Genomic DNA, 70,724 nt, shown 5'->3' with positions numbered 1-70,724 from the left:
AGCCGATGCCCACGAGCGATCCCCACGACGCGTGCCTTAAATGCCTAGGGGAATCGCACATTAGCGACAAGTGCCGCATTTGCAAGGCTTTTAAGCCTCACACTAAAAAGGAGAGAGACCAAAGACTCCGCGCTCTCCTTATGGAAGCGGCTCTGTCTCCGGCACCGGCGGCGCAGTCAGCCAGTTCTACTCCGGCACTGGACCGCGCCGGCACCGGCAAGACTCCCCGGCACTGACCATCTCCGGCACCGGGAGCAGATCTACGTCCCTCGGCGTCTGCGACACCATCAAGGCAGGCCCGACTGGACCGCCCGGCACCTACCTTAGCCGCGGCACCGCCTGCAGGACTGCTGTTGACTCTGGGCCCGGAAGGTCCGTCGAGTCCAGCCCCACCTAGCTCCCCCATAAGATCAGGGGTCGAGCTAAGGGTCCCATCGACGCTGGAGACTTTTGCCTCGGCTCGGGACTTAATTGCACTGACGGAGCCATCTCAGCCTCAGTCGGCACCCCCGGGACGCATAACTTCCAGGGGTAAGCCGATGCTTCGAGCGCTGTCTCCCAAGTCCTGGCACCGATCACCCCGGAGGCGCGAACGCTCACGCTCGGGGCGCCGCTCGAAGTCCCGGCACCGGTCGCCCAGATGGTACCGGTCGTACTCGCGGCACCGATCACCATCCGCATGGTCCCAGTCGGGCTCGTCTCACCGCCGGCACCGAGACTCTAGGAGCCGTTCACCTCGGCGTTTGGCCCCACGGTCGACCTCCCGGCACCAAACCGGTGGCAGGTCCCGAACCCGGTCAACCTCCCGGCACCGCGCTGGTGGTAGGTCCCGGTCTCCGCTGCCGTCCCGGCACCGTGTTCTCAGAAGGTCGCGGTACCGCTCCCGGCACCGACATCGCTCCCGATCGGGATCTCGGCATAGATCATCACGCCGTTCTCGGTCCCGATCCCGGTACCGATGTGGGTCGTGGCACCGAGCCTCGGCACCGAGGGGAGCGTCAGTCACGGCGCATAGAGCTGCATACCAACCAAGCTCAGCGCCCCCCTGGCCTTCTAGGGAGCCATCAGTCTCCGCCCACACTGACAGTGTCTATGCCATGGCACAGGACAGGCACGCGGCCCTGTTCCAAGACCCTCCACCACAAGAACGAGGGCCTCCACAGTGGGGGTTTTGGACCCCATGGGCATACTCTCAGGCCCAGGGTCCGCAACACATTACCCCCGCCCTGTGGCGGAGCGCAGACCACCGGAGGCGACGGCGTCTAGACCCCCTCACTCCCCGGAAACACACGGTACTCACCGGGACCCAGAGGTCCCTCCAGAAACGGAGGTGCAGCCCCTCACGGAACCCCCCATGGACACTTTGTTGCCAGGGGTCTCCTCGTCCTCGTCTCCGGATGAGGCAGTGGCGGGTACCTCGTCCTCCAGTCCCCCCCCACTGGATTTGAGGGCACACCAAGACCTCCTCCGCCGAGTGGCACAGAACCTGAACTTGCAGGCGGAGGAGGTGTCGGAAATTGAGGACCCGGTGGTGAGCATCCTTTCAGCCGATGCGCCCACCAGAGTGGCCCTACCCTTCATAAAAACGATCCAGACTAATGCCACTAACATCTGGCAGTCACTGGCCTCCATCCCTCCGACCGCTCAAAGGGGTGGAGCGAAAGTACATGGCCCCCTCAAAGGGCTATGAATACTTATATGTTCACCCGACCCCCTGCTCATTGGTGGTCCAGTCAGTGAACGATAGGGAGCGCCACGGGCAAGAGGCCCCAGTGCCCAAGTCGAAGGAGGCGAGGCGGATGGACCTCCTGGGCCACAAGGTCTATTCAGCGGGGCGCTGCAGCTCCGGATATCAAACCAACAGGCCCTCCTCAGCCGCTACTCCTTCAATTCCTGGGTAGCGGCGGGGAAGTTTGCGGAGCTCTTGCCCCAGGATGCACGCCAGGAATTTTCCACCATCCTGGACGAGGGCAAGAAAGTAGCAAGAACATCGCTACAGGCCTCCCTTGATGCTGCTGACTCGGCCGCTCGGACCCTAGCTTCGGGGCTCACGATGCGCCGAATCTCTTGGCTGCAGGTCTCTGGCCTTCCGCTGGAGCTCCAGCACACAATCCAGGACCTCCCCTTCGAAGGTCAGGGCCTGTTTTCGGATAAAACAGACCCCTAGACTGAAAGATCTTAAAGATAACAGGGTCATAATAAGGTCGCTGGGCATGCATACGCCGGCGACACAACGCAGGCCATTCAGGCAGCAAAACCAGCAGCAGCAGCGGCGGCCATACCCTCAGTTCCGCCCGCGGCAGGACCCTTCGAGGGGCCGAGGCAGGAACACCCGCCGCAGGCAGTCTGGTGGGCAAACGGGGCAGAACCAAGGCTCCACCAAGGCCCCTCCAGGGCCTAAGCCTTCATTTTGAAGGTGCGCCCGAGGGCGCAGTACCAGTTTCCCCTCCGGATCCTTCCCCGCGGTTTTCCAACCGCCTTTCCTTTTTCCTCCCGGCGTGGACCCAAATAACGTTGGACCGTTGGGTCTTGCGTACGGTGCAGGCCGGTTATCGCCTGCGGTTTTCTTCGCCCCCACCCTCCCACCCACCATCCCTGTCCCTCTTCAGGGACCCCTCTCACGAGCAATTCCTCCGTCAGGAAGTGCACGCGCTCCTTGCCAAGGGAGCCATAGAGGCGGTTCCGGAAAACGAGAAGGGCAAGGGGTTTTATTCCCGTTACTTTCTAATCCCCAAATCCAAGGGCGGCCTCAGGCCCATCCTCGACCTGCGGGAACTCAACAAGTATATCGTGAAGTTGAAGTTCCGCATGGTATCCCTTGGAACCATCATCCCATCCCTGGATCCCGGAGACTGGTACACCGCCCTCGATATGCAGGACGCCTATTTTCACATCTCTATTGCCCCCCAACACAGGCGTTTCCTCCGCTTTGTGGCCGACCGCCAACATTACCAATTTGCGGTCCTTCCGTTTGGCCTCTCTACGGCCCCGAGAGTGTTTACAAAATGCATGGCAGTCGTCGTCGCACACCTTCGACATTGCCACATCCACGTCTTCCCCTACTTGGACAACTGGCTGATCTGAGGCACGTTGGAACGCAGGTCTGCGACCATGTCGACAGGATCAGCACCCTCTTTGTGGCCTTGGGCCTCGTAATCAATATGGACAAGTCTACTCTACTCCCCACACAGCGGATAGAGTTTACCGGGGCCATTCTAGACTCTGCCCTGGCCAGGGCCTTGTTACCCTTGCCCAGGTTCCAGTCGTTGTCGGACATCATTCTACGGTTGCGAGCGGCCCCGCTGACCTCAATACGAGCATGTCTGGCCCTCCTAGGCCACATGGCAGCCTGCACGTTTGTAACGGCATATGCCCGACTCCGCATGAGACCTCTTCAATCATGGCTCATTGCGCAGTATCGGCCAGCCAGACAGTCGTTGGACACGGTCGTCACCGTCCCTCAGAGGGTGCTGGACTCTCTTCGGTGGTGGCTGGACCAGTCCGTCGTCTATGCGGGGCTCCCGTTCCATCCGCCCCAACCTTCGGCATCCCTGACCACGGACGCCTCCGATCTGGGCTGGGGGGCTCACTGCGGCACCCAGAGAACTCAGGGCTTGTGGACACCACAAGAGATCAACCTCCATACCAATGTACGAGAGTTGAGAGCAGTCTGCCTTGCTTGTCAAGCGTTTGTCCATCTCCTTCAAGGTCGTTGTGTCGCGGTGTTCACCGACAACACGACGACCATGTTTTACATCAACAAGCAGGGCGGCACCAGGTCCTCTCCCCTCTGTCTCGAGGCAATATGTCTCTGGGAGTTTTGCATAGCCCATTCGATTCACCTTTCCGCCTCCTATCTCCCAGGAGTGCGGAACACCCTAGCGGATCGGCTGAGCAGATCCTTCCGTTCGCACGAGTGGTCCCTCCGTCCGGACGTCGCCCTCTCACTCTTCCACAGGTGGGGTCGTCCCCGGATGGACCTCTTCGCGTCCAGGGTGAACAGGAAGTGTCGAACATTCTGCTCCTTCCAGGGTCGGGAGCCAGGGTCTCTAGCGGATGCATTCCTGATCCCATGGACAGCCCACCTGTGTTATGCTTTCCCGCCCATTCCGCTGATTCACAGAGTTCTCATCAAGGTGCGCAGGGACAGAGTCCGGGTGATTCTCATAGCTCCAGCATGGGCCAGACAGCACTGGTACCCCATGTTGCTGGACCTCTCAGTAGCCAACCCAGTTACCCTGCCCCTTCATCGGGACCTGATCACTCAGGACCACGGCAGGCTCTGTCACCCGGACCTTCCGTCTCTACACCTTACGGCATGGCTCCTGCGTGGTTGACAGGCTCCGAGTTGCGATGTTCCACCCCGATTCGCGAGGTTCTCATGGGCAGCAGAAAGCCTTCCACCAGAGCGACTTACACAGCTAAGTGGAAGCGTTTCTCCTGCTGGTGTTCAGAGAAAGCTCTTCGCCCTATGGAGACTCCCGTCACCACTCTTTTGGACTACATCTGGTCCCTTAAGACCCAGGGTCTGGCATTGTCGTCCCTCCGAGTCCACCTAGCCGCCATCTCCACGTTTCATCCTGGAGTGGACGGATGTTCTGTCTTCTCTCACCCTATGGTGGTGAGATTCCTGAAGGGGCTGGAGCGGCTTTATCCACAAATTCGCCCTCTGGCCCCTTCATGGGACCTCAACCTGGTCCTGACTCGGCTCATGGGCCCTCCACTCGAGCCATTAGCTACTTGCTCCCTGCTCTACCTCTCGTGGAAGACCGCCTTCCTTGTGGCCATTACCTCAGCTAGACGAGTGTCAGAGCTGAGGGCCCTCACGGTGGACCCACCGTATACCATCTTCCATAGAGACAAGGTACAGCTGAGGCCTCACCCTGCCTTTCTTCCCAAGGTGGTCTCAACTTTCCATGTGAACCAAGAGATTTTCCTCCCAGTTTTCTTCCCCAAGCCCCATTCGTCCCGCAGGGAGCAGCAGCTCCACTCGCTAGATGTCTGACGGGCACTAGCATTTTATGTGGACAGGACCAAACCCTTCCGCAAGTCCCCTCAGTTATTTGTGGCAGTAGCAGACCGGGTCAAGGGGCTGCCGATTTCCTCCCAAAGGTTATCTTCATGGGTTACCTCCTGCATCAGGACCTGCTACGACCTGGCCCAAGTTCTGACGGGCCGTGTGACTGCTCACTCCACCAGAGCACAGGCATCATCGCTGGCTTTCCTCGCCCGCGTGCCAATACAAGAGATCTTTAGGGCGGCGACCTGGTCATCGGTCCATACATTCGCTTCCCATTACGCCCTGGTCCAGCAGTCCAGAGATGATGCGGCCTTTGGTTCTGCAGTGCTCCAGGCCGCGACTTCTCACTCCGACCCCACCGCCTAGGTAAGGCTTGGGAATCACCTACCTGGAATGGATATGAGCAATCACTCAAAGAAAAAAAGACGGTTACTCACCTTTGTAACTGTTGTTCTTCGAGATGTGTTGCTCATATCCATTCCACACCCACCCTCCTTCCCCACTGTCGGAGTAGCCGGCAAGAAGGAACTGAGGAGCGGGCGGGCCGGCAGGGGTATATATCTGGTGCCATACTGGCGCCACTCTAGGGGGCGACCTGCCGGCCCACTGGAGTTGCTAGGGTAAAAAGTTTCCGACAGACGTGCACGCGCGGCGCATACACCTACCTGGAATGGATATGAGCAACACATCTCGAAGAACAACAGTTACAAAGGTGAGTAACCGTCTTTTTCAATATGTTTTTGCACTACAAATGATTTAGCACCTCTTCCCAGTTCTACAGACAACTCCCAAACTCCTTTATGTATGACACACCGAGGGGTTGGCTATGCAAGGTAATTCACTGGCATAGCTATTCTGGAATCCATGTGGATTGTATATTCTGAAATAAAAGTGATTTGGGGAAGTGGAGTAGTTATTCCTGAATAAAATCATATTATTCCAGAATAGAGTGTACAGACAAGGGAGTTAGTCTGGGTTAGCTAATTTACACTGTAAGAGCTACATTGTGTCAAAAGTTAGGCCTTGGCTACACTCACACTTTACAGCGCTGCAACTGGGGTGTGAAAAAACACCCCCCTGAGTGCTGCAAGATACAGCGCTGTAAAGCGTCAGTGTAATCAGGGCAGCAGCGCTGGGAGCACGGCTCCCAGCGCTGCACGCTACACCCGTAAGGGATGTGGTTTACATGCAGCGCTGGGAGAGCTCTCTCCCAGCGCTGCCGCTCTGACTACACTCACGCTGCGGCAGCGCTTTGAAATTCCAAATGTAGCCATACCCTCAGACTCAGGACTCACAGTTTGTCAGACCACTCTGTTTTATTAGCACAGCACTCTGCTAATAACACCCAGATAATGTGAGCACCAGGCAAGACACAAACTATCTTATTTATACAGATAAAAGGGCAAGCACTTAACAAGAGAACAAAGGAAGCAGAATCTGATAAGGTTACCTGGGCTAGGCATGCATATCTTATCTCCTTACTAACTATTACCGATCCTCTGTTAATGTTTCGCCATTAGCACCCTTGTTTATGCCTAATGTTTCTTTTCCTGGCACCTGTATCTCAACATTTCTTATTCTGCTTAAAGGTACATACAACTTCTTTAATCCATTCTTATTTTTACAATTTAATTCATTCTACTTTCACAATTGGAATAGTCTATTTCAAAAAAAACTGTTATTAGTTAGTTTTTCCCCATGTAGACAAGGCCTCAGTAACGCACATGCCTGGTGGTTTAGGGGAGCAGGCATTATCCCAAGTCTAAGGACCACGAATTTGAATTTTCTTCTTGGGAGATGTCTTTGCTATGCTTCATGTTTGGTATCTGGGGCCACCAAGGAGTTCTTCTGGGAATGTGATGTGGGTGGGTACAATTTTGAGGCAATTTGGCATCCCACAAGGTTACCCTTAATGCTGCCTACTTATCTGCCAAAGTCCCTTCCTGCAACAATTTGGTGCATAGTATTGTGACCAGAATACAACATCTGCTATAGTGGTGTGAGGCCAGGTTGATATGGACGTGATTTATTGCTACACTGAAAATGACACAGGAGAGGCTAGTGCATGATTCCCAGGAAGGACAAATCAGTTCTGTGCTGGGACACTCACTGAACTGCTGGACAGCACTAGGCATGACAGACTGGGTCTGAGCAAACATGCTCAGTGCATCCAACAAGTACACAGCAGTGTGGGGGACTGGAGAAGTGAACACCCATTGAGATGAATGGGGTAGTTCATCCTCTTAGGGTATGCTTGCCTGCAGAGATAACCTGAGTGATTAGCACCTGGTTAGCATGACCTGGGTATGAGAAGCCACACTGCAAATCCCTACCTGAACTACTGCATCTTGACTGTGTCATAAACAGATAGCTAAGGGTTAATGTCTCTTTCACCTGAAACACCTGACCAGAGAACCAATCAGGAAACCGGATTTTTTCAACTTTGGGTGGAGGGAAGTGGGTGTCTGAGTCTTTTGTCTGTCTGCCTGCTGTCTCTGAGCTTTGGAGAAGTACTTTCTACTTTCTAGTCTTCTGTTTCTAAGTGTAAGGACAAAGAGATCAGATAGTAAGTTCTATGGTTTCTTTTCTTTGGTATTTGCATGAATATGAGTGCTGGGTGCTTTGATTTGTATTCTTTTTGAATAAGGCTGTTTATTCAATATTCTTTTAAGCAATTGACCCTGTGTTGTATCATCTTAATACAGAGAGAGCATTTGTATTTTTTTCTTTCTTTTTTATATAAAGCTTTCTTTTAAGACCTGTTGGAGTTTTTCTTTACTTCAGGGAAATTAAGTCTGTACTCACCAGGGAATTGGTGGGAGGAAGAAATCAGGGGAAAGCTGTGTGTTGGATTGCTAGCCTGATTTTGCATTTCCTCTGGGTGAAGAGGAAAGTGCTTTTGTTCCAGGATTGGGAACGGAGAGGGGGACTCACTCTGCGTAGTTTCACAGAGCTTGTGTCTGTGTATCTCTCCAGGAGCACCTGGAGGGGGGAAGGGAATCAGGATTATTTCCCTTTGTTGTGAGACTCAAGGGATTTGGGTCTTGTGGTCCCCAGGGAAGGTTTTTCAGGGGGACCAGAGTGCCCCAAAACACTCTAATTTTTTGGGTGGTGGCAGCAGTACCAGGTCCAAGCTGGTAACTAAGCTTGGAGGTTTTCATGCTAACCCCCAAATTTTGGACGCTAAGGTCCAGAATCTGGGAATAAGGTTATAACATGGTGGCAGTGGCGGGAGATAGACAGAATCCAGAAGCCAGTAGGAATATTATATTTTTCTTTTCTCTGCTAAGGGCTTTTTAGCAGAGAGAAACAGTTTGGTTTTAAAAGGGAACCAGAGAGAATTTTTTTTTCTGCTCTCTCTAGCCGTTTGTGGTTTGCATGTTAAGCGAGAAGACTGTTAAGGGTCTTTTGTCATGCAATAGCACTCCCATTGAGAGTCATACCAGCACTCTATATGCCTGCAAATAAAGTGGTTTTTCTGGTTTCCCTTCATTGAACATTAGCTAGAGAGAGAAAGGGAAAAAAGCACTGTTGCTAGGCAGACTTCAGGAGGCAACAGAGCCTGCAGTTCAAAAGAGAAACACCGGAGGGCACCCCAACACAAGAAAACAGGAACCATGTCTACCAGGACAAAAATGGAGGCCGAAGACCAATTAAAAGAAGCTGAACACAGGCGACAACTGGAAATAAAACAAAAAGAGATGGAGATAAAAGAAAAGGAAGAAAGCATCAAACTGGCAGCCTTCCAAAGAGAACAGGCAGCCCAAGAGGCAGCACACAAAAGAAAACTAGAAGAAGATGAGTTGGCCCACAGAAGGAAGCAAGAAGAAGAAGAGTTGGCCCACCGCCGAGAAATGGAAAAGCACCAAAAAGAAATGGAAAAACAACAAAAAGAAATGGAAAAACAACAAAAAGAGAATGAAGAGAAGGAAAAACAGAGAAAACATGAACTGGAGATGGCAAAAGCTGGGCTGCATGTGCCAGCCAACCCTAACAACCCGGCGCCAATTATTGCTCCACAGCACAGGAAATTTCCCACCTACAAGGCAGGTGATGACACCGAGGCCTTCTTGGAAAATTTTGAAAGAGCCTGTCTTGGGTACAGCATCCCCGAAGACCAGTACATGGTAGAATTAAGGCCACACCTCAGTGGACCTTTAGCAGAGGTGGCAGCTGAAATGCCCAAGCCGCAAATGAATGACTATAAACTTTTTCAAACCAAGGCCAGATACAGGATGGGGATAACCCCAGATCATGCCCGTCGGCGCTTCAGAACCCAAAAATGGAAACCAGAGGTGTCATTTCCCAAACACGCCTACTACATTGCAAAAAACTATGAGGCCTGGTTAACAGGAAACAACATTCAAACATTGGAAGAAGTGAACCTCCTCATACAAATGGAGCAGTTCTTGGATGGTGTTCCTGAAGACATCACACGGTACATACAAGATAGAAATCCCAAAACTATCGCTGAGGCGGGGGAGATTGGAGCCAAATGGATGGAACTGGCAGAAAGCAAAAAAGCTACTGTCAAGGGGAACGATTACCCCAGGGGGCACACAGACCATAAACCCTACAACCGAGGACAGCCAAAGACCCTACATACCACCCAAGTAAAGCCACAGATACCCTACTCTTCAACCTCACCAGTCTCCAGTAACTCACCTCGGCCCAGTGACCCATCAGATGGAAGATGCTTTAAGTGTAATGAACCGGGACATATCAAGGCCAACTGTCCCAAGAACACCATGCGAGTGCAATTCATTACACCACCATCACACCAAAGATCCCCAGGCCCAGATGCCTCTCAAATACCCTTGGAGCGAAGGGAAAATTTGAGAGTGGGCGGAAAGAAGGTTACTGCGTGGAGAGACACGGGGGCACAAGTGTCAGCTATCCACCAATCCTTCGTTGACCCCAAATTCATCAACCCAAAGGCCAAAGTTACAATTTACCCCTTCATGTCACAAGCTGTAGACTTGCCTACAGCTCAACTGCCTGTCCAGTACAAAGGCTGGTCAGGAATGTGGACTTTTGCAGTCTATGACAATTATCCTATCCCCATGCTACTGGGGGAAGACTTGGCCAACCAGGTGAGGCGGGCCAAGAGAGTGGGAATGGTTACCCGTAGCCAAACCAGGCAAGCTTCCAAACCCATTCCTGTTCCTGAGCCGTCCACAGAAGCCCCGTCTGTGTTACCTGAGACCCAGACAGAGGCAGTGGACCCGGATTCCATGCCTACCACTGAAACAGCCACAGCATCTCCAGTCCCAGGCCCGGAACTGGAACAACAACCAGCACCAGCAAGTGCAACCACATCTTCAAACTCAACGCCAGAGGGCGCCAGCAAGCCAGAACTGGCAGAAGCAAAAGACAGCCATACCCAAAAGGCTCAGCCAGAGCCTGAAATACCCTCAGGTGCACCAGCGGAGAGCGGTTCACCAGCAACGGAAACAACCCCATCACCTACATCGCTTCCAGAGGGACCAAGCCCAAGTCCACAGTCTGAGGAAGAACTGGTGTCCCCAGACTCAAGGGAACAGTTCCAGGCTGAGCAGGAAGCAGATGACAGCCTTCAGAAAGCGTGGGCGGCGGCACGGAGCACCCCACCGCCTCTCAGCTCTTCAAATCGATCCCGGTTTGTTATAGACCAAGGACTTTTATACAAGGAAATTCTTTCTGGTGGACACCGGGAAGAATGGCAGCCGCAAAAACAGTTGGTGGTCCCAACTAAGTACCGGGAGAAGCTCTTAAGCTTAGCCCATGATCATCCCAGTGGCCATGCTGGGGTGAACCGAACCAAGGACCGGTTGGGGAAGTCCTTCCACTGGGAGGGGATGGGCAAGGATGTTGCCAAGTATGTCCGGTCTTGTGAGGTATGCCAAAGAGTGGGTAAGCCTCAAGACCAGGTCAAGGCCCCTCTCCAGCCACTCCCCATAATTGAGGTCCCATTTCAGCGAGTAGCTGTGGATATTCTGGGCCCTTTCCCAAAAAAGACGCCCAGAGGAAAGCAGTACGTACTGACTTTAGTGGACTTTGCTACCCGATGGCCAGAAGCAGTAGCTCTAGGCAACACCAGGGCTAACACTGTGTGCCTGGCCCTAACAGACATCTTTGCCAGGGTAGGTTGGCCCTCTGACATCCTTACAGATTCAGGGTCTAATTTCCTGGCAGGGACCATGGAAAAACTGTGGGAAACTCATGGGGTGAATCACTTGGTTGCCACCCCGTACCACCATCAAACCAATGGCCTGGTGGAAAGGTTCAATGGAACTTTGGGGGCCATGATAAGAAAATTCATCAACGAATTCGCCAATAATTGGGACCTAGTGTTGCAGCAGTTGCTGTTTGCCTACAGGGCTGTACCACATCCCAGTTTAGGGTTTTCACCATTTGAACTTGTGTATGGTCACGAGGTTAAGGGGCCATTACAGTTGGTGAAGCAGCAATGGGAGGGGTTTACGCCTTCTCCAGGAACTAACATTCTGGACTTTGTAAGCAACCTACAAAGCACCCTCCGACACTCTTTAGCCCTTGCTAAAGAGAACCTAAAGGATGCTCAAGAAGAGCAAAAGGCCTGGTATGACAGACATGCCAGAGAACGTTCCTTCAAGGTAGGAGACCAGGTTATGGTCTTGAAGGCGCAACAGGCCCATAAGATGGAAGCATCATGGGAAGGGCCATTCACGGTCCAAGAGCGCCTGGGAGCTGTAAACTACCTCATAGCATTTCCCAATTCCTCCCTAAAGCCTAAAGTGTACCATGTTAATTCTCTCAAGCCTTTCTATTCCAGAGACTTACAGGTTTGTCAGTTTACAGTCCAGGGAGATGATGCTGAGTGGCCTGACGGTGTCTACTACGACGGAAAAAAAGACGGTGGCGTGGAAGAGGTGAACCTCTCAACCACCCTGAAACGTCTACAGCGGCAACAAATCAAGGAGCTGTGCACTAGCTTCGCCCCATTGTTCTCAGCCACCCCAGGACGGACTGAACGGGCATACCACTCCATTGATACAGGTAATGCTCACCCAATCAGAACCCCACCCTACCGGGTGTCTCCTCATGCCCAAGCTGCTATAGAACGGGAGATCCAGAACATGCTACAGATGGGTATAATCCGCCCATCTACCAGTGCATGGGCATCTCCAGTGGTTCTGGTACCCAAACCAGATGGGGAAATACGCTTTTGCGTGGACTACCGTAAGCTAAATGCTGTAACTCGTCCGGACAACTATCCAATGCCACGTACTGATGAGCTATTGGAAAAGTTGGGACGTGCCCAGTTCATCTCTACAATAGACTTAACCAAGGGGTACTGGCAAGTACCGCTAGATGAACCTGCCAAGGAGAGGTCAGCATTCGTCACCCATGCGGGGGTGTATGAATTCAATGTCCTTCCTTTCGGCCTTCGAAATGCACCCGCCACCTTCCAGAGGCTGGTAGACGGTCTACTAGCTGGACTGGGAGAATTTGCAGTTGCCTACCTCGATGATGTGGCCATTTTTTCAGACTCCTGGCCCGAACACCTACTACACCTGGAAAAGGTCTTTGAGCGCATCAGGCAGGCAGGACTAACTGTTAAGGCCAAAAAGTGTCAAATAGGCCAAAACAGAGTGACTTACCTGGGGCACCAGGTGGGTCGAGGAACCATAAACCCCCTACAGGCCAAGGTGGTTGCTATCCAAAAGTGGCCTGTCCCAAGGTCAAAGAAACAGGTCCAATCCTTCTTAGGCTTGGCCGGATACTACAGGCGATTTGTACCACACTACAGCCAAATCGCTGCCCCATTGACCGACCTAACCAAAAAGACCCAGCCAAATGCCGTTAAGTGGACTGATGAGTGTCAAAAAGCCTTTACCCAGCTTAAGGCAACGCTCATGTCGGACCCTGTGCTCAGGGCCCCGGATTTTGACAAGCCATTCCTAGTAACCACAGATGCATCTGAGCGTGGTATAGGAGCAGTGCTCATGCAGGAAGCAACAGATCACAACTTCCATCCTGTCGTGTTTCTCAGCAAGAAACTGTCTGAGAGGGAAAGTCACTGGTCAGTCAGTGAAAAGGAATGCTATGCCATTGTGTACGCCCTGGAAAAGCTACGCCCATATGTTTGGGGACGGCGGTTCCAACTACAAACTGACCATGCTGCACTAAAGTGGCTTCATACTGCCAAGGGTAACAACAAGAAACTTCTTCGGTGGAGTTTAGCTCTCCAAGATTTTGATTTTGAAATTCAACACATCACAGGAGCTTCTAACAAAGTTGCTGATGCACTCTCCCGTGAGAGTTTCCCAGAGTCCAGTAGTTAAAAAGTGTTCTTAAAATGTAAAAGTCTGTTAGTTATATACTTAGTAGTATATGTAAAGGTGCAGGTGTTGTATTAATCTGTTTATTTTCAAGTTCTAGAAGGAAATTGCCGCCAGTGAGCTTCCCCACTGTCTGCAATTTGGGGGGCGTGTCATAAACAGATAGCTAAGGGTTAATGTCTCTTTCACCTGAAACACCTGACCAGAGAACCAATCAGGAAACCGGATTTTTTCAACTTTGGGTGGAGGGAAGTGGGTGTCTGAGTCTTTTGTCTGTCTGCCTGCTGTCTCTGAGCTTTGGAGAAGTACTTTCTACTTTCTAGTCTTCTGTTTCTAAGTGTAAGGACAAAGAGATCAGATAGTAAGTTCTATGGTTTCTTTTCTTTGGTATTTGCATGAATATGAGTGCTGGGTGCTTTGATTTGTATTCTTTTTGAATAAGGCTGTTTATTCAATATTCTTTTAAGCAATTGACCCTGTGTTGTATCATCTTAATACAGAGAGAGCATTTGTATTTTTTCTTTCTTTTTTATATAAAGCTTTCTTTTAAGACCTGTTGGAGTTTTTCTTTACTTCAGGGAAATTAAGTCTGTACTCACCAGGGAATTGGTGGGAGGAAGAAATCAGGGGAAAGCTGTGTGTTGGATTGCTAGCCTGATTTTGCATTTCCTCTGGGTGAAGAGGAAAGTGCTTTTGTTCCAGGATTGGGAACGGAGAGGGGGACTCACTCTGCGTAGTTTCACAGAGCTTGTGTCTGTGTATCTCTCCAGGAGCACCTGGAGGGGGGAAGGGAATCAGGATTATTTCCCTTTGTTGTGAGACTCAAGGGATTTGGGTCTTGTGGTCCCCAGGGAAGGTTTTTCAGGGGGACCAGAGTGCCCCAAAACACTCTAATTTTTTGGGTGGTGGCAGCAGTACCAGGTCCAAGCTGGTAACTAAGCTTGGAGGTTTTCATGCTAACCCCCAAATTTTGGACGCTAAGGTCCAGAATCTGGGAATAAGGTTATAACAGACTGGTGCTGCACTCACTTGCTTGTGCCAAGGGACATAATATCCCATGGCTCTTTGTGTTGAGATGCTCTATGGGCTTGGCTACACTTGCACTTTATACTGCTATAAAGCATCTAAGAGCACTCTACGTTACTCCCCGTCCACACTGGAAAGGCACATAGAGCACTCTGACTCCCTGGCTAGAGCGCTCCTGGTACTCCACCTCCACAAGAAGGGTAATAACGGCTGTTGTGTATTGGCTGAGACGCCCCTGGGCTAGTGTGAATGAGAAGCTATGTTACAGCATTCTGACTGACCTCCAGAAACATCCCATAATCCCCTTAAGTCAAGTGGCCTCTCTTCTTTTCGTTGTGAAATCGGCTGAGGAATGCGCAAGTGCCTTTTCAGTGTGTCATTTCAGCAGCTGCTTATCTGCAACGGGGCCAAACAAACGTTTACTGAGTGAGTGAGTGAGAGACAGGGGGGTTAGGGAGATCTGAATTTACAAGATAGTGTGCTGACACTCTCAGCACTCCAAAAACCCACTCTCTCTCTCCCCCCACATACAAACAACACACTCCACCCCAGGGCCACCCAGAGGATTCAGGGGGTCTAGGTTCTTCGGCGGTGGGGGTCCTTCCGCTCTGGGTCTTTGGGGCACTTCGGCGGCGGGTCCCAGAGCAAGTGAAGGACTTGCCACTGAAGATCCGTAGCAGAAGAAGCTCCGGGTCTTTGGCAGCGGGGCCTTCACTCGCTCCGGGCCTGCTGGGCAGCACTGAAGGACCTGCCACCGAAGACCTGCCTAAAACTCACCTGGGGGCCCCTGCACGGCCCGGGGCAAATTGCCCCACTTTCCCTCCCCCTGGGCAGCCCTGCTCCACCCCACACCCATTTGAAAGGCATGTTTCAGCCATTAGAACACTGGGATAGCTGCCCATAATCCACTGCTCCCAATGCTGCTGCAAACGCTGCAAATGTGGCCACGCCAATGCGCTTTCAGCTCTCAGTGTGGACAGACTGCAGCGCTTTCCCTAGTCTGCTCTCCGAAGGCTGGTTTAACCCAAAGCACTCTACAGCTGCAAGTGTAGCCAAGTCCTATGACTCCTTCCCCGCTAATTGAAGGCTAACTTGTTTGTCCTCAGGGAGAATTAGATTCAAGAACGTTAATGTGCGTGTTCTGACTGTAATGTGGGTGGGTTCCAGCCCAAATTAAATCAGAGTCCAGGCACTAACTCACAATCCCAGCTGGGGCAGCTAGCTCAGGCTTAAAGCACCTCCAAATCTGTGAAAAGAGTGTTTGTATAGGGCAGAAGATTAAAACCAGGGTAAAAGCCCACTTAGTTTTGTGAGATTTTTTTGAAGTTCTTCACAGTCTGCTTTGGTCTTAACTATCTTGAGCAGTTTAGTATCACCTGCTGTCATAAACAGATAGTTAAGGGTTAATGTCTCTTTTACCTGTAAAGGGTTAAGAAGCTCAGTGAACCTGGCTGACACCTGACCAGAGGACCAATCGGGAGACAAGATACTTTCAAATCTTGGTGGAGGGAAGTCTTTGTTTGTGCTGTTTGTTTTGTTCTTTGTTCTCTCTTGGGACTAAGAGGGGCCAGACGTGCAACCAGGTTTCTCCAATCTTTCTAAAACAGTCTCTCATGTTCTAAATAATAAGTACTAGCTAGAAGGCGGATTAGTCTTTTGTTTATTTGCAAATGTGTATTTTGCTGGAAGGATATTTTACCTCTGTTTGCTGTAACTTTTAACTTAGGCTGGGGGGAGGGAGTCCCTCTAGTCTATGTATAGCTGAAGACCCTGTAAACATTTTCCATTCTGGTTTTACAGAGATAATTTTTACTTTTTCTTTCTTTAATTAAAAGTGGGAATAATACCTTGACACCTGCAAACTTTGCCACCTCACTGTTTACCCTGTTCTCCAGATCATTTATAAATAAATTGAATAGGATTGGTCCTAGGACTGACTCTTGGAGAACACCAATAGTTAGCCCTCTCCATTCGGAGAATTTACCATTAATTCCTACCCTTTGTTCCCTGGCTTTTAACTAGTTCTCCATCCATGAGAGGACCTTCCCTTTTATCCCATGACAACTTAATTTATGTAAGAGCCTTTGGTGAGGGACCTTGTCAAAGGCTTTCTGGAAATTTAAGTACACTCTGTCCACTGGATCCCCCTTGTCCACGTTTGTTGACCCCTTCAAAGAACTCTAATAGATTGGTAAGACAGGATTTCCTTTTTCAGAAACCATGTTGACTATTGCTCAACAGTTTATGTTTTTCTATGTGTCTGACAATTTTATTCTTAACTATTGTTTTGACTGATTTGCCCGGTACTGACGTTAGACTTACTGGTCTGTAATTGCCAGGATCATCTCTAGAGCCCTTTTTAAATATTGGTGTTACATTAGCTAACTTCCAGTCATTGGGTACAGAAGCCGATCTAAAGGACAGGTTACAAACCTTAGTTAATAGTTCTGCAACTTCATGTTTGAGTTCTTTCAGAACTCTTGGGTGAATGCCATCTGGTCCCGTGACTTGTTAATGTTGAGTTTATCAATTAATTCCAAAAGCTCCTCCAGTGACACTTCAATCTGCGACAATCCTCAGATTTGTCACCTACAAAGGACGGCTCAGGTTTGGGAATCTCCCTAACATCCTCAGCTGTGAAGACTGAAGCAAAGAATCCATTTAGTTTCTCCACAATGACTTTATCGTCTTTAAGTGCACCTTTTATATCTCGATCATCAAGGGGCCCCACTGATTGTTTAGCAGGCTTCCTGCTTCTGATGTACTTAAAAAACATTTTGTTATTACCTTTGGAGTTTTTGGCTAGTCGTTCTTCAAACTCCTCTTTGGCTTTTCTTATTATACCCTTGCACTTAATTTGGCAGTGTTTATGCTCCTTTCTATTTGTCTCACTAGGATTTGACTTCCACTTTTTAAAGGAAGTCTTTTTATCTCTTACTGCTTCTTTTACATGGCTGTTAAGCCACGGAGGCTCTTTTTTAGTTCTTTTACTGCGTTTCTTAATTTGGGATATACATTGAAGTTGGGCCTCTATTATGGTGTCTTTAAAAAGTGCCCATGCAGCTTGCAGGGATTTCACTTTAGTCACTGTACCTTTTAACTTCTGTTTAACCAACCTCCTCATTTTTGCATAGTTCCCCCTTTTGAAATTAAATGCCACAGTGTTGGGCTGTTGAGGTGTTCTTCCCACCACAGGGATGTTGAATGCTATTGTATTATGGTCACTATTTCCAAGCGGTTCTGCTATAGTTACCTCTTGGACGAGCTCCTGCGCTCCACTCAGGATTAAATCTAGAGTTGCCTCTCCCCTTGTGGGTTCCCGTACCAGCTGCTCCATGAAGCAGTCATTTAAAGTATCGAGAAATTTTATCTCTGCATTTCGTCCTGAAGTGAAATGTTCCCAATCAATATGGGGATAATTGAAATCCCCCACTATTATTGGGTTCTTAATTTTGATAGCCTCTCTAATTTCCTCCATAAGAACCTTGGGAGGGAAGGTGGAAGCAGTTGAGTACCTTCCCCTGCAGTCACCTGTGAAGGAACCGAGCCCTGCTTTCCTTCCCCATACTGCCTCCAGCAGTGGCAAAGAGACATCAGGCTCACCATTCCCCTTGGTGCTGCTGCTGCTTCTAGGGGGAAAGGGGAGGTCAGAACAGTGCAGGGGGGATCATGTGTGGGTGGGAGGGTTCAGCTAACTCCATATCCATATCCAAGGTTCAATACGGCTACACCTGGCACAGTAAAGGCAGCTTGTGTACATACAGCTAAATGCTGGAGTTCAGGCCGTTAGAACAACACAAACAATGGCACCTTCTCATAGTCCTTCAAGTCTGTTTATTATGATACAGGCACACACATCCTTTCTGAACTACTGCAAGCTCTGGTCTACACTACAGGGTTAGGTCAAATTTAGCCATCTTAGGTCGATTTTTATAATGCGTCTACACAAGCAACTCCATTCCATTCACCTCAAAGGCTCTTAAAATCAATTTCTGTATTCCTCCCCAGTGAGGGGAGCAGTGCTAAAATCAACCTTGCTGGGTTGAATTTGGGGTAGTGCGGACACAAATCGACATTATTGGCCTCCGGGAGCTATCCTAGAGTGCTCCCAGCTCTGGACAGTGCTTTCAACTCAGATACACTAGCCAGGTACACAGCAAAAGCCTTGTGAACATTTGAATTTCATTTCCTGTTTGGTCAGCGTGACAAGCTCAGCAGCTCAGGTAACCACGCAGTCCCCCCAGAATCACAAACAAGCTCCAGCATGGTGTGAACGGGAGACACTGGATCTGATTGCTGTATAGGGAGAAGAATCTGTGCAGGCCAAACTCTGATCAAAAAGAAGAAATGCTGATATATATGCCAAAATCGCACAGGGCATGATGGTCAGAGGCTACAACAGGGACACGCAGCAGTGCTGCATGAAAGTCAAGGAGTTCAGGCAAGCCTACCACAAGACAAAGGAGGCAAACAGTCACTCTGGGTCAGAGCCCCCTATGTGCCGCATCTATGATCAGCTGCAGGGCGTTCGGGGGGGGGACACCCTACCACTACCTCACCACTGTCCGTGGACAACTGCAAGGGGGGAGTCTCACGCAACACGGAGGATTTTGTGGATTAGGAAGAGGAGGAGGAGAATGCACAGCTGGCAAGCGGTGAATTCCCGGCAGCCAGGAACTTTTCATCACTCTGGAGCCAATACCCTCCCAAGGTGGGATCCCCAATCCAGAAGGCAGAGAAGTCCTTTCTGGTGAGTGCACATTTGTAACTACAGTACAGGATTTTAAATCAAGTCTTTAATGTTTGATTTGCCCTGAAGACTTGGGATGCATTTGTGGCCAGTACAGCTATTGAAAAAGTCTGTTAACATGTCTGGGGATGGTGCAGGAATCCTCCAGGGACATCTCCATGAAGCTCTCCTGGAGGGACTCTGAAAGCCTTTGCAGAAGGTTTCTAGGGAGGGCTGCCTTATTTCATCCTCCATGGTAGGACACTTTACCATGCCAAGCCAGTAGCAAGTAATCTGGAATCATTGCAGCACAAAGAATGGCAGCGAATGGTCCTGGGTTTTAGTTGCATTCAAGCAACATTCCGTCTATATCTTTCTGTGTTAGTCTGAGGAGAGTGATATCATTCATGGTCAACTGATCAAAATAGGGGAATTTTTGTAAGGGAACAATAAAAGGACCCCGTTCATGCTGGGCTGTTTGTGCTTGACTAAAAGGAATCATCCCTGAGAATAGCCATGCATCAGGGAGAGGGGTGAAGGGATCATCCCAAATAGCCACGTAGAGGGGTGGAGGAAGGTGTGTGCTGCACATCCACCCCAAAACCACAGCTCCTCCTTTTAAATGGCAAACATAACCGGCATTGCTTGCTCTGGGAAAGGAGGGAGCTGCAGTTTGAAAATATTCCCACATGTTATCAAGGTGTTAGAAGCCAAACCCATGTACCCTATAGCTTACCATGGCTGCCTGGAAACTGAATTCTGTTGCCCAGCCATGTGTGATGTGTCACCATACCAGCAGGCACTCAATATAAAAGGCACAATGCGACCTTGTACCTAAAGCACATGTGCTGTCTGCTGTGAATTGCTTGATTCACTGTGAAAGACTCTCCCTTTTGTTCTCAGAAATGTATCATCTTAAATTTTACTCTCCTTTTTTATCCCCACCCCCCACCTCACAGGTGCAAATGTTTCTATGCTCCCCCATCATTTCCATCCCTGAGGTTATCACAGATTAGAAGGCAAAAAACCCCACACTCATAATGACGTTTTCTGAGCTCATGTAGCCCTCCCACAGATAGGGCACAGCTGAATGCATGGAGGCATTCAATGGCAGAGTCCAGGAAAGCATTAAGTGACTGCGATGAGAAGAGGCAGGATGCAATGCTGAGGCTAATAGGGGAAGCAAACAGACATGCTCAGGCATCTGGTGGAGCTGCAGGAAAGCCAACAGGAGCACAGACCACCACTGCATCCACTGTACAACCACCTGTCCTCCTCCCCAAGTTCCATATCCTACTCACCCTGATGCCCAAGAAAAAGGGGTAGGGGGGAGGCTATAGGCACCTAGCCACTGCACTGCAGAGGAAGGCCCAAGCAACAGAAGGCTGTCATTCAGTTTTGATTTGTAGTGTGGCTACAATAAGCCATGTGGCCTCATCCTTCCCACCCCACCCGGATAACTGATAAGGTATCTCCCCCACCCCCTTTTAAAAATAAAAATAAAAAAAAAAAGAAAGCATGGTTTCAAAACAATAGTGACTTTATTTCCTTTGCAAGCTGCGATTGAAGGGGGAAGGAGAGGGTGGTTGGCTTACAGGAAGTTAAAAATCAACAAAGGAGGCAGGTTTGCATCAAGGAGAAACACATACAACTGTCACACCCTAGACTAGCCCGTCATGAAATTCTTTAAGCCTCTCTGATGCGCAGCGTGCCTACCTGTGCTCTTCTAATTGCACTGCTGTCTGGCTGTTCAAAATTGGCAGCCAGGTGATTTGCCTCAACCTCCCACCCAGCCATAAACATCTCCCCCTATTCTCACAGGTATTACGGAGCACACAGCAAGCAGTAATAACAATAGGAATATTGGTTGCGCTGAGATCTAACCTAGTCAGCAAACAGTACCAGCGAGCTTTTAAATGTCCAAAGGCACATTTTACCACCATTCTGCACTTGCTCAGCCTATAGTTGAACTGCTCCTGACTACTGTCCAGGCTGCCTGTGTAAGGCTTCATGAGCCATGGGAGCAAGGGGTGGCCGGGCCTCTAAGGATAACCATTGGCATTCAACATCCCCAATGGTAATTTTCTGGTCTGGGAAGTAAGTCCCTTCTTGCAGCTGCTCGAACAGCCCAGAGTTCCTAAAGATGCAAGCATCATGCACCTTTTCCAGCCATCCCACGCTGATGCTGGTGAAATGTCCCTTTGATCCACCAGTGCTTGCAGCACCATTGAGAAGTACCCCTTGCGGTTTATGTATTGGTTGGCAAGGTGCTCCGGTGCCAAGATAGGGATATGGGTTCCGTCTGTCGCCCCACCACAGTTAGGAAAACCCATTGCAGCAAAACCATCTACTATGACCTGCACATTTCCCAGAGTCACTACCCTTGATAGCAGAATGTCAGTGATTGCATTGGCTACTTGAATCACAGCAGTCCCCACAGTACATTTGCCCACTCCAGATTGATTCCTGACAGACCGGTAGCAGTCAGGCATTGCAAGCTTCCACAGTGCTATTGCCACTTGCTTCTCAACAGTCAGGGCAGCTCTCATCTTGGTATTCCTGCGCTTCAGGGCAGGGGAAAGAAACTCACAGAGTTCCAGGAAAGTGGCCTTAATGCATGCAAAAGTTTCGCAGCCACTGGGAATCATCCCATACCTGCAACACTATGCGGTCTCAGCTGTCTGTGCTTGTTTGCCGGGCCCAGAATCGGTGTTCCACTGTATCAACCAGCCCCACTGACGCCATGATGTTCCAATTGCCACAGCCTGTGCTTTCAGGAACATCTGTGTCCATGTCCTCCTCACAATCGTCCTCATGATGCCGTCTCTTAACCAGATTCTGCACATACTGCAGTATAATGCGAAGTGTTTACAACAGCGGGCTCCATGCTTGCTGTGCTATGGTGTCTGCACGGGTAACCCAGGCAAAAAGGTGCAAAGATTGTCTGCAGTTGCTTTCAGGGAGGGAGGGAGGGGAGGGGAGAGGAGAGGAGAGTAATGACATGTACGCAAAACCACCTGAGACAATGTTTTTGCCTCATCAGGCAGTGGGGCGCTTAACCCATAATTCCAATGGGAAGCGGAGACTGTGGGATAGCTTCCCACAGAGCACTGCTCCATGAGTCGATGCTTGCCACGGTAGTGAGGATGCATTCTGCCAACTTCATGTGCTTAGTGGGGACATACACAATTGACTGCATAAAATCAACCTAATTTCATAGTGTAGACATACCCCCAGTGGCTACTGCCAGCTCTGGGGCAGAGATAGATATCAGGGACGGTTGCAGAGATGAAGACTTAAGGTACACACTATTTCGTGGTTTTCAAAGGTATGATCTAGGTATACTAGACATTCTGGAACGGCACGAGACACTGCTGGGAAACTGTATGTTAAAGTTTTGGGGCAATTAATATGGTTTAGATCAACCAGAATTTACTGACTTGATGCAGGAATCACATGCAGAAATCCTATTGCCTCTGTTATGCAGGTAAGAATAAATTACCAATCTATTAATCCTTCCCTATTTCCAAGGTCAGTCTATGGGATCCCTGAAAGATTATTCTCTTCCCCATCCTCAATTATATATGCAGGAACAGGAGCAGAGCTGATTTTACAGCAATGGATGAGTGACTCACCCTGCTGAAAAAGTGAACTGCCACCTCAGCTGGGGAATAAGAGGCAAGGGCCTCTCAGACACCCTATCCCCACCACAAATCCCCCAAGGTATTAGAAAGTCTCTCTCTGTTTCTTGCACTGGATGGAAAACAAATTCCAGTTGGGTCCCTTATCCCATCTCTGCCAATAGGAGGTGGCCCTCTCCACTACCATTGGTTGCTATGGGATTTCAGGCATCTGCATCAAACTTCCCCCAACAAAGTGAGACAACACCTCATGAGGGAAAAGTTTATATAGATATGTGCACAGATCTACTTTTTATTTTTATTTTTTAATATATATATATATATAGATATAGATATATCTTTTTTTTTTTTAAACAACCCCCCACAAACCCCATCCGCACCCAGCAGAACAAAGAACAAAATCAAGATGGCAGCTACACTCTGGAGCAAAATTGTTCCAGGATCCCATAGAGCCAAAATGGCTGCTGAGCACCACTGCAACTTCCTTCCAGGCTTCCATGATATTCTGGTGCTAAGGTGACCGAAACTGAGTTAGTCCTATGGCTCTTTAGATTTCCCTGTCACAGGATAGGGTAAGAGACATGGAACAGAAGAGCTGAGGTGGTAAGAGATGCCAACAGAGGAATGGGAGAGATTGCTAGGGGATGGAGGAGAGAGGGAAGCATAGAGCAGATGGGAAAGAATGAACGTGCAGAAGAACTAGTTGGACAAACAGATGCTGGGGATGAGTAGAGAAGTGTCACACTCAGGACACCTGCTTTTTAACCCTGCTTTCTCCCTCTCACCCTCCCAGGAGTTCAGAGATCCAGCTAGTTTGATTTAGACCAGATCTTTGCGCTGCCCCGGAGCCTGCAGAGAAAGAAACACAGTCTCAGAATGGAGCAAGAGGCCCATGGACTCACCCCCACATCCTCGCCCAAGGCACATGAGAAGAAGTGGCTGTGATTCTCAGATGGGGATGGGTGCCACCACAAAGGAGGTGTATTGCCTCAAATCAAGGATCTCAGAGATTCACTCCAGATGACTGGGGTGCAGGGCTCCGCTGGCACTAAGCCTGCCATAGTATGTGTGTGAAGGAAGAGTTATTGCCCTGAAACAAAGGCCCCAGAGGCTCCCCCCGAATACACATGGAGAGGGGTCATGCTCAGCTGCGGCTGCTCCTCACCCTTTGGCTTTAGAAGCTTTCTTGCTGGTCTGGCGCTGGTTGGTGCCAGGAGCTGGCTCCCTGAGCTCTGTCAGATGCTGCTCTGGATCCTGGGATGTGGCTGCTGCAGCTGCTGCTGTTGTCACTTTAATTGTCTTTTTCAGATTTGCCACCTGCCAGGGTTGGAAAGCAAGAACAAAGGACATTCTCAAGGAAAAGCCATGTTAAACTAGAGTTAAGTTTGCAATATAGGTCAATAACTAAAGGGAAATATCTCAGCAGCCTTTGAGAGCTTTGTAGTATGAGGTGGTGCGTCATTGCACAATGACCCTCCTCAGGCATGAGCTTCCAGAGGTTCTGATGAAGAGTAAGGCTATGTTTTAGTCATGAGTATTTTCAGTAAAAGTCACAGACAGGTTACGGGCAGTCATTATATACCCCCGACTAAAACTTTTTTTTTTGTGGGAGGGGGGAAGAGAGGGAGAACTAGGGGTACCCAGGGGTGCTGTGGGAGGGTGGCAGCGAGTAGCTCAGGACCCCTGCGGGTGCTAGGGGTGCAGGCGGGTGGCCTCCACCCAGGGCACTGGCTTCGCAACTTCCATTGGCTGGGAACCGTGGTCAATGGGAGCTACGGGGGCAGTGCCTGCAAGTGGAGGCAGCATGCAGAGCTGACTGGCCATGCCTCTGCCTAGCAGATGAGCGAGGGGATGTCAATCTTCCCCCAGTAGCATGACGATGGAATAATTGTCAGACTGCAAAAGTCCACATTCCTGACCAGCCTTTGTACTGGACAGGTAGTTTAGCTGTAGGCAAGTCTACAGCTTGTGACATGAAGGGGTAAATTGTCACTTGGGCCTTTAGGTTGATGAATTTGGGGTCCACGAAGGATTGGTGGATAGCTGACACTTGTGCCCCCGTGTCTCTCCACGCGATAACCTTCTTTCCGCCCACTCTCAAAGTTTCCCTTCGCTCCGAGGGTATCTGAGAGACATCTGGGCCTGGGGATCTTTGGAGTGATGGTGGTGTAATGAACTGCACTCGGTTGGAGTTCTTTGGGCAGCTGGCCTTTATATGTCCCAGTTCATTACACTTAAAGCATCTTCCAGCTGACTGGTCACTGGGTCGAGGTGGGTTACTGGAGACTGGTGAGGTGGGGTAGTAGGTAGTCTGTGGCTTTCCTTGGGTAGTAGGTAGGGTCTTGTGCTGCCCTCGGTTATAGGGTTTATTGTTGGTGTGCCCCCTGGGGTATTCGCTCCCCTTGACAGTAGCTTTTTTCTTTTCTGCCACTTCCATCCATTTGGCTCCAATCTCCCCCGCCTCGGTTATCATTTTGGGTTTCCCATCTCGGATGTACCTTTCTATTTCCTCAGGAACACCATCTAAGAACTGCTCCATTTGTATCAGGAGGTGAAGCTCGTCCATATTGTTAACCTTTGTTCCTGATATCCAGGCTTCATAATTCTTTGCAATGTGGTAGGCGTGTCGGGGAAATGACACATCTGGGTTCCATTTTAGGGTTCTGAACCGCCGAAGGGCATGTTCAGGTGTTATCCCCATTCTGTATCTGGCCTTGGTTTGAAAAAGTTTATAATCGTTCATGTTCTCCTTAGGCATTTCAGCCGCCACCTCTGCTAAGGGTCCACTGAGCAGTGGCCTCAGCTCTATCATGTACTGGTCTTCAGAGATGTTGTACCCAAGGCAGGCTCTTTCAAAATTTTCTAATAAGGCCTCAGTGTCATCACCTGCCTTGTAGGTGGGAAATTTCTTGGGATGTGGAACCATAATTGGAGAAGTGTTGTTAGAATTGGCTGGGTTCTGTTGCTTAGCCTTTTCTAATTCCAGGGCCTGCCGGTGGGCTTCCCTCAGGAGTTCCAACTCTCTCCTGTGGGCAGCCTCTCTTTCTCTCAGCTCCATCTCTTGTAGTTTTCTTTTCCATGTCTCGCCTGTGGTCTGCGTCTTTGATTTGTCCCTCTGCATCCACTTCTGTCCTGAAAAAGTCATGTTTCCTGCTTTTTTGTGTTGGGGCGCCCTCTGGTGTTTTACTGTCTGAACTGCTGTTCCTCCGCAGCTTTCTCTGTTGCTAAGTAACAGTCTTTTTTTTAACTTTTCTAAGTAGCTATTCACGACAGAGTAAAAAAAAGAAACCCTTTGATTTGCAGATGTGTTTTGCTGGTCTCTGTTGACTCACAACTGGAGTCCTTTTGTTTAACAAAAGACCCTTGTTAAACCTTAATCTCTCTGCCTTCAGTGTACTCAGAAGGAAGAGAGAAAGAAAAAAAACCTGCAGACTTGCTTTTAAAACCCCCTTTTTCTCTGCTTATAAGCAGCTAGCAGAGAAAAAAGAAAAATAATAATCTTTCTGGCTTTTGGATTTCTTATCCCAACGCTGCTCACCATGTTATGATATATTTCCCCAATCTGAACCTTAGGGTCCAAAAGTTGAGGTACCAGCATGAATTCCTCTAAGCTTAATTACCAGCTTAGATCTGATAAGCTGCCACCAATCAGGAATTCCAGTGCCTGATACACTCTGGTCCCCCAAAAACCTTCCCTGGGGGACCCCCCAAGACCCAGATTCCTTGAGTCTCACAACAAAGGGGAATAAACCATTTCCCTTCCCCCTCCTCCCCTCCAGGTGTTCCCTCCCGGGGCTCCTGGACAGATATACAGAATCAAGCTCTGTGAATCTAAATAAAGGGATTCCCCCTTCTCCTTTCTTCCTCCCAGATCTTTCCCACCCTGGGTACACTAGGAGATCACCGTGATTCAAACTTCTTGAACCACCACACCGCCCTTTCCCCCCTCCTCTTTTCCCTTCACCCAGAGGCAATCCAGATTCAAACTCCATGAATCTAAAACAAAGAGGAAATTCATTTTTCCCTTCTCCCCCCTCCTCTCTTTCCCTTCTCCCCACCAATTCCCTGGTGTACACAGACTCAGTTCCTTTGAGCCTTAACTAGGAGAAAAAAAAAATCAGACAGGTCTTAAAGCAAAGCTTTTAATAAAAAAAAAGAAAAAAGGTAAAAGTTTATCTTTGCAATTTAGATGGTAAAAAGTTACAGGGTCTGTCAGCTTATAGAAACTAGAAAGAAGCCTCCCCCCCAGCAAAATACAATTTAAAATACTTCCAGCAAACTACACATTTGCAAATACAGAAACAATCAAAAGATTATAACTGCCTTTCTTACTAAATTACTCACTATAAAAGACTGTAGCATGGAGATTGGCGAGAAAACTGGTTGCCCATCTAGTCCCTTCCAGGACCCAGAGAGAACAAAGCAAACCCCCAAAAAAACACAAACAAAGGCTTCCCTCCACCGAGATTTGAAAGTATCTTGTCTCCTGATTGGTCCCCTGGTCAGGTGGTTGGTTCCCTGTTTGTTAACCCTTTACAGGCAAAAGAGACATTAACCCTTAACTATCTGTTTATGACACCCCCAGGTAAGCGTCACCCAGAGCCTGCCTCACCCTGGCCCGTGCCCCAACCCCCTGCCTCTTCCCACACCCAAACTCTGTTGCTGCTTGGGTGGGGTGAGGATTGGAGGGGGAAGGATGCAGTGGCCGAGACTGCCCCAGCAGTGGCCAGTGTGACTGGCACAGGGGCTGCCTAAGCTGCCCCTGAGCCAGGCACACTGGCCACTGCAGAAGTCATGGAGGTCACAAAAAGTCACAGAATCTGTGACTTAATGAAGAGGTATGGAATATAAAGCCTGGCTCAGGTATGGACTATAAGGTCTTTCATCTGTAGGGCACTGATTCCAATCCAGACCCAGGTCAGAGGAACTGGCTGTTCTGCATCAGCACACTCACCTCACTCTCTATCTGCTGCTTTAGGCCCAGCTGTTGCTCTTTATGTTGGTTGGCTCGGCTAACCTGCTCCTCAATCCCCGACAGGACCACCTCACAGCCCAGGCACCTACAGAGGAAAGACAAAGCTGAGCAGGCTGGACAGTTCCACACAAAGGCACTGCAGTGGGGAAACTGGATGGCACAGGTACTCTGCCTACATACAACTACACCTTGAGAGCATCAACAAGCGTTTAGGAGGAGATGAATGCATCTGATAAAAAAGGGCATAGGAGCAGTAAGCCCCCAGTAAGGAAAATGTAGGAGGAAGGCAAGCTGCAGAGGGAATGATGGCAGGGCTAGGAGGGTTGAATCACTGAAGGGATGTTGGGAGCTCAGGGTTAGAGGGCAGATTTAGCCCAGTGAATTTCAAAATAAGCTGGGGGGAACCCCTTGTCACCAAAAGGGACTTTGAGAAGGTTACAGTCCCCCTGCGCTCTTCCAGCAGCACACAGGAGAACCTAGAAGATTCTCCCCCATATCTGGAGATGTTTCTTCACTACCTGCAGAAATCAGGGGATTTTGTGGGCTACCTGAGGCTGGAGTTGTCACATTCCTGCAACATGTGGGCATTAGGGGTGTTGCAATGGCTCCAGGGGTTTGAAATCTCTTCACCACTCCAGCAACATTAGGGGGTGTGAGCATCTCATCTGCAGCACCAGGGGGAAGGGGGGAATGTTTCCTCATCACTCCTTCAGTGTGTCAGGGTGTGCGCCTTCTCACCACTCTTGACAGCATGCAGAAGGCTTAGGAGAGGCTCATCACCACTCTTATAGTTGGGGGCAGGGGGGAGGGCAAAGAGGGCTGGGGGCTTCCTCCTCACCACTCCTGCAATGTGCGAGTGATGGTGCTTAGCTCCTCCCTGCGGATGTCTCGCCCGATACTGTAATCGACCTCAAGACGCTGATTACGCTGGTCCAGGCTCCCACGCAGCACATCTGCATACACGGCCTCAATCACTAGGTCCTCCAGCTGCCGCACATTCTTCAGCTGCAACTGTTCCAGCAGCACTGCATAGGGGATGCACTGCATGTGGGGAAAGCACAGGTAGTTAGTATGGGGTGATCCCAACAGGAAAGGGAGTGGGGGAACAAAGCCATTACCTTGATCTTGGCAGCCAGAGTGACCACCGACAGGTGCCTCAGCTTGTTCTTCTGAGCCTCGCTCAGTGGAGGGAGGTTCCCAGCTTCGGCTGCTCTCAGGGAAAAGAGCATGATATTAGAGCTAGAGATGTCCCATCTCACCCTGACCCAGAGTCCTTTGCCCCACATCCATTTCTCAAAGCTTCTAATGTACATTTTTCTTGGCAAGGCATCTCCTAAAGCTCACACATCTCTCGGCATGGAGGAAGCGTTCCTGAGCTCCTTCCCCTTGCCTTAGTCCTGCTCCTGCAACATCTCCTTACTCCTCTGGTGATCCCTAAATAATCCCCTCTCCTCCACAAAATCTATACCCCTAACCACTGGCAGATGGTTCTCATAACCACTCCCCATCCCCCACCCTCCCTCACCACAGCCAGGAAGCAAAATGGAAGGAATTGACTCTCAGAATCTCTGCCCAGAACTCAGCTCTGTATTATTTGTATTCCAGTAGCATCTAGAACCCCAAACAAGATCAGGCTCCCACTGTGCTAGCCACCATGCACCTACATAGTAAGAGAGAGTTCCTGTCGCAATGAACTTCCAGTCTAGAGAGACAAGATAAACAAAGAGTAGGAAGGGACACAACACAGGAAGAGTGACCTGCCTGAGGTCACACTGCAAGACCAGTAGCAGAGCCTAGAATAGAATCCCAATCTTCAGAGTTCTAGGTCAATGCCCTATCCACCAGCCCATGGTGCCTGCAGAACCCCTTCTGCTCTCTGAGATTTCTGTAGCTCGTTGAGCTCCCTCCAATTTGTCACTGTCTTTCTGGGATTGAAGGGTCCAGTACTGAGGAGTATCCTAGTGGGGTCTCCCCAGAGCTTTAGAGAGAGAAAAATGATTCCCTCCCTGCTCTGGAATGTAAGGCCTCTGCCTATGCATCCCCATAATTGCCCTGACCTATTTTGTGTTTCTAGCCCATCTGAAGCCCCTGTGCCATTTGGTCCCCCTTAGTCTCTGTCCACCTTTAGGGTTGCCAGGTGTCCGTTTTAAAACCAGACCAGTCGAAATGGGACCCTGGCAGCTCCAGTCAAAAAGTCCGATTGGCGGTGACAGCAGGCTCCTGGGAAACAGCCAACATATCCCTCCAACTTGTAAGAGAGGGGTGGCAGCCATGGAGACTCCATGCGCTGCCTCAGCCCTGAGTACCGGCTCCGCAGCTCCTACTGGCCGGGAACCATGCCCAAAGGAGCTCTGGGGGAGGCACCTACGGGCAGGGGCAGTGCGCACAGCCCCCTGGCCGTCCCTCCCCCTAGGAGCCAGATTGACGTCACCCCTTGCTAGAAGCTGCCTGAGGCTACACCCCACACCCCCTCCGGTACCCCAACTCCCTGCCCCAGCCCAGGGCCCACTCCTATACCCCAAGCCCCTCAGCCCCAGCCCAGAGCCCCCTCCTGTATCCCAAATTCTTGAGCCAGCCCAGTGAAAATGAGCAAGTGAGCAAGAGTGGGGAGAACAAGCGACAGAGGTGGGGGATGGAATGAAGGTTGTAGGTCCTCAAAGGGACAGAGCAGGGGTGTAAAGTTTTCTGCAATTAGAAAGTTGGCAATCCTATCCACCTTTCCTGCTTCTTAGGAGACAACAGGCCCACATCCCAGAGCACTAGGCTATGGGGACTGTAAGAGAATGACACACATACACAAATAATCAGCATATGTCCCATATGCGAAGAGGGTGAGCAGACGGAAGATGGAGGAGAACTCATTCTCAGCCAGCTGCAGGGGAGAAAAAGCACTCAATACAAACAGCAAGAAACTTTGCACACCACAACCTGACCCCTATCCCCAGTTCCAGGGCACATCTAACACAAATCCCATTTCCCAGCTTTTTTCCACCCAACAGACCACCAAGTGTTTTTCAATCTAGGTAACAGTGACAGATTCAGCTACCCACCAAACGCTGCTGCACCGGGGTGGAATGGCAGATGCTTAACATGCTTCACAGTATTCAGGGAAACTGCAAACAAGCCCCACTAAAGCGGCAGGAGCAGATTGCGGGAAGCAGCCAGGGGTACTGGAACTATTTGCATAGTGGGGTGCTGAGAGCCAAACCCTCTATAAGATGAAAACCACTTCCAGCCAGGGGCTCAGCAGCTGCCCCAGCACCCAGGGAAGCAGGATGAGCTGCGGTTGCCCGGGATAACGCCAGGGATTTTGACCAACCAGCGCCTTAGCGTTGGGCTGGGCTGGCAAGAAGCGCCCTCGCCCAGCTCCGCCAGCGCCACCCGAGCCCTGGGGGCCTCCTCCCGCAGGGCAGCGCACCCTGCCCGCTCCAGCCCCTGCGGCACGACCCCCGCCGAGCCCCCGGGGCCGGCGCTCACCTCTTGGACGTTGGGCAGATCCAGCAGCTCCCCGAAGACGTAGATGCCGGGCGCCTCCAGCACCTGGTGGATGAGGCTGACCAGGGCCGCCCCGCGAGCCGAGCGGGCCAGCACGAGGAGCTGCTCCTGGCTCTGCCCCGTCACCTTCACCTCGGCGGCCATGTCCCCCGCGGGGCGCGGCGCGGCGGGGACAAGCGGGGCCGGGCCTCAGCGCGGGGCGGGAGGGCTCTGGGCAGAGCAGACGCCCCCGGGCGGCAGAGAGGCGCGTGAGCACCGCCCAGCCGGGCTCCTACCTGCCGGCGGGGAGCTCGGGGCCTCCGGCACCTAGCGCCGCTTTTCCTCCTCTATGGTACTCGCCTCCCAAGAGAAGCCACATCCGGGGGCCTGACGTCATAGAGCCCCCAGACCACGCCCACAACACCTTTCTCTTCCCCCCGCCCCCTCCCCCTTCATTGGTTCTGGCCACGGAGGCAGAGGAGTTGCGTTCCCTCTCTGGTCTCGCCTCCGCCGCTCTGCCATTGGTCGAGTGGCTGTGCCTGTGGCTGGTTGAGTGACAGTGGTGCTGTACCGCCGCCGCGGGATGTGTTCCAGTCCGCGAACGTAGAGCCAGTGTCATGAATCCCCGTTCACCAAAACTCCCCTCCCGAGCAACAGAGACAGACATCAACCCGCTCCCAGAGCAGGGAATAGAACTCAGGCGTCCTGACGCCTAGGCATGGAGTCATAAAGGTTGGAGCCAGAAGGGCCCACCAGATCATCCTCTGTATATCACAGGCCACCAACACCACCCAGCACCTGCAGACTAAACTGAACGACTAAAATATTACAGCCCACAGGAGAGTAGACTATTTTTGCCACAGGCAGAGAATAGGAGGGAGAGGGACCAAGGTGCGCCAGTGCCCTATAATATCAGGGAAATGATTAAGTGACATATACCCAGACAATTCTGGCAAGTGACCTGCACACACGTGCTGCAGAGGCAAAAACAAAAAAACCCAAAGTCACTGCCAATCTGACCTGGGAGGAAATTCCTTTCTGTGTAAAGCTGAGGCCTTTTCCTGCCGCCATATTAGGAGAGCAGTAGCCATGAGCCAAGAAGCAGAAAGTCACATTTTCACATTCCATCTAAATTACATTAAAACAATGTGATATCAGGCTGTTAAGAAGGTGATCCTGTCCTAATAGCATCCACCGTCAACAGATAAAGAAACAGATCTTAAGATGGTTAAGGAAAACTTTGTTTGATAGCATTATCTGGCAAGAAATCAATTATCAACTGTGGTGGTTGCAAAATCGTTACTTCATTATTGTTTTGTCTTTATGGTCCCCACTTCTCTATTGTTTGCATGGTCACTGTCTGGTTCTTTGATTGTTTCAGTCTATTACATAACTAATTTTGCTAAGTATAAATCAACTATGGTGGTGGGATATGAATGGTTAAAGAATTGTTTTACAGTATGTTAGGATTGGTTAGAAAATTGTTTAGTAATATTTTAGTAAAATGATTGGTTAAGGTATAGCTAAGCAGGACTCAAGTTTCACTATATAAACTCAGATCCAAACAGGGCCGGTGCAACCATTTAGGCAGACTAGGCGGTTGCCTAGGGTGCCGAGATTTGAGGGCGCCAAAAAGGGCCCCCCAATTTTTTTTAAATGGTTGAGCAGCCGCTGCTGCTGAGACAGAGAGGGAGTCTGAGCTGCCAGCGGCAGCCAGCAGCCCAGGGTGTCCCCTGGCTCAGGGCACCGCCGCAGCAGCCTGCAGCCCAGGGGGTCCCCTGGGTCAGTGCGCCGCCACGGCAGCCGGCAGTCCAGGGGGTCCCCTGGGTCAGGGCACCACCCCAGCAGCCGGCAGCCCAGGGGCGGAGGTCCCCTGGCCCAGGGAAACCCCGGATTGCCGGCTGCCGCGGAGGCGCCCTGACCCTGGGTCAGGGTGCCACCGCGGCAGCCGGCAGTCCAGGGTGTCCCCTGGGTCAGGGTGCCGCCGCGGCAGCAGGCAGCCCAGGGTGTCCGGAGGGGGCGGCAGGCAGCTCCCGTGAAGCTGCCGCAGTCGTGCCTGCGGACGGTTGGCTGCTTGCGCAGCTCCTGTGGACCTCCCGCAGACACCACTGCGGCAGCTCCACCAGAGCCGCGGAACCAGCGTGCGGGGCGGCGAAATTGCCGTCCGCTTAGGGCGCTCAAAACCCTAGCGCCGGTCCTGGGTCCAAAAGGAAGTTCTTTGGAACCAACTCCAGGACATAGCCTCAAGATCAGAGCTGCCAGACCTCAACACCCTGCCAATCACACCATGCAGAAGCTGGAGTCCCTGGATGAGCTGATCCTGACTGGCCAGCAGGAAAAGTTCCTCTGCCTTATTGAGAGTGGTGAGCATTGTATGCTTAGTGTGTGTGTTCTGCTTTGGTGACTGTTAATAAACAGAGGTTAAGGACAGGGCCAGCTCTAGGTTTTTTGCCACCGCAAGCAAAAAAAATGTTGGTTGCCCCCCGTCCCAGACCTGGACTCCTTGCCGCACCCCCCTGCTGCCCCAGCCCTGGGCTTTCCCCCCCAACACCTACACCCTCCTTCCACCGCAGCCCTGGGTCACTGGTAACTCGCTCCCAGGGCAGGTCATTCAGCAGGAATTTTAGATGTGCACAGAACACAGACAGGATTGGTTCCTATATCCTTACAGAACTGCAGTAAAGTGGAACAATTTTCGGCTGGTGTGATTGGAGGATATCTGGATGCATATTATAAGACTGTAAAAGCAGCAAAGAGTCCTGTGGCACCTTATAGACTAACACACGTATTGGAGCACGAGCTTTCGTGGGTGAATACCCACTTCATCAGATGCATTCACTCACGAAAGCTCATGCTCCAATACATATAGTCTGTTAGTCTATAAGGTGCCACAGGACTCTTTGCTGCTTTTACAGATCCAGACTAACATGGCTACCCCTCTGATATTATAAGACTGTCCTCCATAAATGAGGAAAAGTTGAGGTGCCTTTATTCTTTTGTTCTACTTTTTCTATGGGGAATTTGCCAATGCAATATCACTGTCTTCCTTTTAAACAAACAAACAAACAAACAAACAAACACACAAACAAACAAACAAAGGCAATGGCTGTTGAAAATAGCAATTCCAGTCCTAATAACCACTGGGAAGCATTTCTTGCTCAATTTTATCCTACTTTTTCTACTGCAAGTTACAGTAGATCAGTATATTTGATTTGGGAGAAATGAAGTAACAGCTGCCCAAACTGAGCTTGAGCACTCCTGAATTTTGAGGTGTTCAAATCTGGAAGGCAGGTGCTGGGTGTGTGGGATGGGGGCGGGGGGTCTGTGGGCTCTGCGGGGGAGCACGGCAGCATGTATGCAGCAGCATGTCTGGCGCTGCGTGGAGCCAGACATGCTGGTCTGTGCAGCACGGTAAGGGGGCTAGGGGGTTGGAGAAGGGGTAGGGGGTTCTGGGGGCAGTCAAGAGACAGGGAGCAGGGGGGGTTGGATGGGGTGGAGATTCGGGGGGGCGGGCAGGGAGAAGATGGGGTTAGATGGGTCAGGGGTTTGGGGGGGTCAGTCAGGGGACAGGCAGCAGTTAGATAGGCATGGGAGTCCCAGGGGTTTGTCAGGGGACAGATGGGGGGGCTCCTAGGGGGAAGTTGGGGGGGGTCTCAGGAGGGGGCAGTTTGGGACAAGGAGAAGGGAGGCTTAGATAAGGGGTGGGGTCCCGGGAGGGGGCAATCAGGAGACAAGGACCAACAGTGCTTAGAGAGGGGGTGGGGTCCTGGGGGGCAGTTAGGGGCAGGGGTCCCGAGAGGGGGTGATCAGGGGACAGGGAGCAGGGAGGGCTGGATGGGTTGGAGTTTCTGTGGGGGGCAGTCGGAAGGAGTGGATGGTGGCAGGGTGGGGCTACCCTCCCTCCCCATGGAGTGTACTATTTTTTGAATGTTAAAATATGGTATCCCTACCCTTCACAGTGCAGCTCTCCATTCACAGCAAGCTGCAGCATGAGGTCTCAGCTACCTCACTCCCTCCCATTTCCTTTCTTGTCGGTAGTGGCCAAAGGAATGCTGGGAAATGTAGTTCTTTCCCTGCTCCAGGACTGGCTTTATAGACAGGGAGCTAACCAAGGAACTACAGCTCCCAGGGCCCCCTGTTGGTTCTCAGCTCCCATGCTGGATCCCTGCCGTCCCTGCAAATGGGCTGCCCCAAGCACGTGCTTGCTTTTCTGGGGCCTACAGCTGCCCCGGTTAAGGATATTACTGTGTAAGGCTCTTTCACTGGTAAAAGATCTTGTATACCTGTGGAGCTTTAAGTCCACAGGGAATCAGTGTTATACCCTGAACCCATGGAGGGGTAGAGCCCAGAGCCCACAGAGGGGTAAAGATGGGTGCCTTATACCTGGAGCCCTAGGAACTGGGAAAAGGTTAGGGTGACAAAATTAACTGGGTTATACCAGGATGCCATGGAAGGGTAAAGTTGGGTGCCCTAGAGTGTGTGTAACAGAATTTTGTGTGGGTAACACCTGACCCCACAATATGATGATTATAGAATATCAAGGTTGGAAGGGACCTCAGGAGGTCATCTAGTCTAACCCCCTGCTCAAAGCAGGACCAATCCCCAGACAGATTTCTGTCCCAGATCCCTAAATGGCCCCCTCAAGAATTGAGCTTACAATGCTGGGTTTAGCAGGTCAGTGCTCAAACCACTGAGCTATCCCTCCCCCCTCTCAGTTAGCCCCTAAGCATGTGAGGAAGAACCAGGCAATCAAGCACTTGAGAGAGAAAATGCTTGGTACCACCTAGGGTGACCAGATGTCCCGATTTTATAGGGATGGTCCTGATTTTGGGGTCTTTTTCTTATATAGGCTTCTATTACCCCCCACCCCCTGTCCCAATTTTTCACATTTGCTGTCTGGTCACCCTAGTACCACCTCAAAGCCCTGACCCCCCTGTTCAATGTCTCATCTTAGCCATGGCTTTCCCTGATGCTTTGGAAGGAGATTAAAAATATCCCTCACAGAAAATATGGGAGGGAGGGGGAATCTCTTCCTTAACCTGCCAGTGGCCAGCTAAAATCCTGAAGCAGGAGAGATAAACCAGAAGTGAGCCCTAGGGCTATTGAGACTCCTCCACTGCCCCCCCATCACAAGCAACCCCATCACATTCTTAATTTGTCCATCTCTCTCTTAAAACTAATTAAGTTGATTGCCCCTAAAACTCCGGTTGGGAAGCTACATTTGTAACAGTTAGACCTCTCCATTCACAAGGTCAGGAACAGATTATTGGCTACTGGGCCTGGTCCACACTTGAAAGAATCATAGGTATAACTATTTAGGTTTAGGTTTGGTTTATATTATAAAAGCCATAGTGTGGACATGGTTACACCGGTATAAAGATGACTTATACCTGTAAAAGTTATTTCCTTTTTTGTATAGTATAAAGCAACTCTATACTAATGGTATGTCTACATTGCCTACGCTACAGCATGGCAGCACTACGACATGAGCAGTGTAGACACACTTTATCACCAGGGAACAGCTCTCCCGGAGATAAAAAAAACCCACCCCGAACAAATTACTGTCTATACTGCCGCTTTTCATCACTAAAACTTTTCACACCCCTGAACGACTAAAGTTTTAGCACTGAAAGTGGTAGTGTTGACACAGCCTTATGTAACTGCATGCACAGTAAAGGGGTTGTACAACTTTAGCAATACTGGTACGTAGTTAAATTGGTACAACTTTCTAATGTTGAAAGGCCCAAGTTCTCTCTGGTCTAGCTCACTAGATCCTACTCCCTATATTAAAATATATTTACTTGCAATATGTATACAGTGACCAGAAAAGGTGCAGCCCTGGTAAATAGGGGAGACAAAGCTGGAACTCAAACTATGTGCAAGACCGTTTGTGTCTGTAGTTGTTTTCTTTACAAAATACCTCCTGATGAAGAAGGATTGTGATTCCATATATTATGATACACCTTGCACACAGGTGGGAATGGAACTCACCTGAACTTCTCACCCCCAGGGAATGCCTACAGTAGAGTTTTACATCAAATTAATTGATTGCCAGTTATATTGAGGTAATTAACACATTTGTAAGGGCTAATCTGGACACTCTGCAAATGTACTTTCAAGGACAAAAATATTTGTGGTTTAAGTTAGGGTATGGGCAAAAATAGTGTGTTTCTTCTGTTGTGTTAGCTCAATCGAGTTAGCTTAACATGATTAGAAAGCCCAGTTAAGGGCATATCTTCACTAGGGACATGTCTGTGATAGAAAAAAAAGGTGACTTCTTACAATGAGCAAGTTATCTCACTGTAAACTCCTAATGTAGACAAGGCAAGTGGGTGGGGCTCTTTTGAGCATCATACTGGACTCATGCTGGGTCACTTTATTGGGGAAAGCTGTGAATCTGTGGTACTGGAGTTAACAGTTTCCTGACACTCTCCACACACCACATGTGGTGAGGAATATAGAGGGAACAGTTTCTAGGAAGACAGAAAGGGATGGGGGAAGAGCTGTCAGTGGTCAAGTTACAAGGCAGAATTAACAAGAGATCTCTGTCTCTTATCACTGTTTCTGTATTTGGGTCTAATTCACCATTGCTTTACATCTTGTGTAGTCCCTTCCACCAGCACAAAGTGAATACACAGCAGATATAGAATGTAGGATTTGCAGCATTTTATAACTCTCTCCCCTACCCCTATCTCCTGCTCCTTCCATCTCAGGTTTTATCTCTCTATTGATCCATTTCTCTCACACTCTCCGATACGCTTGCTGCCTTTCATTATTAGTCAGATAAAGCCAGGCAGCTCCATCATCCTAGCTACGTGATCCTGTCTCTGTCCTAGCTCTGCACCCCTACCCTTCACCCATCTCATGTGCTAGATTGTACTGCTGTCTCTCTGCTTCCATTTCATGCAGCTGTGGGGCTAACACAAGGAAGAGGCCCGTGGAAGTCTCCTGTGTAATCCAGACTCTGAAGTGCCCTCGAGCTGAGGTTCCCACTGTCCCCCCTCAGACGCTCATTCTAATCTCTCACTAAGACTCTCCTGTAACCTCACCATAGCACAGTAAAGCATAGCCTTCCCCTGCCCTTAGACCCTACTCTAGAGTGGTCAAGTTTTGTGATATTTGGTGTTTTTCTTAAAGTCCCAGCTCCTGGAGCAATGAGAAATTCAGCTTTTATTTTTTTGAAAAAGTAGTTTCTACCCTCATGGCTACTGAGGAAAACTGGAAATATGATTCCAGTGTAATCTAAAACTGGAAGGCAAAGAAAAGGAATCCAACATTTATTATTTTAAAAAATCTCTCATATTTTAGGTCAATCTCATTATTTTGGGGCCTGACTCATGATTTTTGAATGCTTGGGGCTGACAAATGTTTCTAGCCCTCTCTCTAAAACCCATCCCCTCACTCCGCCCTAACCATAGCCTCCCCGCCCCCTTCCATGAAACCCCACTCCCTTCGTCCCCTAACTTCATCCTATCTCACTCTAAACCCATTAGGGCATATCTACATTATTACAATGTGTTACTCTGTTTGAATACAGCAGCGAAGAAATGAGATAGATGGCATGGTGTTCATCATGATTTGCCTTGCTCCACACTGACTGGTCACAGTCAGCATTATATAATTCTTCACAATTGTGTTGAAACATGGAAAAATTCATAGATACATACATTTTAAGGCCAGAAAAGACCATTTTGATCTTTCATTCTGACCTTCTTTATATCACAGGCCATGGAATTTCAACGAGTTGCCCCTGTGTTATGCCCAATAATTTGTATATTACTAAAGCATATCTTCCATGCAGGCATCCACTCCTGATATTAATACTCTAAGAGATAGAAAATCTACCACTTCCCCTAGTAATTGTTCCACCCTCATTGTTAAACATGTGCGCCTTATTTCTAATTTGAATTTGTCTGGCTTCAGCTTCCAGCCATTGGTTCTTGTTATGTATTTCTCTTTATATTGAAGATCCCTTTAGTACCCAGTATTTTCTCCCATGAAGTACTTATACATTGTAATCAAGTTATCTCTCAGTCTCCTTTTAGATAAGCTAAACAGATGGAGCACTTTAAGTCTCTCACTGTAAGGAATTTGTTCCAGTTTTCAAATAATTTGTGTAGCTTTCCTCTGCACACTCTCCAATTTTCCAACATCCTTTTAAAGATGTGGACACCAGAACTGGGTGCAGAATTCAGGTATTGGTCCCATCAGTGCTGTAACCAGCAGTAAAATCACCTTCCTATTCCTACTCCCCTGTTTATACATCCAAGGATCACAGTCACCTTTTTTGCTACAGTGGGAGTTCATATTGTTTACCCAATATAACCCCTAAATCCTTTTCAGAATCACTGCTTTCCAGGATACAGTCCCTCGTTCTTTAGGTGTGGCCCAGCATTCCTTTTTCCTAGATGTATAACTTTGCATTTGCCTGCATTAAGACACATATTGTCTGAATGGGCCCAGGTTACCAACCAATCCAGATCACTCTTTATGACTGCCCCGGTCTCATCACTATTAAGCCCTTCGCTAATCTTTGTATCATCTGCAAAGTTTATCAGGAGTGATTGAATATTTACTTCCAGATCATTGATGAAAAAGTTGAATAGTTGTGCATCTAGTACTGGTCCATGCAGAACAACACTAGAAACACTCAAATTTGATGATGAATCCTCACTGCTGCTACTTTTGGGGGAACGGTAAATAATGAAGTGACAGGTCACTGATACAGAGTGATCTGGATGACTTGGGAAGCTGGGGGCAAGCAAACAATATGTTTTCATATGGCTAAATGTAAATGTATACTTCTAGGGACAAAGAATGTAGGCCATACTTACACGATAGGGGACTCTATCCTGGAAAGTAGTGACTCTGAAAAAGACCTCAGGGTCATAGTGGATAATCTTCTGAACATGAGCTGCCACAGGACACTGTCCAAAAGGATTCATGTGATCTTGGGGTTCATAAACAGAGGAATCCTGAGTAGGAGCAGAGAGTACCTCTTTATTTGGCATTGGTGCAACTGCTGCTGGAATACTGTGTCCAATTCTGGTGTCCACAATTAAGGAAGAATGTTGATAAGAGAGAGTGCAGAGAAGAGCAACAAAAATGATTAAAAGATTAGAAAACATGCCTTCTAGTGCTAGACTCAAGGAGCTCTACCTAGTTAGCTTAATAAAGAGATGGTTAAGGGGTGACTGGATTACAGTCTATAAGCACCTACATGGGGAACAAATCTTTAATAATAGGCTCTTCAATCTAGCAGAGACAGGTATAACATGAAGGTGGCTAGAAGCTGAAGCTAGAAAAATTCAGACTGGAAATAAGGAGTAAAATTTTAACAGACCAACTAATCAAGAATTGTGTGGATTCTCCATCCCTAACAATTTTTATTCAAGATTGGATGTTTGTCTAACAGATCTGCTCTAGGAATTATTTTGGCGAAGTTCTATGGGCTGTGTTCTACAGGAGGTCAGACTAGAATCAGGGGTGGGCAAACTACAGCCTGCAGGCTGAATCCGGCCCATCAGAACTTTGGATCCGACCTGCGGAATTGCCACCCCCATGAAATGTCCCTGCGGCCTGAGGAGCTTCAGGGGAGGTATCCATAGGCAAGGGAAGTGCGTGAAACCCCAGGGGCTGCAGGGACATGGTGCTGGCGGCTTCCAGGAGCAGCATGGCATGGGGCCAGGGCAGGCAAGGAGCCTGCCCTGGCCCTAGTGTGCATCGCTGCCATCCTGGAGCTGCACCCCTCCTGCACCCAGCACCCCAACTCCCTGCCCTGAGCCCCCTGCTGCACCCTGCCTGCACCTCAACCCCCTGCCCCGAGCCCCTTGCTTCACCTTACACCCCTCCCTGCACCCCAACCCACTGCCCTGAGCCTTCTCCCACACTTGCACCCCTCCTTGCACCCCAACTCGCTGCTCTGAGCCTCCTCCCACACCCCACACCCCCACTGCACACCAACTCCTTGCCCTGAGCCCCCTGCTGCAGCTCACACCCTTCCTGCACTCCAACCCCCTGCCCCGAGCCCCCTGCTGCACCTCACACTCCTTCTGCACCTCAACCCACTGCCCTGAGACCCCTCCCACACCTGCACCCCTCCCTGCATCCCAACCCCATGCCATGAGCCCCCTCCCGCACTCCTCACTCCCTTCTGCACCCCAGCGCCCTTCCCTGAGCCCCCTCATACACCCCGCACCCCTCCTCTGCCACAATCCCTTGCCCTGAGCCCCTTCCTGCACACCACACCCCTTCCTATACCCCGCACTCCCTCCTGCACCCCAACCCCCTGCCCCAGCCCTACATTCACGGCCTGCATGCAATTTCCCCACCCAGATGTGGCCCTCAGGCCAAAAAGTTTGCCCACCCCTGGACTAGATCACAGTCATCCCTTCTGGCCTTGGACTCTATGACTTTTTGATACTGTATAGTGCCAATTTTTTAACCAGAATGTCATGAAATACTAAGTTAAACACCAAACAAAACTCCAAGTCTATTACATCTACACAGTTACTTTTATCATCCAAACATATAATCTTATCAAACATTGAAATCAGGTAGTTGGGTAAGATCTATTCTTCATAAACCATGTTGACTGGCATTCATTATGTTCCTATCCTCTCATTCTTTATCAGTTGAATCCTGTACCAGCTTTTTGATTATTTTACCCAGGATTGATGTCAGGTTAACTCACCTATGGTTATTCAGGTCATCCTGCTTGCCTTTTCTGAGTACTGGCACAACATTAGCACTCTTCCAGTCATATGGAATTTTGCCAGTATTCCAAGAGTTATCAGACATTAACATCAGCAGGCCAGAGATCTCCTCAGCCAACTCTTATAGGACTCTTGGGTGCAAGTTATCTGGGTGCTAATTTAAAAATGTTTATCTCTGGTAGAGGCTGTTTAACATCCTCCTTAGTTACTAATGGACTGGAAAGCAGTTAATCTATTCCTCAAGTGATATGAATACATCATCCTGCTCCTTTCCAAATACAGAATAGAAGTATTTATTAACACTTCTGCATTTTCTGCATCATTAACATTTCTACCATCTCCAGCTAGCAATGTGTCTATATCACTGCTAGGTTTTGTTTGTTTGTTTGTTTTGGGGGTGGGGGTGGTTGTGGTAGTGGTTAGGATATATCATTGCCATAACAGATAGGGCATGAGCCTGACCTCACAGTACCACTATCACCCTAATCAATACCTTAAGCTCACTCTGATCCTTTAACCTTTACACTATCCTAAGTTTAACCCCTTCCAAGTAATACCCTGTGCATAATGTCACCCTATCCACCTTCTCTAAACCCTAAGCCTTAATACCTCATCCCAACCCTTTCATCTAAACTTCACAGTAACAAGCCCATTCACCAATTTCACCCTAATCCCTTACTCTGTTGTCACTATACCTTCTCACCTTAATCACACCGCAACCCCTAACTCAAAGCACTCCCCTAAACCAGGGCCAGATTAACCTTTTGTGGGCCTGGCTCCAAACATATTTGTGGGCCCCCATGGAGACAATGGTGCATGGCACAGGGAGATCAGTCCCCCGACCGAGGGGCCAGCCAGGGGCAATGAGGCATGGCATGGCAAAGACCTCCGCACTCCGCTCAGCCCAGTGCGAGGGCACTATTTACAAACTGGCAGTTGCCAGACGCACAGTGGCCCGCCCAGCCCTGTGCTGCCAGCATGCCCCTTCCCTGTGAGGGCGGGCCCATGCCATGCCACACAGCCCCCCCGGACCCGCTATGTCCAGCGCCTCCCCAGACCTCCTCTACAAATGCACAGCACCCTACACAACACCGCCCCTGCCCAGCACCCCCCTGCCCACAGCCCCACCACAACTGCCCAGAACCTCACACAGAACCCTCACTCCCTAGTGCCCCAACACACAGATCATCCCTGCCCCCTTACAGTCGACCCACTCCCCCACGTCCTGCCTCCCGGCCACACTCACTGGCCCTGCTGGGAGATAACTGTGTCTGCCTGACTGAGCCAGCAGCGCAGCCAGGGCTAGTCCCTGGGTGGGGAGTCACTCCGGCCCCTCTGGAGTGGCACAATCAGCCAAGCCAGAGTGCCTGCCCCAGTCAGACTTCCTCAGGACCCACTTGCCTGGAGGGGCCCAGCCAAGTCCCCCATTTTGTCCCCAGGCATCTGCACCAGTCCCAGGCAGCTCAGCTCTGGGGAGACGGATGAGGCCCCATAAATGATGGGAAGTAGAGACTGCTTGAAGCTGGAGGTGCACTGGGGTCTGGCCAGGGGGCAGAGATGCTGGGTGGGGGCCAGAGGGCAGATAGGAGCTCTCGGCTGGCCGGTGGGCAGGCCGAGAGGAGCAAGTGGTGGTTGGGGGTGGAAGCCAGCAGTCTGGCGGGGTCTCGGAGCACAAGTGGAGCAGGCCGGGGTCTCTTCTGAGCATGGGCCCGGCTCCAGGGCACCATTGAAACTCAGGACTGCCCTAACGTCCCTGTGACCTGCCCATCCTACCCCCTTAAAATAAAAAGCCCCTTAGCCAGACATTAACTCCTCAATGCCCATTCCCTAAATTTGCCATAACCCCTTCAGCTCAATCTCACCCACATATCAATCAGCCTAGCACCCTCCTGTCCTTTCTGCCTACCCGCCTCATCTGTCTGTCTCTCTCCTTTTCTTGACACCTTTGCATTATCTTCACTCCAGGCAAGGCGGGGGGTGGGGCTTGCTCCGTATCTCCCATTTCTCTGGCTCCTTCTTCCTATGTTTTTGCTCTTGGGAGGATTTTCAGTCTTTGCATCATTTGGATCTTTGCCCTTTAACTGACCTTTTTCCTGATTGAATTTTCTCCTCTCCTTTGTGCTTCCCAATTATAATAAATGCATTCACCAGAATTTGAAAAGGTCAGCAGGAGCCTGAGTGGCTGGTTTAGCCCCTTCTGGAGCCTCATACTCCTTAGTTAACTCCTAGGTCAGGAAAGAGGAAGATAGGAGTGGGAGAGAGGGAGAAAGCATGCAGACTTCTCCTGGCTAACATGCATAGGGTTAAGATGTCTGATTTTGGGAGAAGTGGTGGTGCCATGTCCCCCACTCACAGTGGGGTGTCCCTGGTCCTCTATATATTGCTGGCTGCATAAAGTGAGCGTGGTGAGGATTAGCAGAGTGAGGGTTGTACAAATCATTTGCACAAGTCCCAGGAGGGCTAGAGGTGAAAAGGCTGGAGAATGGGAGAGCAGCCTAGTGGTTTCAGTATTGGCCTCCTAAACCCAGGGTTGTGAGTTCAATCCTTGAGGGGGCCATTTGGGGAACTGGAGGTTTAAAAAAAAAAAAGTGTCTGGGGATTTGTCCTGCTTTGAGAAGGGGGTTGGACTAGATGATCTCCTAAGGTCCCATCCAACCCTGATATTCTGTGACACCTCCCCCCACCACACACACACATAAAGCCATGGAGTGGGAGGAGAGATAAGGGGCTCCAAGGCATACATAGGTAGATCTCTCTCCAGACACACACACTAAAATTCTCCCAATGCAAACACAAATCCTGATCACAACATACACACTGACATCCCTCCAAACACACAAGATCTTACCATCAACTACACGTGCATGCTGATACCCCACACACTCACTGATTCTCCAGACACAAGAAACACACACTGATTCTCCTAAACAGGCATGTTAAAGCACACATTGACCACATATATAAACATACTGACACCCTCAAACAACTGACTATGCTTTATTGGCATGACAATCTATAGAAGTGTTGACAAAGTGTAATAGACACAGACTCTTCATATGTCTGTCAAAGGTTGGGTATAATCTGTTCCAGGCTTCACACAGTTCTTGAGGTTTGGTCCTCTTGTCATCAATGTCCATGCCAAATGCAATGACAGGTTGCTATATAGTGTGATGCTGTCCCTACCTTTTCTGTCTGTCTCCCAAAGTCAGGAAGAGTCTTTCCTCATTCCTTAGGAGATGAGAATTTGAGGAAATGGCTCTCTTGCTCCTTCATATTTCAGAGTTTGGAATGAAAAATGTCTTTCTGTTTTAGTCTCTCCTCTGTCAACTGTTGGTTGCACAGTTGCTCCCCTCTGGATTTAGACTATGTTTTGTGTTTAGTACTTTGTGGGAAAGGGAATACTTGCCTGTTGATACCCCCACAACCCCTCAGACACACACGCCTGACCCCTCTAGCCTCAAACACACACTCAAAGATTTACCGAAAACAAGCACAGATGCTTCCCCCAAGCACAGCTATTCCCATACAGAAACAGCCAGGGATTGATCCAAATAACAAATAGACATAGGGAATCAAACACCAAATACAGGGTGAAGCCCTTTCCTAGGCAAATCATACTCTCCTCTGATGGACACCCTGTCTCAATACATTTTGGCAATACTTGTATAGCTTGTCATGCCAATAAAATATGTAAAGTACTACTAAATTGGCACACACAAACACATTTTCATACACTGAAACATAAACATTTCCACAGACATCCCCAAATACACACAGCAACACATCCAAATACACACTCAGACGCACATACACATTGACACACAGAGCATGGACACTGATGCGTTCCCCCAAACACACACACTGACACACAGTACATCTGTCACCTACACACCCTGCCATGCATAAACACCCCCAGACACGCAAACAGTTCAGTTCACTACTTTAGAAGGATAACAACTGTTGCCCAAGTTTGATGTAGAGGATGACAAATAGATTCTGAAGATCTGAAGTTTGGGGAAAGGGGAGTCCAGTGAGGATATTAGAGAGAGGAAGATCCTAGTGGCATCAGAAGAGATCTAAAGTGGGCATCTGGTAGAGGAAGAGGGTATGGGAGAGTGGCAGTCCTGTTCTGGTAGAGCACTATGCTGAAAGTGTTGGGTGGAGGGTCTCCAGAGAAGGGCTGCTGCAGAGAGGAGGGGTCCAGGATTTAGAGGAGATATTGGGGAAGGGGGAGGGTTCCAGGGGTGACTCTTGGGAGGGTAATCCCTGGGTAATTTCTGCATGAGGCAAGGATCAGAAGATTCCAGAGGAGGGGAATGTCCTGGAGGTGGGATATTCTGGGTGGGTGTTGGGGGGTCTTTGGGGAGAGAGGAGATTACAGAGGTGAGGTTACAGGATTGGGAAGGGGGAGGAGATTTTGGAAGGTATATGAGGGAGAGGGCTCCAGGGGGCAGAGATGCTGCGAAGAAGTGAGTCCAGCAGGACGATTGTGGAGAGGGGCTTCCCAAGGAGTGGGTCGCGGGCTTCTGCATCACTCCCCCCAAGGACAGACCTTTCTGGCGTCTGACTTCACTGGCTAGCGCTCAAGCCACAAGTGACGGGTCCCTTGGAGACACCTCTCTCCATAGCAACGTAATCGCTTCCCGTTAAGATCCTGAGAATAAGCAGCAAGATGAGCGGGGGAAAGAGACAGACTGACTGAGCCCGGGGAGGGGTCGGGTCTTGCTGCAGGGAGCAGGAGGGCTCGGCAGCGGGGGGGCAGGTCTGTTGGGGGCCAGAGGGCGGGGGGTGGCTGGGATGTGCGAGGCACTGGGGGGCGGGAAAGGGGGAGCTCGAGGGCTGGGCGGGGGGCACTGGGGGGCGGGAAAGGGGGAGCTCGGGGGCGGGAAAGGGGGAGCTCGGGGGCTGGGCGGGGGGCACTGGGGGGCGGGAAAGGGGGAGCTCGAGGGCTGGGGGGGCGCTGGGGAGCGGGAAGGGGGGAGCTCGGGGGCTGGGCGGGGGCGCTGGGGAGCGGGAAGGGGCGAGCTCGGGGGCGGGAAAGGGGGAGCTCGAGGGCTGGGCGGGGGCGCTGGGGAGCGGGAAAGGGGGAGCTCGGGGGCTGGGCGGGGGACACTGGGGGGCGGGAAAGGGGGAGCTCGGGGCGGGAAAGGGGGAGCTCGGGGGCGGGAAATGGGGAGCTCGGGGGCTGGGCGGGGGCGCTGGGGAGCGGGAAAGGGGGAGCTCGGGGGCTGGGCGGGGGGCACTGGGGGGCGGGAAAGGGGGAGCTCGGGGCGGGAAAGGGGGAGCTCGGGGGCGGGAAATGGGGAGCTCGGGGGCTGGGCGGGGGCGCTGGGGAGCGGGAAAGGGGGAGCTCGGGGGCTGGGCGGGGGGCACTGGGGGGCGGGAAAGGGGGAGCTCGGGGGCGGGAAAGGGGGAGCTCGAGGGCTGGGCGGGGGCGCTGGGGAGCGGGAAGGGGCGAGCTCGGGGGCTGGGCGGCGGCGGGCAGAGGCAGGACCGAGGCTCTCGGGCTCCAGTCGCTCTGAGCTGCCCGCGGGGCCCCAGTCTCGGTTCTCCCGCCCCCCAGCCCTGCCTGCACAGCGAGCCGCGGCTGCGGCTGCTCGGCGGGCGGGCGGGCCGGCAGCCAGGGGGTTAACGGCAGCCAGCGAGGAGAGACAGAGGCAGGACGGGGCTGGCCCAGCCCTCGGCAGCTGTTTATTTCCAGACGGTCTCTGCTCTCCTGCAGCCCGGGCTCAGCCCCGCCGAGCCGCCCGGCCATGAGAGGCACCTGCCGCAGCCGAGCCCCCCCAGCGCCGGGCCCCTTCGCGCCGGCTGGCCCCCGGGCGTCCGCCCGCAAGGTGAGTTTGTGCCCGGGCGCCGCGGGGATGCGGCTGGATGGGCGGGGCTGGGGAGCGGGGCGCATCCCTCCCCGCGTCCTTCCTCCCCTGGCCCCGCGGCGTCCTGGAGCGCCCCTCACCTGGCTCCTGTCCAGCACCCCCAGCCCTGCGGGCCCCGCGCACGCCCGGAGACCTGTTGTGCTGGAGGGAGCGTGCAGGGGAGACCGGAGAGCCGAGGATTTGGACATAGGGGACGGGGAGGACAAATTGGAGAGGCAGAGAATCAACATACTTGTTACACATGGGGAGGGGGGGTCATCACAACCCAGCCCCTGGGTACCCGGGATCCGCACCCGCAGAGCATTACCATAGGGGCTCACACTCGCAGCTCCCAAATGCAGATCTGCGCCCAGTGCACAAGCACTGCCTTCACACCTCTGGCCCCAAGCACAGGGAAATCCATCCCCGAAAGGCACACACCTCTAATCGTTCCCCGGACAGTGGGCACCTGGGCACACTGGGATCTATGCCCTAGGACACTTGCATTGGGATTCCCATTGCCAGTCACTGAACACTTCAGGATCCTTATCCCAGTGCATTAACATTGGGTTAACACTCCCAGCACCTCAGCACCATGGGATCAACACGGTGGGTACTAGCACAGGATTCACAATCTAAGCTGGCACAGCATCCACAGACACTCATCACGCTGGATTCAAACTCTCAGCCTCCAAACACAGCTACATCCCACAGGATGTGGGATCCAAAAGTTCCCAGCCCCATGCGCAATGACAGTGGAATAGCCCAAGTGCATTAGTACCATGATTTCAACATCCCCCTAGCTCCCCAGGGCACTAGCGTTTGCAAGTCACACTCCCAGCCTCCTAACCCCACCCAAGTGCAGCAGAATCCACACCTTAAGGCAAATGCCTCCTGCCCCAGTTCTCTAACCTGGGATTCATACTTCCTGTCCTAAAAACCAGAGCAAATCGCACCTTGAGCCACTAGCACCACTATTTGCACTCCTACTGATTAAGTATGGTGGGATTGGCACTCTGGCACATTAGCCTTGAGATTCACACCGCCAATGCCCAGGCTCAGTGGAGTCTGCTGCTAGACACTACCACTGGGATTCACAGTCCCAGACCCCAGTCTGTCGAGGTTCTTATGCTGATGGCTGCCACCACAGTATCTGAACACTTCTCAGTGACAGCCATGATATCACTCTCTTCATTGCTGAGGGGTGGGTGGGTCATGCTCAGTTTTGGTTTGTTTTTTTTAAATTATTATAAAGAGGAGGAATTTGGAGTGGGTCAGGCTGGGCAAAGAGGGAGTTTGCCTTTAGCTCTCAATGAGGTGGTTAATGGGGAATGTTATTTTATCTGATTGTGAGGTCCATAGTCTTGGCCCAGCTCCTATGGATGTTCTGTTCCTCATAATCATGAGCCCTCTCCCCACACCCCACCCCCTGTTGACAATTTCACTATTTCAGTGGAAAGTATTTGTCATGTGAAGCCATAATTGCAGAGGGAGAGGTGATGGAGTGCTCATGTCACTGGGGTCAGTCCCATGGAGGGCTTTGAATATCAGGATGGAGAACCTGAATTGGGCTCTGTGTTCAACGGGGGCCCTGCGTGGGGTGCAGAGAACCAGGGTGATGCATTCCAGCAAAATGCATTGCCGAACAAACAGACTGATGCATTCTGAATTAGCCGAAGCTCTCTGAAGGTAACATGCTTCATTCCTATATAGAGTATTGCAACAGTCTTATTTAGATGTTACAAATATACAGATCACTATGGCCATAGCCAAGTCAGATAGAATTAGGTGCAATCTTTAGACCATCCCTGGCTACCTTCTTCCCACTAGCATGACCTATCTTGTATGTATTCAGCTTTAGCCAGTTGCTCATCTTTCAGATGTTGTTCACTGCAAGACATCAAGAAAGCTGTGAGATTTATAGTTTCCAAGGCCACAAGGGACCATTGTGATCATCTCATCTGACCTCCTGTATAGCATAGACCATAGAATTCCACCAATTTTATTTCCTGCATCAATCCCACAGCGTCTGGATGAGCTACAGCATATCTTATAGAAATATATCCATTTAAAGACATTCCACCACAGTCCTAGGTAAACTTGTCTATTGTGGGATCCTTATTGTTAAAAATTTGCACCTTATTTAAATTTGTCTGACTTCAACTTTCAGCAATTGGACTGTGCAGATAACAGCTGATGCAGAGTTGGCTATTATCTGCTTATTGCTGGCACCTCAGCCCTTGCCGTCTCTCTAGTTCTCTCTACAGTTTTATATTGAATAGGATAGCAGGGAGAATTGAGCGTTCTTGGCTCCCATCCATGAGAGGCATTGGCATGATAAACTGCATGCAACAGGATCTGCACTTCAGGACACTAGCAGTGGGAGTCATATACGCAGCATCCAAGAGGAGCATCATGTCAGGTTCAGGCTATTAACACAGGAATGCACGCTTCTAACCCATAAGTGCAATAGACTGCCCAGGGCATTAGTACTGAGAGGCATATTGCCAGTTCCTTGGCACAGTGGGATTCATGCTTTGTGGCACAAGCACCAAAATTTACACTCCCGGTTTCCAAGAACTGTGGGATCTCTGCCACAGGAAACCAGAACCAGTGAGTGAATGCAGCTGGCTACACAACCCAAAGTAACAGCACTGGGATTCACGTTCCCAGCCTCTAAGCACAATGAGATCTGTTCCTAGTTAATACATTAGCCCCAGTATTCACAGTCTAAGTCTGGGTGCATAGTGCGTGTAACGCTGCCTGCAGTGACTCAAGAACATGGTACCAACCTCAGGGCAGAGTGTTAGGAACCCAGGTGCAAATGCCAATTCAGTTGTGAGTTCTACACTTAGATTTCAGCAACTGAGTGTCAAGTGGAAACTCCTCAGGCACTTTAACAGCCGTATCATGGAGTCACAGACAATCCCCTTGGGTACACTTATCTATCTTGCCACCCAAGTGAGCCTACCTCTGTGATAGATGGTCTCTTACACCAAGAATCACAGCAGTATTCAGGCTACTCTCAGTCCCAAAGGACCAGTCACTTACCCCAGGTCAGTTGCACATTAGATCTCCCACCAAAGACAGCACTTGGAGCCAATCTTACAGTAAACTATATACAGATTTATTAAATAGGAAAGGGAAATTAAAGAGTTATTTACAAGGATAAAAAGCAAGTAAACATAGATACACAAATGAGTTACAGTCTTACGTTTCATCAGGTAATAGAAGCTTCTGTAATAAGCAAACTCTATATGTCCGTTAGGGCTAACCCAGGCTGAGCAGCTGGGGATCTCTTGCTTATGCCTAGAAACACCGCCCCCCGTGAGCCCAAGCTGCATAGAGATCCCAAGTTCCTTTTGTTTGGGGTTTTTATTCCCCTACGGACATATGCTCTAAGTTGCAAATTTAGCTGATAGAAGGAGTCCACTTGCATGACTCTTCTTCACAAGGAGAAGGGCAGAACAGTAAACGTTTATCCTTTTGTTGATGGTACACAGGGAAATTACAGTCTCAACATCCCATAATAGTCCATCTGGTATTGATGGACCTTTCCTTTTGGAAAGGCTGTAACACCCTTCTGTTGAAGATCAGCAGCTTACACTAATTGATGTCTCTCTCCTGTATGGGGTTTACACAGTTCAGAGGTTCACAATACAACTGCTCAAATATTGCCTTACAATATGAGTAGGGCCCTACCAAATTCGCGGCCATAAAAAAATGCATCATGGACCATGAAATCTGGTCTGCCCCCATGAAATCTGGTCTTTTGTGTTTGTACCCTATACTAAACAGATTTCACAGGGGAGACCAGCGTTTCTCAAATTGGGGGCCCTGACCCAAAAAGGAATTGCAGGAGGGTTGCAAGGTTATTTTGGGGGGGCTCATGGTATTGCCACCCTTACTTCTGTGCTGCCTTGAGAGCTGGGTGACTGGAGAGTGGCAGCTGTTGGCCAGGCACCCAGCTCTGAAGGCAGCACCCCGCCAGCAGCAGCACAGAAGTCAGGGTGGCAATACCATACCATGGCACCCTGACTTCTGCGTTGCTGCCTTCAGAGCAGGGTGGCCCAAGAGGGGCGGCTGCTGACTGAGGCCCAGCTCTGCAGGCAGCAGCACAGAAGTAAGGGTGGCAATACACCATACCATGCCATTCTTCCTTCTGTACTGCTGCTGGCAGCAGCTCTGCTTTCAGAGCTGGGCTCCCAGCCAGCAGCCGCTACTCTCCAGCTGCCCAGCTCTGAAGGCAGCACCGCCATCAGCACAGAAGTAAGGGCAACAGTACCGCAACCCTCATCCCAAATAACCATGCAACCCCTTCCCCCCACAACTCCTTTTTGGGTCAAGATGCCTACAATTACACCACCTTGAAATTTCAGATTTAAATAGCTGAAATCATGAAATTTATGATTTTTAAAATCCTATGACTGTGAAATTGACCAAAATGGACTGTGAATTTGGTAGGGGCCTAATATGGGATACAGATGTTGTGAGATTAATGAATGCAGCAACTCACAAGCATTCAATAGAGACTAAACATCCTTATAATTCTAATAGTAGTATTTTAACAATGCTAACACACAGGTGAGCCAGACTGATTCCAGTGGTGTGTTTGTCAGTCTTCAGGTGAGACAAGGGGACCAGGGCATGAACTAGAATCTGGTCTGCCAGCATCAGAGTGGGATCCCCACCCAAGGGCACCAGAACTCCTGCTTCCAGCCCCTGGGTAAAGCAGGATTCAGACTCCCAGCTCATGAGCACAGGAAGATCTGCACCTGAGGGTACCAGCCTGGGAGTCACATTTCCTGCTGCCAGAGGCAATGGCATCCACACCCCCAGGACATTAGGGCTGGAATTCACACTTTCATGCACACAGGTATTGTGCTACAGGGTGCAAGCACCAGGATTTGCATTCCCAGATCTTTAACACAGCCTGAGGCACTAACACACAAATTCAAACTTACAGCCCCTAAGCACAGCAGGATCTGCATTAGAGGGCATTAGCACTGGGATTCATGCGACCTGCACCTAAACTCTCACTCGTGCTGGGATTCCACTCCCAACATCCCCTCCCAAGTATAGGTGGAATGATGCTTCAGTTCACTAGCACAGAGATTTACACTCCCATCCTCTATGTAGGATTCCCACCCCAAGGACAATAGCAGTGGGATTCCTACTCCCAGCCATTGAGTGCAGAAGGATCTGCACCACAGAGCACTACCTCTGGAATTCACATTCCCAGCCCCTAAACACAGCAGGATCCTTATTCTGGGGCCCTAATGTCTAGTGCAGTCTGGGCAGGTGGTAAGCTGCACCTCAGAGGACTATTGCTAGGATTCACACCCCAACCTCCTGAGCCTGGTGGCACATTAGCAGGACATTAGCACTGGGTTTCACACTTTATTCCCAAAATACAAAGGGGTTCATACCCTGGGGCACTAGCATCAGGGTTTGCTGCTAGTCTCTCAAGCATGTTTAATCTTCTAGGGCAACGTGATAATAATCCAGATAACCTGGGTTCTGACAGGAATCCTTTGGGCTCTGCAAGAATCTCACCCCGTCTTTGGGCTGAGCTGCATTTAAACTCCTTTCATGCGAGTACTAGATCCCCTGTATCCATCACAGCTTGGGAGTAATATAACCCCTGCATCAATGAGATGCAGTGGCAAGAATGGCTACTGATCTCCCCCATTTTCATATCCAGGGGAACCAGGGCCAGCTCCAGGGTTTTTGTCGCCCCAAGCAGCAAAAAAAAAAAAAAGCTGCAATCAGGTCTACCGCCGCCACTTCAGTCTTCGGAGGCAATTCAGCGGCTGGTCCTTTGCTCCGAGAGGGAATGAGGGACCCACCAGCGAATTGCCGCCGAAGAGCCAGACGTGCCGCTCCTCTTGGTTGGCAGCCCCAAGCACCTGCTTGCTGGGCTGGTGCCTGGAGCCAGCCCTGAGGGAAACCCCAGGTTCTCTTCACAGGGTGATCCTGTCACGTGTGGGAGAGGGAGAGATTGCATTAGCAGATGGATGAGATTTTTTTTCCTCTGTGAACCTGGTTTAAATATTTAGCAGAAGTGACCTAAAAATATCCCCACATAACATATTAGGGAGGGCATCTCCCTTGTCCCACAGCTTGTATGACACTTGTTACCTACCAATAGGAAGGGACTTTCATTTAAAAGGGTGGGGGAGGGAGGTTGCTTTTAATTAATGATATGCCTGGGGGAGACTAAACAGGAGGAGATGGCAAAAACCTCCGAAGGGCTCTGTGGAGCTTGGGCAACAGATTGGACCTCGAGTCAGCCCTGGCAGGACATTCTCCATGCTCAGTCATTCATGAGCTTCACCCAGACATACGCACACACAGGCTGTTTTCCACCCCTCCACAGGGTACCAAGACAGAGCATCAGGGAGCTATCAATGGGTCAGTCTGTCTCTCTCTCACACACACACTAGGGTGACCAGATGTCCAGATTTTATAGTGACAGTCCTGATTTTGGGGTCTTTTTCTTATATAGGCTCCTATTACCCCCCACCCCCTGTCCCAATTTTTCATGCTTGCTGTCTGGTCACCCTAACACACACAGACACCCATTGACCCTTGGGTTACTATTATGTAGCGACCACAAAGAAATTTGCAGAGTATTCATATTGATTTTCTGTGTAAAGGTTTTGCTTTATAATGGACTCTCAGTGTCAGGCACCTCCTCACCCCCCACATCTCAGAAAAGAGTCTGGGACTCCACTGGGCACTCCCACTGCTTAGAGGGAGGGGCCTGAGAGATGGAGCATCTCAAGGGCATGAAAGGTAGCAACACCATGCCTCCTAGTGCCAGGCTAAAATGTAGGGAGAATGGGCATGGCCAGACTATAAATCCAATCAACAAAGTCAGCCCGTAGTTTACTAATATCTATGCTAGGTAACAATATTTCAATAGAGAAAGTGGGAAAGAGTGGCAGAAAAGAGGGTGTGTCTGTGAGAGAGAGAGAGACAGAGAAAGAAAAGAGACCTGGAACAGAGTGTATGGAAAAGCTAATTTCATGTTAGCCAATGGGAATGTAAACACTAAATATTTGATGGGCACACTTTTGCTCTTAAATTCTTTAGCGGGTCTGGACTTTTGTAGATGATTCACTCTCACTTTCATAATTTTCTTTATCACTGTTGTTTTTTTCCCATTTTCTCTTTCTTTGTCTGACACACAATGGAAGAGTCTCTTTTTTTAATAACTGCATTACTCACTCCACACTATAAACAAACATAGGAATGAAAATTCCAACTTGTTCTAGTGACAAGCAAACAAAGATACTGAATTCCTCTCTTGACCTTCAGACACAGCAGTCTCTGGGGAAACTGTGTTGTGTGTGTGTGCACATGCATGAGTGTTTGTGACTAAGTGTGTGCATATGCCCTTGTGTGTATTTTTGTGCATTGTGTGCATGTAGGGGAAGGAGGGTATGCCTATGTGAGTCTGCAGCTTGTGTGTATTTTCAAGATGGGTGCCTGTGGGCTGTGTGGACTGAGGAGCCTCAGCAGAGCTGTTTGTTGGGGCCCAGGCCATGAATAGCCAGGGATGATTGAAGGCTGCACATCAGTACTGAGGGACACCAGGAATGGTGGAGATGAGCTTATTTAGTCTATGGAAGAGAAGAATGAGGGGGGATAGCAGCCTTCAACTACCTGAAGAAGGGTTCCAAAGAGGATGGAGCTCGACTGTTCTCAGTGGTGGCAGATGACAGAACAAGAAGCAATGGTCTCAAGTTGCAGTGCGGGAGGTCTAGGTTGGATATTAGGAAAAACTATTTTACTAGGATGGTGTTGAAGCACTGGAATAGGTTAACTAGGGAGGTGTTGGAATCTCCATCCTTAGAGGTTTTTAAGGTCAGGCTTGACAAAGCCCTGGCTGGGATGATTTATTTGGTCTTGGTCCTGCTTCAAGCAAGGGGTTGAACTAGATGACCTCCTGAGGTCTCTTCCAACCCTAATCTGCTAAGATTCTATGATGTGCACTGAATCTCCTTTTTTTTTTTTTTGTCTTTTAGTGAAGAATATGAGACGAGGTGGTTGCTGAGTGAAGAAACTGTTGCCTCTGCTATGGAGTCAGGTACCTGGTAAGTTCACAACTTCCAAAGTTAACTAATAATGTAGAAGGCACAACACAGAATGGGAAAGGAGCACTGGCAAGTGGGGAAGCTCCCAGATACTCCCATCACAGCCTTTCCTTGCAAGAGCCACCATAGGAAGGGGATAGGAATGCTGGCTGTGATGGGAGCTCTCAGTAACTCCAGTCCTGGAATCTCCCAGCAGGAGGTGCTCTTCTGATCTCTCTCACTCTCTCTCTCTCCCCACAGTGTAATGCTCCCACTGGTTTCCTGCCTCCATTCCCTGCAGCTCTGGACCGTCCTGCTTGTGGCCTTAGCAGCCTCTTCACACGGCGTCTGGTCACTTCGTTCCCGGAGTCCCCTTGCTCCTCGGCCACTCTGTGCCCGTCGCAGCCCCTTAGCTGCCAGGCCTGTTTGCATTTGGGACAAGATCTCACCGTCAGAGAGAGACTCTCGCTTCATCACACTGCGCCAGCGATTTCTGATGCCACGGGACGGGGAGCTGCGTCATGTGATGCGGCTGAGGCGCCAGGCCCCAGGGGCCCGGCCTGCCACCCCCTCTGGGTTTGAGGAGGGGCTGCCTTCATCCCAGTACCCCTGGGCCATTGTATGGGGCCCCACAGTGTCAGATGAGGATGGAGGTGACCCCAACTCAGCCAATCCAGGCTTCCCACCTCTGGGTTACACCTTTGTTTCACCACATGGGATGGCGACAGCACAACCCAACTCCCACTCACTGCTGCACAATGCGGGGCTCAACCTGCGGGAGACCCCCGCCACACTGAGGCCATTCTTGTTTGGGCCCCGGGGGGAAGGTAAATCTGCTCCACATCTCTTTCACCCTGTTCCTTATGGCACCTCCTGCTGGGAAAGGCCAGGAGTGCACTTTGGGGGGGGAGGGCTCCACACACCAAGCCCTCCTGCCCCTTTCCCTGCAGTGCCTTTGGCTGGATGCCAAATGTGGCTCTCACACACTCTCTCTGTCTCTCAGGTGTGGATCCTCAGCTGTATGTTACTATCACAATCTCCATCATTATTGTCCTAGTTGCCACTGGGATAATATTCAAGTTCTGGTGAGTGAGGTTTACGGGTGTGGATGTCGTCCACTTGGTCATCTGCAAGACTGCTCTGGGAGTGAGTGGATTCCACTAGTTCTGAGGGCTCATAGGGCCAGAGACACTGCTTGGACTTGGGGGGAGGGGCTTTAGGGACAAGGATCTCACTGTGCTCGGGCTGTGTGCATGAGGAAGGTTTGGACATGGACCCCACTGTTCTCAGGGTTCTGGGTGTATCAGGGGCTTAGGGGCACAGACCCCACCATTCTCAAGGTTCTGGGTACCTTAGGGGACGAGGCCTCCCCCCGTCTCAGTGACTCTCTCTCACTGCAGCTGGGACCGTAGTCAGAAGCGTCGTCGTCACTCTGGCCAGCGGAGTGGGGTGCAGCAGCAGGAAAGTCAGCAGCCACTCACAGACCTGTCGCCCACCACAGTCAGCATCCTGGGACCCTACGGAGACACACTGATCCCAACACCTGAAACGGAGGAGCCCAGGCAGGTCCAGGAGGGTGTAGAGAAACTGGGGGGCCAGGGGAAGAGCAGGACCTTCCAGCTCAACCGGTGAGTGACAGAAAGGAGGAGAGTGAGATGGGGGTAGAGACAGGGGAAGAGAGGGAGGATGAAAAGAACGCTGGAACAGCAAGAGACAGAGGGAGAGAGAGTGCAATTCTCTGATGAATGTCTTTGAAGCCCAGGGCAAAGGGAGATTGTTTAGTGGGGGAACCAAGTGGGGAAAAGAGCGAATCTGGGGAAGGGAGCTGTCCAGTGCTCAGTGGTCTGTGAGCCCGGGTTGTCCTGTCTCTAAGGGAAGGGCCTGGAGCCCTGTCACTTGAGATGCTAGGAAATAGGAACCTTGGGGAGAGGGCGGGGATAGGAAACAGTCCTAGCCAGGAAGGGAAAGGGCAGAGGTGAAAGTAAGCCAGTACACCCTGGAAAGGTGTACCGGCAAGAGCCAGTTTGCCATACCAGGATGGTCTGGCTTCCCCAGGGGGCAATTTAAAGGACCTGGGGCTCCCAACAGGGGCTAGCACCCCAGGCCCTTTAAATTGCCACCAGAGCCCCACTGCTGGAGCCCTGGGGTAGGGCTTCGGGGCTCTGGGGGCTATTTAAAAAGTCTGGGGCTCTGGCTGCTTCTACCGCCCCAGCCCTTTAAATAGTTGCCAGAGCCCCACCACCACTACTCCAGGGCTCCAGAGGCTATTTAAAGGGCCGGGGCGGTAGAAGCAGGGGCGCCCTGGGACCTTTAAATAGCCCCCAGAGCCCAGGGGTAGCGAGGGGCTCCAGGGGCTATATAAAGGGCCTGGGGCTCCAGCTGTCTCTGCCGCACCAGTCCTTTAAATAGCCGTGGAAGCCGCGCCACTTCCCCAGGGCTCCTCAGCTATTTAAAGGGCTGGGGCGGTAGAAGCAGGGGAGCCCTGGGCCCTTTAAATAGTCCCCAGAGCCCTGGGCTGCTGCTACCCTGGTCGGGGGGCACTTACCTTACAGGGTGGGCTGGGGCTGACTCTGACTCCCTCAGCCACGCCTCTTCCATCCTAGGCCACGCCCCTTCCAGGGGCCAGAGCTGGCCCCAGCATACCAGTAAGTCACTGGACTTACTTTCACCCCTGGGAGAGGGGGACCTGAGAAGGCATCTTCCATCTCTGATTCTTTTTATTTCACTCCCTTTTTCCCCCCAGGATCCCACTGGTAAATCTGTGAGAGCAGCGGAGCTGGCTTCCACAACCCCTCTTGTCACATCCAGGGAGTATTCTGTTGTCTCTGCTACACCAGGAATGATTTGTTTGTGTCACAACTTTCCACCACTGTCATTTACTTAACTATCACAGGATGTACTCAGGCAATGGACAGACTGGACCTCACTGGTCCTATGCTGCGGGGGAGAGAAAGCATGGGGGTAACCCACAAGACGGAGTGACAAAGGAGTGGGGGGCACAAGAGCAGTTGGTGTTGTGAAATCTAAACCTCCTGACCCTCCCCCAACATATACACACACACTTTGATCTCTGAGGATAACCCACCAGTGCATGCCTAACATGGGGGTAGGGGAGGTGGAGATGCAGGGTCCTACCCCCAGTCCCAACCCCTCTGTTTGTTCCTTCCTGTGTCGTGTGCTTTGAAGTATCTTTTGACTAGCTGGAGCTCCGTGGTTGCAGAATTCCCAGCCTTAGGCAGGAATTCCAATGGAGTGGGGGGGGGTTGTCTTCTGCTAAGGCCTTGACCTCTCCTGAGGGATCCAGGTGCTGGCAGCAGCTAGTGGTGCGTGTTAGGAAGACCTCACTCAGCACCTGCCCCCCATTCCCTGGAGGAACCTTGCCTCTCCCTCTGTCAGTTCTGTCTTTTTGTTTTCTCTTTCTCCCAATGTTCCTCCTCCTCTCTCTGTCTCTTCCTCTATCACCCGGTCATCATCATCTCTCTCTCTCACTGGGAAAGGCTGCAGAATAGTTTCTGTGCTCACCCTGCTTCCAGGCACTCAGATCTCTTTGACCCCACCTCACCAAGATTTGGTCTCCACTCCAAGGTGATGTTTTCAGAAAACTTGAGGCAAAATCCTCTGGCTATTTTGTAGTTCAGGAAGTATGAAAAACAAGCCTGAGCAAGGTAACTGCCCTGCGTACAATCCTGTGCAAGTCTTTTATAGGGCTACTGCAAAAGCAGTTGAAGCATGACACATGAAGATGGATAGCTGGGAACTGGGGCACTGGCTAGGTGTTGGGTGGGGAAGTGGTTTGGATTTAACAAAGGTCTGATGATGGTTTCAGCTGAGACTTCTATCAGGACCCAAGCATCCCAAATGGGGTGAGGAAAGGGCAGCGGAGGCAGTGAGGGACTGGCAAAGAAGGGACCCACCCTGTCTATGTTGCAAAAGGGAGCAGTTCAGAGGCCAAATATGGGAATGTTTTGAGGGTGCTATATACCATTCAGTTATTCCTGGACTGCCCCCAGCCTGTCAGACAGCACTTGTGAGAGATGAAGAGAAGGACAGACAGAGGTGGGATATTCACAGGCAATTAGGATGAGGCCGAATACCTAGGACACAATGGCTATGTCATCACTGCCAGAAAAGGTGTGTTTGTACAATCCTAGTGGACACAAAGCTCTGGAGTCTGTCACGATGGAGCTAGTTGAGGTCAACTATTGTTTGGGTGTATAACATTGACCTCATCTACCTATCTTGCAGTAAATAGTGCCTGTGCCTTGTCCCCACTAGGATTTTACAGTGAGCTAGCCACGAAAGCTCATGCTCCAATATGTGTTAGTCTATAAGGTGCCACAGGACTCTTTGCTGCTTTTGCAGATCCAGACTAACACGGCTACACCTCTGATACTTTTCTAGTATAGATGAGGCTTAAATTTAGGTTATCAAATCTTCAATCCATTTACCTGATGAGCTAAGGATGACTGTTCTGCCTTCCCATTTGCAGCAAGAAATTACATAAAACATATTTGTGGCACATACTGCTAATTCAGTGCATGCTGAGTGTTTTAGAGAATTTACAAGCTCTGCTGGCAAGAGGTGTGTTAGTAACTCAAGTGAAATGTTTTTGGCAAATAGTAATTTCACCAAAAATGCATTTTTGGAGCATGAAAATGATTTGCAAATCCAGTTTGAATTAAATGAATAATTTTGACTAAAAAAAGAAAAAGTTTAACAATTTTGAAATGTTTTGGTTTGACTTTTCAAAATGGCTTTTCATTTTCAAATTTGGCCAATTTGAGAAGAGTGAAAATGTTCTGAAAATGGCCAGATAAAAATGAAATGCCCTCCCCTCCCCACAAGTATATCATTTTGAGTCAACTACAACAGTTTGGTCTATGCAAAATGACTTTTTTCAGATTTTCAACTGGACTTTTTTTTTTTTTTTTTGTAGATTGGCTTCAGTCTGACTTAAACTGAATATTTTTTCTGATTTGGCTTCCCAAACTGAAAAAATCTGTTTTTTGCTCACTTATGTTTGTGAGCTCTGCAAGCTCTCAGTATACTGATTTCCTTTATTTAAAAGAAAAGAAACAAACCTAGGAAATTGAAATGCAAAAACTTTGTGACTACAGCTTTAAATTGGCACAAAAAATCAGTAAATGCAGAAGAGAAGTCTCCTGTAGCAACATTACCTCAAATATATTGCACATGTAAAATGTGTTCTTAGTCTAATTTTTCTAACTAAATATTTAGTTTAATATGCTACTGTTAGTATCATTCACTAGCTCACCTGAAACATACAGGATGTGCTATACAATCAAATTAACTGTCCTGAACAAACTTTCTCTGCTGCATTTTAGCACTTTAACTGAACAATCAAAATGTGTTACCAAACCTTCTTGCATTTGGTAAATAATCTCACTGAGCCTGATTCTTCCCTGCCTGGAGCCTTATGAAGTAACCATTTCAGCTGTGTACACTGAGGCTGAAACACTCCCACATCAAATTGTGCACTTGCTCATGCCCAGTTGGCACAGGTGTAAATGACAATACAAGGCTGGGAGAACCAGGCCTTCTGTCTCTCTGGATCTAGCAGTTTTCCCCTTCCCCACAGATGAGTTGAGTCCTGCAGTAGGAAATCCTGACTGGACCCTGGCCTGCGCTCCAGATCCCCTAGCACACATCAGTCAATGTTTCCTTGCAGGCTCAGCCCTGCCTCAGGCAGGCAGAGTCAGAGAGATAGCAACAGGCCAGCTTCTTTCACTGCCTGCCAGTCCTCACTTCCTTGGCCTGCTGTTTTTCTTACCTATCTTTTCCCCTCCTCCTACTCTCACTTCACCCTCCCACCCCACGCATCTCTTGCCTCCTGCTGTTTCAGTCTCCCCCTTCTTTTCTTGTTCGCTCTCTCCTGCTCCGTCTTGTTCTGTTTCTTCCCCCACCCATCTCTTTCTATTCTTCCCTTTTGTCTTCCCCCTTGACTTGCTCTCCCTCTCCCCCACCCCTGTGCGCTGTGATATATATTTTTGTAGGATTATCTTCTCCTTGTGGTGAAATATTCAGTTCTTGTGGGATGTAAGTTTCAACATTTTTAAATAAACCTTTACAAAATACTGAAAACAAAATTGCTACAGTTGTGTATGGTGTCACGGCAGGGAGCCCAAGAGGGCCATCACGCCAGGGAGACTGGGATGGGGGCATCACACGTACAATCCTCTGTCCTGGGCCATAGAGGAGGCAGAATTCAACCCCATTCAATCCTGGGCTTCAGCCCTCTCCTCTAACACACATGCATTGCTCCCTGCTCTTGTGGGATCTCCTGCCTTCCATGCAAAATACCCTCTCTCTGCCACGGGATGCAGGCTCCATGTTCAGTCCCAGGGTTGTTGTTTTGCGTGTTACATGCAATTTCCCAGCAATGTTCATGGACTTTTCCTTGCATGATGATTTCTGATTAAAGCAGAATGACAGTAAGAGGAGAGACAGAAAAATTGAAAGAAAGGGAGGAAGATGGAGATATGCTGGGAGCAGAAAACTCGCTTGCTTTGTTCCCCTCAGCTGCCTCCGCGATTTCTATTTACGGCCTTGCTACCTCCCCTCCTGGCCACGCTGCTGCTGTTGCTGGTTTCCAGGGCTGCTCTGTAATTAAGCATCCTTGTATCCTTGTACTCCCCCACTTTATTAACTCTGGCAGTGATCACTGGAGGGGTGGCAGAAGCATGTGGGGGAAGAGGAAGGCTGCAAACCACAGCAACATGTTGTGGCAGATTTAGATGGTTATTTTCCCTGGCTACTGTCCTAGGGCCTCTACCCATTGGAGATAGACCCAGGCCCACAAGTTACTGTCCTGGGGCCCCTTCCCGCTGGGGATGGGATGCAGTCCCCACCTCAGTTACTGTCCTGTCCTGGGTAGGATGGGACACAGCCCCCCATTGCTGTCCTGGGTCCCCTTCCCACTGGGGATGGACTCCTCCACACCTCCAGTTACTGTCCCAGGACCCCTTTCCACTGGGCCATTCAGGGGCCTCCACCTGCTGGAGATGGGAACGTGGATCCCCCGGTTAGTGTCGCCATGGCCGCTTCCCACTGGAGATAGGACCCAGGCTCCCCAGTTACTGTCCCACAGCCTTAACCCACTGGAGATAGGATTCAGGCCCCCTTAGTTACTTTCACAAGGTTCTACCCAGTGGAGATAGTAACTGGGAGACTTGTGTCCTGTCCTGAGTCCTCCACCTGCTTGAGATGGAATGTTAGCTTCAGACCCCACTCCTGCCCTAAAGTTCTATATGCTGGTTTAGGAGCAGATGTTTACTCACTCCATGACTCTCAGCTTCTCTGTGAAATCCCTTCTCTAATCAAACACATATTAAGAGCTCGGAGAAGGAGATGCCTGAGGGGATTCCATTGAAGATGTTCTAGATTCTCTTTCCTGAAAAAGCCTCCCAAACTCAACTGTTATTTAAGGATGGCTTATAAAAACCCCAGCTAAAACCATCACTGCTCCAGCTCTGCCTTCTTGGGCATCAGCTGATTTTTCCCCTGCTGTCCTCTCAGCTGGAGCTAACCTGCAGGGACTCAGTGAAATATTCCTCTGCTCCATTAGCGCCTGTTCTCCACAAAACAGATGCCCTTTCGACACCCTGCCTCATTCACTGGCTTATGGCTGTTCCCTCATAAGTCCTTGCCATACCCCATCTGCATTTCTGATTCCCCACACCTCACTTCCTACTCCACCTCCTCTCCCACTCCCTTTCTTCTTCCAGCTAGTAACTAGAAGAGGAAACATCTTAAACGTGGAGGAAAAAAGGGAAGAAATAATTCTGAACATTGCACTTCAAAAGCACACCCAAAAATCCAACCCCCAAACCTTCACTAAATTGATAAGAAGCTAAACATGCACAGTGTGTGTTAGGATGATACACCTCTACCCCAATATAATGCTGTCCTCAGGAGCCAAAAAAAAATCTTACTGCATTATAGGTGAAACTGTGTTATATCAAACTTGCTTCGATCTGCCAGAGTGCGCAGTCCCCTCTCCTCCGGGAGTGCTGCTTTACCATGTTATATCCGAATTCATGTTCTATCAGGCCGCGTTATATTGGGGTAGAGATGTATATAGTGTCTTCCTTAGATTTAAAGTTCCCCAGGGCACACACAGGTCAGAATGGGTCGGCTCATGGTAGCTCAGGCAGCCAGTACTTTCTCTGCTGGGTGCTTTTTTGTCTCACAATCTGAACTTCAATTTACAACAACGATACAAACATTTTCCAGAAGTGGCCACTGATCTGGGGTGCTCGGCATGGGGCCTGGTTTTCAGAGATGAGCAGTTTCAGCTCCCACTGACTTCAGCGTGGGATATGGGTGCTTCTAAAACTCCCGCAAACTGGGACACCTCATTTGAACTGACTCTAGCCCTAAGTTGCAAAGAAAAGCTTCAGCGTGTAACTGTGTCTGCAGAAAGCCTGAGGTTATGGCTTCACTGCAGAGTTCACTTGAGTGTCTGGACTCGCATTACTTCTCTCAGGTTAGCCGAGCTCAAGCAACAACTGCCAGCCTGTGAAATAATACTTCACTACTGTGTCCATACTGGCACTGCAATCACTCATGGTTGGCACTAAAGGGTAAGTCAAGACTGTCATGGCTTCACTGCTCTGGTACCCATGATAGCTATGTTATAGCCCGTGATTGCAGTATAGACATCTGAGACACATCCCATGTTCATTAACAGTCATGTAATAAGCAGAGTCACACTATGAATTCTTTCACTGTGGAAGAATGCACTGGAAAACTAGTGACACATGCCTGCATCCACATTGCAGCATTGGTATGTTAGCAGCTGACAAAGCTGGGCTCATGCCAGCTTTAGCCTAAATCCACCTGGCCATCCAACTTGAGTTCAAAGCACCACCACACTTGAGTTTTTGTGTGCAGACTAGAGTCAAGTTTACGGTTGCCAACCCTCCAGGAGTGTCCTGGAGTCCTCAGGAATTAAAGATTATGTCATGTGATGAAACCTTGAGGAATAGTCAAGCTAGGGGCAATACACAAGACATATCTGGCTTCAAGACTAAGCTTGATAAGTTTATGGAGGGGATGGTATGATGGGATAGCCTAATTTTGGCAATTAATTGATCTTTGATTATTAGCAGGTAAATATGCCCAATGGTCAGTGATGGGATGTTAGATGGGGTGGGATCTGAGTTACTACAGAGAATTCTTTCCTGGGTGCTGGCTGGTGAGTCTTGCCCACATGCTCAGGATTTAACTGATCGCCATATTTGGGGTCGGGAAGGAATTTTCCTCCAGGGAAGATTGGCAGAGGCCCTGGAGGTTTTTCACCTTCCTCTGCAGCATGGGGCATGGGTCACTTGCTGGAGAATTTTCTGCATCTTGAGGTCTTTAAACCACGATCTGAGGACTTCAATAACTCAGACATAGGTTAGGGGTTTGTTACAGGAGTGGGTGGGTGAGATTCTGTGGCCTGCATTGTGCAGGAGGTCAGACTAGATGACCTTAATGGTCCTTTCTGACCTTAAGTCTATGAATCTATAACTCAGGGTGGTACATTTTGCAGTGAACATGAGCCCTGAAACAAGCCTTTGTAGTATGTCAAATAATAGAACTTGAGTAGGTACCATCGTTCCATTTCCAATCTGGTCCTGTATTCTGATAATTCAGTGGTCAAAAGAACATCTTATCATGTAAATGAATTGTAAACATGGGATATCTTAGTATTCATTTCTCTTTGAAATGTACTGTGAATGGTGGAGGAACAAGTAAACGGCCTTATGTTAATTTGTGTAGCTAAGTACCAGTGATGAACGTCTTTAAAGTCATCCTAATACCTTTTGTTCCCCAAGGAACTCCCAACTTGTCAAAAGACATGAAATTGTATAAAAGATCCTTGGGTCCCAATTCTGTCATCTCAGATCTGCTTAGGCTTCAACAGGGGAAATCTGAGTCGCAAGACTGAGGTCCCAGTTATGCTGGTATGCCCTGAATATGAGATTTGGACATTGGACTAAGACCTATGAACTGAATTCCTAAAGGAACTCTTTGGAACTACAAAGCTCACCATCTCTGCTATGAATCTGCACCTCAATGAATTGAACTCATGTCTGTATGTATATTGATATTTTAACCATACTCCCTCTTTTATTTTTTAATAAATTTTAGTTTAGTTAATAAGAATTGGCTATTGCGTATATTTGGGTAAGATCTGAAACATTCATCAACCTGGGAGGTAATGTGTCCAATCCTTTGGGACTGAGAGAACCTTTTCTTTTATATGATGAAATAAGATTTTCAGAAATCATCATATTTGACGTGGGTACCTGGATGGAGGCCTGAGGCTGGATCACTTTAAGACAACTGCGTTGTTTGGACTTCTGAGTAACCAGTAAGATAATAAAGAAGCTGTTTTATGCTGGCTTGGAAATTTAAGTATTGGAATATCCACTAGCTCTTTGGGGTTTTGGCTGCCTCATTCTTTGCAGTTCACCCTGAGTGACCACAGCTGGCTCCCCACTAGGACCCCAGTCACAGCTGGTCATCATTACAGAGAGTTTTCATAATTTATTATAGGTGGAGCTGGTAGCCCTACCTCATATTAAGGTTGGCCAATACTCTGTTTTCTGTTGCTTATAACTTTGGTTAAACTTTAATGAAAGTTAATATCAGCCTGAAATTTTCCATGCCATGCCAAGCTGAAATTTTTAGAAAGTTTCAGTTATAACAATTCAGCTGCTTCTGAGAATGAAATTAGCCAAAAATGTTTTCCTTTGCTCATCTTAAAAAATTATTACAATTATTTTGTAGAGAAGCTCTAGAGCTCCCATGCTTTGGGGCAGCGATCTGAAATTTAGCAGGAGGTTGTTATGGTGTCAGGGATGTGCCTTTTACTGTCCCCATAAAAATCTACCCAAATTTGACGAAGCTATAAGCCTATGAAAAATCACAGTTAACGCATGTGCACTAGAAGCTTGTTGGAGTTTGGCAACTAAATGAAGACTCTGTCTACACCAGGCCTGCACAACATGCGGTCCGCGGAGGCTCACCGTGCGGCCTGCAGGGGAATTCTAAACCCCGCGCAGATGGGAAACACCGCGCTCGCTCACCATCATAGTCAAAGTCCCAGGGCTGGCGTGGTGGCACTTCCTGGGGCAGCTCCCTGTGGTACGGCTGCCTGCCGGCAGGAGCCAGAAGTGCAGGTGATTGAGTCCTGCCCAATCAGAGCTGTGGGGGCGGGCTTTCAGGCACGCCGCCGGCCCCCTCCCCAGTGGGACATGGGCTTCCATGGCTTGAAAGGGCTCTGGGCTGCCTGTGGCTGCAGGCAGCCCAGAGCCCTTTGAATCCCAGCTGCGGCTGCCGGACTGGGATTTAAAGGGCTCAGGGCTCCCTGCGGCTGCGGGCAGCCCAGAGCCCTTTGAATCCTGGCCGTGGGTGGGATTTAAAGGGCTCAGGGCTCCCAGTGGCTGCGGCCAGCCCAGAGCCCTTTGAATTCCAGCCACGGCTCCTGGGGCCGGCCTGGGGCTGGGATTTAAAAGGCTCAGGGCTCCCCGCGGCTGCAAGGTAATTATGAAAAGTACAATTGTTTTCTTTCAACAGAACAGGTGTTTTTCATTTTTCCATGATTCATAAATTTTTTTTTTAATTGTTTGATTTAATTTAAAAATTCTTAATAAAGTATCACACCCCCCACCCCCAACCTTCCTTTTTGGCCCACAGCTGTTTTGGTGGGGTGACGCTGTGGAAGGAGGGTTTGTTTCTGCAGGGCAGTGTGGTGCTAGGGCGGGGTGTTTCCACGTGGCTGGGCGGTGCTGGGGGTGTATGTTTCCACAGGGCTGGGGGGTTTCGGCCCTCAGCTGTTTTCTTTGGAGCAATGTGGCCCTCACCACTTTACGAGTTGTGCAGGTCTGGTCTACACTGAGCATGCTCTATCCTCTCACAGTTCCTACCTGCTCACTGGACTGAATGTCTATCAACCCACAGAGGGACTGAGCATGCTCAGGCCCAAGACTTTCCTTGCAATTGTTGATGTGGGCTGGAGTGGGACTGGGCACTACAACTGAGAGATGGGACGATGTCTCTCCTGTGCTCTCAATGCTCCTACTGCTAGCGTCCAAGCAACATGGTGAAGAGGAATAAACAATCTGACTCACAGAGCAGGGGCAGGGATGGGAGCCTAGAGGAGAAGAACAGAGGCAGGAGCCAAGAGGAGGGGGTGCAGATATGAGTAGGAACTTGGAGGGGAATGTGCACAGGAGCAAGAGCTAGGGAGAGGAGGAATTGGAGCAGATGGATGGATGAGACAGGAACTGAAGAAGGATGGAGAGGAGGAGGGGACTGGGGCAGAAGCTCATGGGGGAGATAGGGATAGGAGAAGAGGAGTGGAGAGGGGCTCAGAGAACAAGGGTACCGAGAGAAGGTTATGGTAACAAAGCGGGACAGGGCAAAAGGGTTTATAATAGGGCTGTCTATCACAGTTTACTCACATGATTAACTTGAAAAAATTAATCATGATTAAAAAATTAATTGCGCTGTTAAACAATAGATTACCAATTGAAAATTATTAAATATTTTGGATGTTTTCTACATTTTCATATATATATTGTATTCTGTGTTGTAATTGAAATCAAAGTGTATATATTTATTACAAATATTTACACTGTAAAAATGATGAAAGAAATAGTATTATTCAGTTCACCTCATACAAGTACTGTAGTGCAATCTTCTTGTCATGAAAGTGCAACTTACAAATGTAGATTTTTTTTTGTTACATAACTGCACTCAAAAACAAAACAATGTAAAACATCAGAGGCTACAAGTCCACTTAGCCCTACTTCTTGTTCAGCCAATCACTAAGACAAACAAGTTTGTTTACATTTACAGGAGGTAATGCTGCCCTCTTCTTATTTACAATGTCACCAGAAAGTGAGAACAGGCATCTGCGTAGCACTTTCATAGCTGGCACTACAAGGTATTTATGTGCCAGATATGGTAAATATTCGTATGCCCCTTCATGCTTCTTCCACCATTGAAGAGGACCTGCTTCTATGCTGATGACGCTCATTAAAAAAAAATGTGTTAATTACATTTGTGACTGAACTCCTTGGGGAATTGTATATCCCCTGCTCTGTTTTACGCATATTCTGCCATATATTTCATGTTATAGCAGTCTCGGATGATGACCCAGCACATGTTGTTCATTTTAAGAACACTTTCACTGCAGATTTCACAAAACACAAAGAAGGCACCAATGTGAGATTTCTAAAGACAGCTACAGCACTCAATCCAAGGCGTAAGAATCTGAAGTGCCTTCCAAAATCTAAGAGAGATGAGGTGTGGAGCATGCTTTCAGAAGTCTTAAAAGAGCAACACTCTGATGTGGAAACTACAGAACCTGAATCACCAAAAAAGAAAATCAACCTTCTGCTGGCGGCATCTGACTCAGATAATGAAAATGAACATGCGTCAGTCCGCACTGCTTTGGATTGTTATCGAGCAGAACCCATCAGCAGCATGGACGAATGTCCCCTGGAATGGTGGTTGAAGCATGAAGCGACATATGAATCTTTAGTGCATCTGGCACGTAAATATCTTACGACACCGGTTACAACAGTACCATGAGAACACCTGTTCTCACTTTCAGGTGACACTGTAAACAAGAAGAGGGCAGCATTATCTCCTGCAACTGTAAACAAACTTGTATGTCTGAGTGATTGACTAAACAAGAAGTAGGACTGAGTGGACTTGCAGACTCTAAAATTTTACATTGTTTTATTTTTGAATGCAGGTTTTTTTGTACATATCTACATTTGTAAGTTCAACTTTCATGATAAAGAGATTTCACTACAGTACTTGTATTAGGTGAATTGAAAAATACTATTTTTTTTAGTGCAAATACTTGTAATCCAAAATATATATAAAGTGAGCTCTGTACACTTTGAATTGTTTTGTAATTGAAATAAATATATTTGAAAATGTAGAAAACATCCACAAATATTCAAATAAACGGTGTTCTATTATTAACAGTGCAATTAATCACAATTACTTTTTTTAATCATGTGATTAATCATGATTAATTTTTTTAATTGCTTGACAGCCCTAGTTTATAATCATTAAACACCTTTCTTCGGAAGCTAGGCTGCCGGTGTCACAGCGTTTCTCTGCTATCAGCAAATAGTCATGTAGCCCATTGTCAAAGTGTCTCAGCCACCTCTACTGGCTGCAGAAGATAAGAGCCTTCTATTGCTACCAGTCAATTAGCTCAAGTGGCAGAGACCTGTGCAGTTACTTTAAAGCAGTAGTTCTCAAACTTTTGAACTGGTGACCCCCTTCACATAGCAAGCCTCTGAGTGCAAACCCCCTTATAAATTAAAAACACTGTTTTATATATTTAACACCATTATAAATGCTGGAGGCAAAGCAGGGCTTGGGGTGGAGGCTGACAGTTTGCAACCCCCCATGTCATAATCTCAGGACCCCCTGAGGGGTCCCGACCTCCATTCTGAGAACCCCTGCTTTAAAGGTTCCAGAGCTGCAAATGAACCATGTGGGTGTCAATGTTGCCAAAGGATGGCATTTTTTGGTCAGTTTCCTTTTTTTTTTTTTTTTTTAACACTAACTGTGTGTCCCTCATTTTCTGAGTGCCCAACTTGAGACGCCCGGGGGCTGATTTGCAGAAGTGCTAAGAACTCACAGTTGAGTCTGAAATCAATGGGAGGCATGCTCTGTACATAGAAAATGCTAAGATCTCTAAAAATATCCAGACCAGAGTTAGGCATCTCTGCTTGAGCACTCATAATTAGCATGACCTTGAAAACTGTGGTCTCCATTTTCTATGTATAAAATGGGGATATTGCCTCCTTACCTCACAGGGTGTTGGGAAGGTGAATTAATGAACATTGTGAAGCCCTTAGGTATT

The 70,724-nt window shown here is 49.6% G+C and overlaps 2 protein-coding genes across 4 annotated transcripts; one reads left to right on the top strand and one right to left on the bottom strand.

Annotated features, from left to right (window-relative positions):
* Window positions 1-14,666: 14,666 nt before the first annotated feature.
* COPS7A (COP9 signalosome subunit 7A) lies at window positions 14,667-31,373 on the bottom strand. 3 transcript variants are annotated; one of them, XM_030535810.1, is made up of 7 exons: window positions 31,172-31,367; window positions 30,491-30,566; window positions 28,813-28,901; window positions 28,533-28,735; window positions 27,674-27,779; window positions 23,885-24,036; window positions 22,971-23,568 (listed from the first exon to the last, which is right to left on the bottom strand). In XM_030535810.1, the coding sequence occupies exons 1-7, from the start codon at window positions 31,331-31,333 to the stop codon at window positions 23,529-23,531; spliced, it is 828 nt and encodes a 275-aa protein (XP_030391670.1). In that variant the 5' UTR covers window positions 31,334-31,367; the 3' UTR covers window positions 22,971-23,528. The 3 variants fall into 3 exon arrangements, with proteins under 3 accessions (XP_030391690.1, XP_030391670.1, XP_030391680.1); XM_030535830.1 differs by lacking the exons at window positions 22,971-23,568; window positions 23,885-24,036 and adding an exon at window positions 14,667-14,745 and having other exon boundaries at window positions 31,172-31,372; XM_030535820.1 differs by lacking the exons at window positions 22,971-23,568; window positions 23,885-24,036 and adding an exon at window positions 25,756-25,851 and having other exon boundaries at window positions 31,172-31,373.
* Window positions 31,374-47,641: 16,268 nt separating this feature from the next.
* Window positions 47,642-59,919, top strand: PIANP (PILR alpha associated neural protein). The gene is made up of 6 exons (XM_030535796.1): window positions 47,642-47,717; window positions 55,769-55,837; window positions 56,078-56,643; window positions 56,820-56,901; window positions 57,217-57,444; window positions 58,560-59,919. The coding sequence occupies exons 2-6, from the start codon at window positions 55,821-55,823 to the stop codon at window positions 58,579-58,581; spliced, it is 915 nt and encodes a 304-aa protein (XP_030391656.1). The 5' UTR covers window positions 47,642-47,717; window positions 55,769-55,820; the 3' UTR covers window positions 58,582-59,919.
* Window positions 59,920-70,724: the final 10,805 nt, after the last annotated feature.

Source organism: Gopherus evgoodei, chromosome 1 (assembly GCF_007399415.2).
Source record: "Gopherus evgoodei ecotype Sinaloan lineage chromosome 1, rGopEvg1_v1.p, whole genome shotgun sequence".
In the NCBI taxonomy this organism is placed as follows: Eukaryota; Metazoa; Chordata; order Testudines; family Testudinidae; genus Gopherus; species Gopherus evgoodei.
This window is presented reverse-complemented; position numbering and strand designations above follow the sequence as displayed.

Bases quoted from the DNA above. Each gene is read 5' to 3' on its own strand.
- COPS7A (XM_030535810.1), bottom strand. From the start codon at position 31,333: ATGGCCGCCGAGGTGAAGGTGACGGGGCAGAGCCAGGAGCAGCTCCTC. The intron at 24,037-27,673 runs GTGAGTGTGCTG...CAACCCTGGCAG, and splicing joins AGCAGCAGATAGAGAGTGAG to GTGGCAAATCTGAAAAAGAC. The intron at 23,569-23,884 runs GTGAGGAGCAGC...CTTTCTCTGCAG, and splicing joins AAAGCTTCTAAAGCCAAAGG to GCTCCGGGGCAGCGCAAAGA.
- PIANP (XM_030535796.1), top strand. The intron at 56,644-56,819 runs GTAAATCTGCTC...TCTGTCTCTCAG, and splicing joins GTTTGGGCCCCGGGGGGAAG to GTGTGGATCCTCAGCTGTAT. The intron at 57,445-58,559 runs GTGAGTGACAGA...TTTTCCCCCCAG, and splicing joins AGGACCTTCCAGCTCAACCG to GATCCCACTGGTAAATCTGT.